The sequence below is a fragment of the Oryctolagus cuniculus genome, chromosome 11 (genome assembly GCF_051225735.1).
Source record: "Oryctolagus cuniculus isolate XC-2025 breed Fujian yellow rabbit chromosome 11, ASM5122573v1, whole genome shotgun sequence".
Lineage (NCBI taxonomy): Eukaryota > Metazoa > Chordata > Mammalia > Lagomorpha > Leporidae > Oryctolagus > Oryctolagus cuniculus.
In genome coordinates, this window is record NC_142877.1 from 71,614,599 (window position 1) to 71,685,966 (window position 71,368).

Consider the following 71,368-nt stretch of genomic DNA (forward strand, 5'->3'; position numbering starts at 1 on the left):
TTTTTTTTTTGGTGTCTTCTATTTCTTTAATGTTTTGTGATTCTCATCATAGAAGTCTTTGATGTCTTTGGTTATATTACTCCAAAGTATTTGATTTTTGTAGCTATTGTGAATGGGATTGATCTTGCAAATTCTTTCTCAGCCATGGCATTGTCTGTGTATTCAAAGGCTATTGATTTTTGTGTGTTGATTTCATATCCTGCCACTTTACCAAACTCTTCTATGAGTTCCAAAAGGCTCTTAATGGAGTCTTTTGGGTCCCCTATTTATAGAATCAGGGTAGTTTTTCTTCTTCCTTCCTAATTTTTATCCCTTTGATTTCTTTTTCTTGCCTAATGGCTCTGGCTAAAACTTCCAGGACTGTATTGAATAGCAGTGGTGAGAGTGGGCATCCTTGTCTGGTTCTGGATCTTAGTGGGAATGCTTCCAACTTTTCCCCAGTCAGTAGGACACTGGCCATGGGTTTGTCGTAAATTGCCTTGATTTTGTGTTGAGGAATGTTCCTTCTATACTCAATTTGCATAAAGTTTTTATCATGAAAGGATGTTGTATTTTGACAGATGTTTTCTCTGCATCTCTTGAGATAATCATATGGTTTTTGTCCTTCAATTTGTTAATGTGATGTTAATTGATTTACAAATATTAAACCATCCTTGTGTACCAGGGGTAAATCCCAGTTGACTTGGGCGAATTATCTTTCTGATAGGTTGTTGGCTTCAGTTGGCTAGTATTTTGCTGAGGATTTTTGCATCTATGTTCATCAGGGTAATTGGCCTGTAGTTCTCTTTCTCTGTTGTATCTGTTTCAGTTTTCAGAATTAAGGTGATGCTGAAAGTTTAGGAGGATTCCTTCCCTGTCAATTGTTTGGAATAGCTTGAGAAGAATTGGAGTTAATTCTTCTTTCAATGTCTGGTAGTATTGAGCAGTGAAGCCATCTGGTCCTGGGCTTTTCTTTGCTAGGAGGGTCTTTATTACTGATTCAGTTTCCATCTTGATTATTGTTCTGTTCAGGTTTTCTGTGTCTTCATGGCTCAATGTAGCTAGGTTATAAGTGTCCAGGAATCTGTCCCTTTCTTCCAGGTGTCCTGAATTGTTGATACACAGCTCTTTGTAGTAACTTCTGATTATTCTCTTTATTTCTGTGGTATCAGTTGTTACCTTGACTTTTTCATCTGTAATTTTATTGATTTAGGTCTTTGTCCTCTTTTTTTTTTTTTTTCATTTTTTGGTTAGTTGGGCAGTGGTGTATCAGTTTTGTTTAAAAACCAGTTCTTCATTTTGCTCATCTTTTATTTTTTTGTTTCAGTTTTGCTTGTTTTCTAATTTTAGATATTTTTTCTCCAACTAATTTTGGGTTTAATTTGCTGTTTTTCTAGATCCTTGAGATGCATTGATAACTCAATTTTTGGTTCCTTTCCAGTTCCTTGATTTAGGCACCAATTACTATAAACTTTCCTCTTAACACTTCTTTTGCTGCATCTCATAAATTTTGATATGTTGTTCTTGTCTTCATTCATTTGCAGAATTTTTTAATTTCTCTTTTGATTTCTTCTGTGAGCCACTTTCTTTCAGGAGCATGTTGTTCAGTCTCCATGAGTTTGCATATGTTCCAGAGATTCTTTTTTTTATTATTATTATTGATAATCTGTGTCTGACTTTAAGTTGGCCTGGAATCATTTTGTGTCAAATTAGAATGTTTGGCATGGGGTTAAGTTCCTTTTTCTTTTTTTTTAAACAGGCATAGTTAGACAATGAGAGAGAGGCAGAGAGAAAGGTTTTCCTTCCGTTGGTGCACCCCCAAAATGGCCGCTACGGGCAGCGCACTGCGCCGATCCGAAGCCAGGAACCAGGTACTTCCTCCTGGTCCCCCATGCAATGCAGGGCCCAAGCACTTGGGCCATCCTCTACTGCCCTCCTGGGCCACAGCAGAGAGCTGGACTGGAAGAGAAGCAACTGGGACTAGAACCTGGCGTTCATATGGGATGCTGGCGCCGCAGATGGAGGATTAACCATGGTGTTGGCCCAACAGTTCACTTTTAAACAACCAATGAGTCAAAGGAAAAACCACAAAAGAGAATTGAGAAAATACCTGGAAACAAAAGAAAATAGAACCACAACATACCAAACTTGTGGAATGCAATGAAAGTACAATTCAGGGGGATGTTAATTTAAATAAAAGTGTTTTTTTTGTTTTTTTTGTTTTTTTTTTTTTTCAAATCAGCAACCTAGCTTCACACCTCAAAGAACTAGAAAAGAACAAACTACACTCAACTTCTGAACTAACTCCTAGTATGCCCTGGGAGGCAGCAGATGATGGTTCAAATAGTTGAGTCCCTGTCATATACTTGGGAGACTTGGATTGAGTTCTTGTCTCCAGGCTTTGGCTTGACCTAGCCCTGGCTATTGCAGGTGTTTAGGGAGTGAAATGCAGATGACAGATTCTTTCTCTTCGTCTGTGTTTGACTTTCAAATAAAATTAGTAAGACTCCTCCTCAGACTTTTTCACAGAATTGCAGAGGAGGAAACACTACCAAGTGCATTTTACGAGGCCAGCATTACCCTGATCCAAAACCGAAAACGGAAGAAAACTATAGACCAGTATCTCTGATGAATATGGATACAACAAGTTGGGTATTTGAGGGATTTACTCTAACATAATAAAGGTCAGAACAGTAGCATCATAATCGCGAATAATATACAGTTGTGTATACAAGTGGGTATATGGTTTCAGTTTTGCAAGATAAATGTTTTAGAGATCTATTTCACAACTATGTGAATATACTTAACACTACTGAGCAGTTAAAATTGATTCAGATGATAAAATGCTTTGTGTTCTTACCTGAATGATACGAGTATTATTGTAAAGAAAAATAAAATCAGACGGGGATGTCCCGTTTTAGCAATGGATGTTTGGGACATTGCACAAGCCAACTGTCATGATGTTGTAGATATGCTGTCTAGAAGACCACCTGTATCTAAGGACATAACTAAGCTAAATGTGAGAAGTTGGAAAAACAGGCCATGTAAATGGAAACCTAAAGAAAGCAAGAGTGGCCATGACTAAGATGACTAAGCCACAGAATGACTAAGCCACATTTCAAAGGCCATCTTCCCACCTTTACTGATACAAAGTTGAAGCCCTAGGTGGTCATTTGGCCTAGTGGTTACAATGCCTGTGTCCCATATCGTAGTACCCTGAGTTTGATTCCCAGCTCTACCTCCAAATTCCAGACACTGCAGATGCAGACCCTGGGAAGCAGTGGTGACGGCCCAAGTAACTGGGTACCTGCCACGTAGGTGGGAGATCTGGAATTAGGTCTCATCTCCAAGGTCCAGCCTCCAAAGCTTTGCAGGCATTTGAGCAAATGAGCTTGCCAAATTACCTCTGTGTTTCAAATTTTAAAAAACTGAAGCCTCAAAAAGTACATATCATTAAAAGATGTTCATCCTCCAGTGAGCCCTTTAGGCAGGGAATTGTAAAAATATAGAGAGTTCTGGAATAGTGACTACATTGAGGTCTTCATGCTTAACAATGTAGAGCCCCATTTTTGTGATACTGCAGTTTGTGTCCTCATATGGAAAGGGAAGGTGTAATGAACTTTTACCATAACTTGGTATGTATCTGTTTACAGTGCCCATTTCTAAGATGCAAACAGACTCACAGTAACTCAAAGGCTGTATATATTGAAGAAACAGTGGTGATATGGAGACATTCATTTGGCCGCTTGTGTGAAAATACTCTTTGAATATACTTATCTGTTCGGAATCCTTTGTGTGCAGATGGAATGGAAACCTGTTCCTTATGCGCAATCATGTAGGCGATTCCACTGATAGAATTCTGTGTCAAATGGGAAATAGTGAACAGTGTGAACTTGGTGAGTGTTCAGATCCAAGGTCTCACCTCCCAGAAACCGCATGAAAGCAATAAGGACAGTAAAACAGCTTGTATATTAGTTTCCTAGTGCTGCCATAACAAAGTACCCCCCCCAACAACAGGAAGTCCTGGTTTCTCAGATCTGGGACCTAGAAGTTCAAAATCAATATATAAGCAGCAGGTGTTCCCTGTGAAAACTGTAATGAAGTCCTTCCTGTCCTCTTCCTATCTTCGAATGATTGGCTGGCAGTCTTCATATTCTTTGGCTTGAAGTCACCCAATTCCAGTTCTGCCTTTGTCATCAAATGCCCCTCTTGGTCTGTCTCTGACTTCCCATGACTACTTCTTAGAAGGACACTATTCGTATAGCATGAGGGTCCCAGTCCAGTATGACCTCATCCTAAACCAGTTACATCCGCCATGAACCTGGTTCCAAATAAGAGATACTAGGTGGTTAGGATGTGAACATGTCTTCCATAGAACTCAAACAAGATTAGGTTTCAAATCAAAATCCTCAAGTGCCCAGATATGTGAGTAGTGTGGAAACCAGGTGTGGACAGAGAGCTGCTGGAGCTGTAGGGAAGGAGAGTTGGGTAGCCGTTCCTGGAAAGACTGTATGGTCTGAAATGCACTGTACCTATACAAAGGCACCAAAGGAAATATGTGTAAGAGCAGTAAAACTTGACATCAAAGTAACCAGAAAAACATTTTGCAGGAAAGATGAGAAGTGTAAGCAAATATCAATGCCCCCTTTTGACCCAGACAAAATGGGGAACTGCTCTGGGTTCTATATTTCAGAGGGATCCAGCTGTGTATTACAAACATAGAAACTGATTAACGAGGACTTAGGTGATTCTGTCACTTCTGATCTGCTGTTCAGTGCCAGCACAGGGCAAGTCATAGCTGTAAACGTCTGTCGTGACACCATTCAGGCCCAGGGAAATCCTCCTTAAATCCTTTGTGTGTCTTCAGAATGAAGGGTAATTATGTCCCAATACCACTCAGCTTTGTAGGTGGTACTTCCACTGACTCAATGTTATGATTGAGTAGAGCTTGTCTCCCTGAAACTCATGTGGATGTTTAATGTCTTAACAGTTGATAGGTGAAGAGTGGAGACTTGATCTAGTTACGGCATCTAAGAGGTGGCTCTGATGAGAGGCCTTTTGGTCACTGAGGTCGTACCTGCAGAGGGTGGTTCTCACAACAAGGCTGATGATTTGAGTTCAAGTCTAGTTGCTCGCTGGGCTTCCTGGCTCACCATGTGATCACTCCTCCACACTGCCATGGCTAGCTTCCATCAGAGATGCTCTATGGGACCACCCCGTTCTGACCTTAATATCCAAACTTGGCTGAACTAAACCTTTTCCTTCCCAGGAAGCTCCTCTTGGGTATTTTGGGTAAAGTAATGAAAAATGGATGAATACACATGGCTACATAGAGCAAGGAGAATTTAATCTTTATGTTTTAAGAAATGGAAATGGCATTAATTTTTTATTAATTTGAAAGGCTGAATTACAGAGGGAGGGAGAGGGAGGGAGAGAGGTGTCTGCCATCTGCTGGCAGAATAATACCAATTGCAAATAAACCTTTTAGAGACTAGAATAGGGTTCCCTACCTCGCCTAAAGAAAATGTAGAGGAAGTCCATGCAGGAAGCTAGCCCAGCACGTGGTGGAAGGGTCCACACCTGGTGATGAGGCTGCCTTCACAGGACAGTCATACCAAAGCTGTCAGAGCCCAAAGGGGATGAGGAGGGTCCATGAGGAAGGGTAGCCTGGGCTGGGAGTGAAGTGAGAGTCCAAGTGGGCAGGAGCCCCCGGTATGGACGGAGAACTAGTCTTGTGGTGTAGTGCAGCCCACGTGTCTGGGATTGGGTGCAGGTTGGCATGGTTGTCAGAGCCTGGGGAAGGGGAAGAATGAGTGTGAGTTGCCATAGTCTATTGGGCAAGGAGGGCATCATTGCAGGGGGCTGGCCTGGTGTGGGCTGTTAGAGCCCAAGCACGGAGAGAAAGAAGATGATGGTGTTGCAAATAGAGATGACCAAATATGAAAGAGGAAAGTGGAAGTCTGGTTCCTCATTGCCTAACAATGAGAAAAATACAGAAAGGGTGGAAATTAGAATGAGCCCCATAGTTTGAGTTGGGGTTGTAGATATATCAGGGGGCTTCAAAAAGATCTGGAAATGTGTACTACAAAAACTGCACATGGCTTTAACATAATTGGCACCAAAATAAACTACCTTTAATTCCATTTTCCCATGAACTTCTTGGAGTATAATTTTGAAGATAATTTTCCATTTCTTTTTTTTTAAATGATTGATGTATTTATTTGAGAGGCAGAGTTACAGAGGGAGACACAGCGATTTTTGCATCCGCTGGTTCTCTCCCCAAATGGCCGCAACGGCCACTGCTGGGCCAATCTGAAGCCTGGAGCTGGGGGCTTCTTTGGGTCTTGCATGTGGGTGCAGGGACCCAAGAACTTCAGCCGACTTCTTCTGCTTTCCCAGGCCATCTGAAGTGGAGCAGCTGAGACATGAACCAGAGCCCACATGGGATGCCAGCACCACAGGTGGAGGCTTGACCTACTATCCCACAGCACTGGCCCTGATAATTTTCCATTTCTTTCCACTTAGACTTAAGGGACCAGTGAAATTTCAAAATCATGCATTTACCTAGCAACAGATCTTGGCTTCTTAATGTCATATCCACTAAAAGGAATCAGGGATCTCTAGAAAAATGGCTGGTTTTGAGGCTTCTTGAGGGAAAGTGAGGGATGAGAATGTAGCATCTTGTGCCAGAAGGCACAGAGTGGGGGAGCAACATCCACAGGACCAGAACTAGCCACATGGGTACTCCCCTAACCAAATTAAGGGTATTTAGCTAATAAAGATGTGATCACATACACATACTGATGGATCAGAATACACAGCCCCCAGAAAACCCTAGCAGACATGGGCAGATGATCTTCCACACTGCCTACACCAGCCTCTTCAACAAGTGGTGTTGGGAGGGGCCAGTGATCTTTGCAATGCTGGTATTCCACATTGGAGCCCTGGTTCAAATCTCTGCTGCTCTGCTTTCAATCCAGCTTCCTGCTAATCAGCCTGAGAAGGCAGCAGAAGGTGTCCCAAGTGCTTGGGTCCTTTCTAGCCATCTGGGAGACCAGGATGGAGTTCCTGGCTCCTGGATTCAGGCTATCTCAGACCTGGCTATAACAGCCATTTAGGGAATGAACCAATGGTTGGAAGATTTCTCTCCCACTGTCACTCTGCCTTTCAAATAAGTAAATAACAAATGGAGTTAGAAAGACAGTATGCACATGCAAAGAATGAAGTTGGTTTCTTAACACCACATAGAAAAATTAATTCAAAACAGATTAAAGGTCTGACTGTAAGAGGTAGATCTCTAAATACCTAAGGAAAAATAGATAGAGGGAAAAGTTTCAGGACACTGAGCATGGTAAAGACTTTTTGAATGTGGCAAAAGACTCGAACAGACATTATTCCCCAAGAAGGTATCCAGATGGCCAATAAGCACATGGAAAGATGTGCGACATCACCAATCATAAAAGAAATGTGGGTCAAATCCATGGTGAGATATCACCTCACAGCCATCAGCCATCAGTTTTATAAAATGAAGAGTTCTGGAGATGGATGGTGGTATGGTTGTACAATATTCGATACCAGTGAGCTGTGCACTTAAAAATGGTTAAGATGGGGCCGGTGATGAACTAGACAACTACTTTCATTTTTTAATTTTTATTTATTTGAAAGGTAGAGAGATGGAGAGAACAGGCAGATGGAGAGAGGGCTTTACCCACAACAGCCAGAATTGGACCAGGGCTGAAGCAAGCAGCCCAGGTTTCTCATTGGGTATCAAGAAACCAGTCACTTGGGTCATTGCTGTTGCTTCCTAGGGTCTACATAGGCAAGCAGCTGGACTCAGAAGCTGGAGCTAGGAATCAAACCCAGGTGAAGGCATCTTAACTGCAAGGCTAAGTACCCACTCCCTAAGAGACCTGCTGTATCTATTTACCAAGCATATACCAGTTATTCCTCTGATCTGCATATTGTACATGAATAGAGTCAGGATATGTGGTCTTTTGTGACTGGCTTCTTTATCACTTAGCATAAGGTTTTCAAGGTTTATATATATATATATATATATACACACACACACACACATATATATATATTTTTTAAGAAACTTTTTTGACAGGCAGATATATATTTTAAGATTTATTTATTTATTTACTTATTTGAAATGCAGGGTGACAGAGAGATAGACATCTCCCATTTGCTGAATCACTCTCCAAATGGCCGCAACAGCTAAGGCTGTTTGTTCTAAACAAAACCAGTAGCCAAGAACTCCATCCTGGTCTCCCACCTGGGTGGCAGGGGTCCTAGTAGATTAGCAAGAAGCTGGCCTGGAAGTGGAGCACAGGATCTCAAGCTGGCACTCTGTATGGGATGCCAGCATTGCAAGTGGCAGCTTCACCCACTGCACCACAAGGCTGGCCCTCAAGGTTTATAGCATGTATCAGCACTTAGTGATTTGTGTCTTCCCTCTTGCTCCTGATTAACCTAGTAGAGGTTTGTCGATCATAGGATCTTTTTCAAGACTAGGTTCTGTTTTCAGTGATTTCTCTCCACTGCTTTGCATTTCCAGTTTCATACATTTAGGCTCTTAGTTTTATTTCTTTTCTTCTATTTGCTTTCAACTTAAATTATTCCTGTTACTCTAGTTTCCAAAGGGGAAAGCTTAGATTCCTGATTTTAAAGCTTCTTTTCTTTGAATTTATATATTTAATGCTATGTATTTCTAAATACTGCTTTTGCTAACTCCCACAAAATTTGATGTCGATTTTTAATTTTCATGTCATTCAAAGTATTTTTTCATTGTTCTTGAGATATTATCTTTGATGCAAGTGTTCTGTAGAAGTGTGTTTCATGATCATCTTGAGAGACATTTTTCCAGGTATTGAGTACTAGGTTGGCAGTTTTTGCCTCTAAGCATTTTAAAGATGTTGCTCCAGTGTCTTTATGTTTGTATTGTTTCTGAAAAGAATGCCACTGTCCTCTTTTGTTCCTCTGTATGCATTTTTCTTGGCTGTTTGGAAAAATGTAATAGCTTTATTGAAATTTAATTACTCTGTCATGCAATAGACCCACTTAAACTGTACAGCTCAGTAGAAGTTAATATCTACACAGATGGTAGGTGCAGCCATCACAACTTTAGAACATTTCATCACACTTTAGCAGCCCCTTCCCATTTCTCTCCAACATCCCTAATCTTGGGCAATCGCTAATGTATTTCTGTCCCTATAGAATTTCCTGTTTGGCAGTTCATATCAACAGAATCATACAATATGTGATATTTTGTGATTGGCTTCTGTAACTCAGCATAATGTTTCTTTATTTATTTGAAGGGCAGAGTTATAGAGCATCAGAGAGAGAGGGAGCAAGGTCTATCTTCCATCTGCTGGTTCACTCCTCAGATGGCTGCAATAGCCGGAGCTGTGCCAATCTGAAGCCAGGAGCCAGGAGCTTCCTTTAGGTCTCCCACGTGGGTGCAGGGGCCTACACATTTGGCCCATCCTCTACTGCCCTCCCATGTCACTGCAGAGAGCTGGATCGGAAGTGGAGCAGCCGGGACTTGAACCGGTGCCCATATGGGATGCAGGCACTGCAGGCAGCAGCTTTACCCACTATGCCACAGCTCCAGCCCCCCGCATAATGTTTCAAGCTTTTTTCACACATTGTAGCATGTATCAGTTGTTTGGTTTTTTAATTTTTAAGAGGTAAATAATCTTCCATTGTATGTATTCCATTAAATGCATATACAACATTTTATTTATCCATTTTATTTCCCTCTTAAATCCATTTTTGTTTTCAGTTGATGGATGTTTGAGTTGTTATGGATATTGCTTCTGTGAACATTTGCATGCAAGTTTTTGCGTGACTGTGTTTTCATTTCTCTTTTGAAGTAAAATTTCTGGATCAGGCAATAACTCAGTACCTGACTATTTTCTGAAATAACTGTACCATTGTACATGTGGCCCAGCAGCGTACAAGATTCCAGTTTCTCTACACCCTTACCAGTGCTTGTTAATATCTTTTTAATTCTATGCATCCTAGCCAGTACCTTGATTACTGTTGCACTGTAGAAAGTTTTGAAATTGAGGAGTGTGAATCCTTCAACTTACTCTTTTCCAGGTCCTTTACAATTGCAGGTTCTTGACAATTCCTTCGGGTTTTAGAATTAGCTTGTCAGTTTCCACAAGGAAGCTAGCTGGGATTCTGATTGCAGTTTGGTTGAGTCTGTAGATCAGTTTGGAGAGTATTGCTATTTTTTAAAAAACATGTATTTGTTTATTTGAGAGCAGAGTAACAGAGAGACCTTCCATCCACTGGTTCACTCCCCAAATGGCTGCAACAGCTGGAGCTGGGCCAGTCTGAAGCCAGGAGCCAGGAGCTTCTTCTGGGTCTCCCACATGGGTGCAGGGGCCTAAGCACATGGGCCATCTTCTGCTTTCCTAGAACATCAGCCGGGAGGTGGATCAGAAGTGGAGCAGTGGGACTTGAACTGGTGCCCATATGGGATGCTGGCACTGTAGGTGGAGGCTTAACCTGCTATGCCACAGCACCAGCCCTGAGAGAATATTGTTATCTTAATGATGGAAATGACCTATGAACATGTGACAATTTTTAATTGATGTATTTTAATTCTACCTATTATGGGCCATTGATATTTTGATATATATACACATTGTATAATGTTCAAATCAGGGTAAGCATATCTATCTAATCAAACTTTTATCAGTTCTTTGTGGTGAAAACATTGAGAATCCAGCCTCCAGCCTCCTACTTTTTTTTTGCTCAAGAAACATCTTGAGCAAACGCAGGCATGCGAGGTGGCGCGCGTGGGTGTGAGCGTGGGGCGCCCGACGCCTCCTGGCTACTCAGAGTTTTTTGTTTGGTTTTGTTTTTTGGGGGGGTGGCTTAGTGCCCTTTTTTTTTTTTTTTTTTTTTTTTTGACAGAGTGGACAGTGAGAGAGAGAGAGACAGAGAGAAAGCTCTTCCTTTACCGTTGGTCCACCCTCCAATGGGCACCGTGGCTGGTGCTCTGTGGCCGGCGCACCACACTGATCTAAAGCCAGGAGCCAGGTGCTTCTCCTGGTCTCCCATGGGGTGCAGGGTCCAAGTACTTAGGCCATCCTCTACTGCACTCCCAGGCCACAGCAGAGAGCTGGCCTGGAAGAGGGGCAACCAGGACAGAATCTGGCGCTCTGACCGGAACCAGAACCCGGTGTGCCAGTGCCACAAGGCGGAGGATTAGCCTATTGAGCCGCGGTGCCGGCCCAGTATGGGCATTTTAATATTGATTCTTCTAATATGTGACACAAGATGTCTCCATTTTTGTGCTTTAATTTTTTTCAGCAATGTTTTAGAGTTTTCAGTTATTTAGATATTTAACTTATTTCAACAATAGTTTGTAGTTTTCAGAGGGCTAGTTTTGAGCTTTTTTAAAAAAATTATTTTATTTATTTGAAAGAATTACAGAGAGGGAGATATATAGAGAGAGGTTTCCCATCCACTGGCAATGGGCAGGGCTGAGCCAGGCTGAAGCCAGGAGCCAGGAGCTTCTTCCAGGTCTCCCACACAGGTGGCAGGGCCCAAGCACTTGGGCCAACCTCCACTGCTTTCCCAGGTACATTAGCAGGGAGGTGGATAAGAAGTGGAGTAGCCAGGACTTGAACTGTTCCAGTATGGGATGCTGGTATTGCAGGCAGCAGATTTACCCACTGCACCAACAATGCAAGCTCCTGAGCTTTTTTGGTTAACTTATTCCTAAGTGTTTTATTCTTTCTTGTGCTATTGTAAAATGAATTATTTTCTCATATTTGCTTTTGAATTGCTCATTGGAAATGTATAGAAATACAATTGAATTTTATATATTGATTCTGTGTGCTGCAACTTTGCTGAACTCATTTATAATTCCAAGAGTTTTAAGTGGATTCTCCAGGATTTTCTTCTTTTGATTTTTTTGTTTGCTTTATAGATTTATTCATTTATTTTCAGAGTCAGAATTACAGAGAGACAGAAAGAGGTCTTCCATCTCTTGTTTACTCCCCCAGATGGCTGCAGTGGCCATGGCTGGGCCAGACCAGAGCCAGGAGCTTCATACAGGTCTCCCACATGAGTGCAAGGGCCCAAGCACTTGGACCTCGATCTGCTGCTTTCCCAGGCACATTAGCAGGGAGCTGGATCAGAAGTGGAGCAGCTGGGTCTTGAACCAGCACCCATATGGGAAGCCAGCATTCCAAGGAGCAGCTTAACCCACTACGCCACAACGCTGGCCCCTAGAATTTTCTACATACAAAATCATGTCATTCACGGTTAGAGGTGGTTTTGCTTCTTTCTCTCTAATCTGGGTGCCTTTTCTTTCTTTCTCTTGCCTAATTGGGCTGGCTAGCACCTTAGTACAATACTGGCTAGAAGGGGTGAGAAGGAACATCCTTGTTCTGTTCCTGGTCTTGGGGGGAAGCATCTAGTCTTTCCTCATGAAGTGTGACAGTATCTGTGAGTTTTTGTAGGTGTCCTTTATCAGACTGAAGATGTTTCTTTCAATTCCTAGGAAAACCCTTGGATGTTTTCATCATGAAAGTGGTTTGGATTTTTTTTTTCCAAATGCTTTTTCTGAATCTATGTCGTTTACCATGTAATTTTAAAATCTGTACATTTTATTTATACGATGATATTAACCCAAATTTACATTTCTAGGTTACATCCCACTGGGTCATAGTCTATATTTTTTTAATTTTTGCATATTTGTTTGCATTGTATTTGAAAGATAGGCAGAGAAAGAAACAGATAGACAGGTCTTTTATCTATTGGTTCACTACTCCATATGCTCACAACAGCTGTATCTGGGATGACAGGAAGACAAGTGCTTGAGCCGTCACCTACTGCCTCCCAGCGTGCCTATTAGCAGCAAGCTGGAAGGACCAGCAGAGCCAGAACCTGACCTGGGCATTCCACTGTCGGATACAGGTGTCCCAAGCCGTGTCCTGACTGCTGCACCAAACACTGCCCTGTGATTATTCTCCTGTGTTGCTGCATTCAGTGTGCTGGTATTTTTTGAGGATTTTTATATCAATTTCTATAAGAAATATTGGTCCATGGCTTTCTTTTTTTAAAACCTTTTATTTAGTAAATATAAATTTCCAAAGTAAAATTTATGGATTACAATGACTTTCCCCCCCATAACTTCCCTCCCACCCACAACCCTCCCCTCTCCCGCTGCCTCTCCCCTTCCATTGACATCAAGATTCATTTTCAATTATCTTTATATAGAGAAGATTGATTTAGTATATATTAAGTAAAGATTTCATCAGTTTGCACCCACACAGAACATAAAGTGAAAAATAGTTTCAGTACTAGTTATAGCATTAATTCACATTGAACAACACATTAAGGACAGAGATCCTAATGAGGAGTAAGTGCACAGTGACTCCTGTTGTTGACTTAACAAGTTGACACTCTTGTTTATGGTGTCAGTAATCTCCCTAGGCTCTGGTCATGAGTTGCCAAGGCTAAGGAAGCCTTTCGAGTTCGCCGACTCCAATCTTAGTTAGACAAGGTCCTAGTCAAAGTGGAAGTTCTCTCCTCCCTTCAGAGAAAGGCTCCCTTCAGAGAAAGGTACCTCCTTCTTTGATGCCCCGTTCTTTCCACTGGGCTCTCACTCGCAGAGATCTTTCATTTAAGTTTTTTTGTTTGTTTGTTTTTTGCCAGAGTGTCTTGGCTTTCCATGCCTAAAATACTCTCATGGGCTCTTCAGCCAGATCCGCATGCCTTAAGGGCTGATTTGAGGCCAGAGTGCTGTTTAGGACATCTGCCATTCTGTGAGTCTGCTGTGTATCCCGCTTCCCATGTTGGATCGTTCTCTCCCTTTTTGATTCTATCAGTTAGTTTTAGCAGACACTAGTCTTGTTTTGTGATCCCTTTGACTCTCAGACCTATCATTATGATCAGTTGTGAACTGAAATTGATCACTTGGACTAGTGAGATGGCATTGGTACATGCCACCTTGATGTGATTGTATTGGAATCCCCTGGCACATTTCTAACTCCACCATTTGGGGCAAGTCCAATTGAGCATGTCCCAAATTGTACATCTCTTCCCTCTCTTATTCCCACTCTTATATTTAACAGGGATCACTTTTCAGTTAAATTTAAACACCTAAGAATAATTGTGTGTTAATTACAGAGTTCAACTGTCGCTCCCCCTCTTCGCGGAGGAATGACACTAAACCCTGCACTGTTCTTTTGTCTGCTCGGCCCTTCCCGGGTTTGCTGCTGGTCCTTCCCGGGTTGGCTGCCGACCCCTCCACCTCCGTGGAGGGGCTGCTCCTCCTGCCACTTTCCCCGCTTCCACGGGTGAGTGGCACACCGCCGGCCGGCTCTCTCGGGGGCTGCTCAGGTGTTCCTTCTGATGTTCCCTCAGATGTTCCTGGTGCATGTTGTCTCTCTCCTCCTTTATAGTCCTCTTCCACCAATCCCAACTCTGCTACCCACACACCGAGCACGCTGCTCTCCTGCAATCAGGAGCAGGATCAGCTCCTGCAGTTTATCCGTCAAGTTGGCGAGAGGCAGCTGCATAGAAGTTTACTCCTCCCCAGCGCCATATTGTGGGAGAGCAGATGCATAGAATAAGTCTTAATTCCAGTAACTTAGTCTAGTCTCAGTTGCTCCCCACATTCAACCAATATATAGTATTTACCAGAACAAAAAAAAGTACTAAAAGGGATAAAGTATTAAATTGTACATCAACAATCAGAACAAGGGCTGATCAAATCTCTGTTTCTCATAGTGTCCATTTCACTTCAACAGGTGCTTGGTTAGTTGTCGCTGATCAGGGAGAACATATGATATTTGTCCCTTTGGGACTGGCTTAATTCACTCAGCATGATGTTTTCCAGATTCCTCCATTTTGTTGCAGATGACCAGATTTCATTGTTTTTGACTGCTGTATAGTATTCTATAGAGTGCATGTCCCATAATTTCTTTATCTAGTCTACTGTTGATGGGCATTCTTACATAGCTCTGTCCCACCCCCACTTTGATTTGAGGTATTGTTATAATACATGTTTCATCTGTCATTCAACCCTAATGATGCATAACTAAAACTGTTACTTTACTGTTGAACTTTACCTTTGTTCAGTGAAACTTTGCTCCCACACTTCCTTTGCTGTGTAATATGTTTGGCAATTTTTTTGAAATGAGGCATTGTAGACTGTCTATTATACAGGCAGACCTCAGAGACATTGCAGATCTGGTTCCAGACCACTGCAGTGGAGTTAACATCACAATAAAGCAACTGACACAAATTGATTTCTCAAAACATGTAAAGTTACATTTAAATTATACCAAAGTCTACAGCATATGTAAGACCATGTGTGTCTTAATTTGAAAATATTTTATTGATTTAGGATGCTGGCAATCCACAGAGCCTTCGGTGAGTTGTAATCTTGCTGGTGGAGGGTCTTGCTTTGATGGTGATGGATGTTGATTGATCAGAGTTGTATTGTTGAAGCTTGAAGTTGTGGGGAGCAACTGGGAGCAACTCGGACTAGACTAAGTTACTCGAATTAAGACTTATTCTATGCATCTGCTCTCCCACAATATGGCACTGGGAGAGGAGGAAACAGCTTCTACACAGCTGCCTCCAGTTCAACCAATAAACAGCAGGACCTGCTCCTGATTGGAGGAGGGCAGCGTACTTGGCGTGTGGGTAGCAGAGTTGGGATTGGTGGAAGAGGACTATAAAGGAGGAGAGAGACAACATGCACCAGGAACATCTAAGAGGAACATCTAACGGGAACACCTGAGGAACATCTGAGCAGCCCCCGAGAGAGCCGGCCGGCGGTGTGCCGCTCCCCCGCGGAAGTGGGGAAAGTGGCTAGGGGGAACCGCCCTTCCACGGAGGTGGAAGGATTGGTAGCCAACCCAGGAAGAACCAGCAGCAAACCCGGGAAGGGCCGAGCAGACAAAAGAACAGCGCAGGGTTTAGTGTCGTTCCTCCACGAAGAGGGGGAGCGACATAATGGTGCCGTGACTCGGATAGAAAACCTAGGAGGGAAGAAGCGGGAAGAAGTGGGAAAATACCGGAGAGAGAGACTAGCAAAGAGCCTAGGGGAAAGCCGGACGGAAAAGGTGCCGGAAGAAGCTATTGAAAGCCTAGGCATAGACTCAGATACGGACTACGGGGGGAAGCTGGGAGAAATCTCTAAGGTCGAAAGCGAAAGTGAAAGCTAGAACAAACAGACTTGGATACGGACTGTGGGGAGAGGCCAGGAGAAATGAGAGGAGAATATTGTTGGAAGAAAACTTAGGGAAACATACCAGGTAGAGAAAAATGTTAGGGAAATTGAAGCTGCGGGGGCAGGCCAAGGCGGAAACGTAAGCTATGTTGGAATTCTTCAAGTCAGCCCGGGGAACAAAAGGCGAAAAGCTAAAACTAGAGGTGGACGCGTAAGCCAGGTTGGAATCCGTCAGATTAGCCCGGGGAGCAAAAGACGGGAAGCCAAACCGTGAGGCAGAAGCGTGGGCTAGGTTGAATTCGCCAGGTTAGCCCAGGGAACTTGGACTGAATACCGGTGGCGGAAATGTGAGCTGTGCTGTGTGACTCGTGGAAGCCGCCGCGGGCAGAGAGAGCGCGCGGGGCACAAGTAGATAGGGAACCCAGGGCTAGTGCGAGGCCGTGGTGTGGGCGCGAAGCCAGGAAGCCACGCAGATGAGAGAAGCGCGGGCTGAAGCGGCTCAGAGCTGGGAAGCTGCCGAGAAGCAGCCTCGGGTCGGGCGCCGGGAAGCTGCAGGGATAAGAGAAACAGAAGTTTAGAAGTAAAACGAGAGAAATAGGAATGCTGGTAGATAGAAGTAAAATAGGAAAGATAGGAATGCCTGGAGATAGAGAAATAGAGAAAAATAAGGCCTCTCCTCAACATGGCAATGAGAGAGCTTGGATTCGGTCTGCCTGATTAGGGAGGTGGTGAGCACCTGCGGGCGGCTAGCAGCTTATGCGCCGCAGGTCACCGAAGACAGGCACGAATTAACATCAATAAGTCTCCCCACAATACCGCAATGAGAAGGCTTGGATTCGGTCTGATTGATTAGTAAGGCGATAAGCACCAGCAGGCAGCTCGACCAGAGTATGAGCTGCAGGTCACCAAAGATAGGCACGAATCAACACCAATAAGTCTCCCCACAATACGGCAATGAGAAGGCTTGGATTCGGTTTGCCTGATTGGTAGGGCTTGTAAGCACCTGCAGGCAGTTCTAGCAGAGCAGAGCATGCGCTGCAGGGCACCAAACACAGGCACGCATCAGCGCCTAAAAACCTCCTCACAACATGGCGAAGAGAGGACCCGGATTCGGTTTGCCTGATTGGTAGGGCTTGTAAGCACCTGTGGGCAACTCTAGCAAGCAGAGCAGAGTGTGTGCCGTGGGGCACCGAAGACAGGCGCGTATCAACGCCAAAAATAAAAAGAAAGGGGGATCTGTGGGGAGCAACTGGGAGCAACTCGGACTAGACTAAGTTACTGGAATTAAGACTTATTCTATGCATCTGCTCTCCCACAATATGGCGCTGGGAGAGGAGGAAACAGCTTCTACACAGCTGCCTCCAGTTCAACCAATAAACAGCAGGACCTGCTCCTGATTGGAGGAGAGCAGCGTACATGGCATGTGGGTAGCAGAGTTGGGATTGGTGAAAGAGGACTATAAAGGAGGAGAGAGACAACATGCACCAGGAACATCTAAGAGGAACATCTAACGGGAACACCTGAGGAACATCTGAGCAGCCCCCGAGAGAGCCGGCCGGCGGTGTGCCGCTTCCCCGCGGAAGTGGGGAAAGTGGCAGGGGGAACCGCCCTTCCACGGAGGTGGAAGGGTCGGTAGCCAACCCGGGAAGAACCAGCAGCAAACCCGGGGAGGGCCGAGCAGACAAAAGAACAGCGCAGGGTTTAGTGTCGTTCCTCCACGAAGAGGGGGAGCGACAGAAGTGGCTGCGACAATGTCTTAAAATAAGAGAGTGGCAGTTTGTGGAATTGATTGACTCTTCCCTTCATGAAGGATTTCTCTGTAGCATGTGATGCTGTTTGATAGCATCTTATGCAGAGTCGAACTTCTTTCAAAATATGAGTCAGGAGTGAGCACAGCAGTTGTGATGCTGCTTGGAATGCCTGCCTCCCAAATTAGAGTGCCTGGGTTCAAGTGCCGGCTCCACCTCTTATTACAGCTTCCTGCTAATGCACACACTGGGAGACAGCAGGTCAAGTACTTGGGTCCCTGATACCTACTTGGGAGACCCAAATTGAGTTCTCAGCTCCGGCTTCAGCCTGGCCCAGCCCCAGCTGTTATAGGGACGATGATCTAGCAGGTGGGAGATCTCTGTCTGTTTCTCTGTCTCTCTGCCTTTCAAATAAGTCAAATAAATAAATATTAAAAGGAAATTCGTGGCAGTTCTCTTAAACTGACACTGTTCTTTTCTTTTCTAAGATTTTATTTATTTATTTATTTGAGAGGTAGAGTTACAGACAGTGAAAGGGAGAGGAGACAGAGGGAGGTCTTCTTTCTGCTGGTTCATGCCCCAAATGGCTGCAACAGCCAGAGCTGGACTGATCCAAACCAAGGAGTCAGGAGCTTCTTCCAGGTCTCCCACGTGGGTGCAGGGGCCCAAGCACTTGGGCCATCTTCTACTGCTTTCCCAGGCCATAGCAGAAAGCTGGATTGGAAGAGGAGCAACTGGGACTCAAACCAGTGCCCATATGGGATGCAAGTGCCACAGGCAGAGGATTAACCTGCACCACAGTGCCGGCCTCGACACTGCTCTTTAAATGTATATAATGTTCTAAATACTTTGTTGTCATTTCAGCAATATTTGCAGAATCTACACCAGTAGATTGCATTTCAAGAAACCACTTTTTTGCTCATTCATAAGAAGCAACTCCTCATTAAGGTATTAATCATCAGATTGAAAGTCAAACTTACTCTTTGTTCTGTGGATTACAGAATGGGTGTTGTATTAACAACCATGAAAACAATACTGATCTTGTTATACATCTATAACAATTCCTAAGTAACCAGGTACATTATCAAGAACTAGTAATATTTTGGAAGGAATGTTTTTTTTCTCAGCAATAAGTCCCAACAGTAGAGTTAAAATATGCAGGCAACCATGTTGTATACCAGGGATGAGGGATGTGTAGCCCACAGAATGTATAAGGCCTGAGAAATCATTTGGACTGTGTCTCCCAAAGCAACCACAGGTGTAACTCAAAATTCAATAAATCTGTAGCAGGCTAATTTTAAAGATTTATTTATTTACTTGAAAGTCAGAATTACACAGAGAGAGAGAATGAGAGGGAGAGAAAGAGAGAGAGCGTCCTCCATCCTCTGGTTCACTCCCTAGTCGGCTACAATGGCTGGAGCTGTGCCAATCTGAAGCCAGGAGCCATAAGCCTCTTTCGGGTCTCCGACGTGAGTGCAGGATCTCAAGGGCTTGGGCCACCCTCCACTGCTTTCCCAGGCCATAGCAGAGAGCTGAATGGGAAGTGGAGCAGCCGGGAATCCAACCAGTGCCTATGTGGGATGCCAGCCCTGCAGGCGGCAGCCTTACCCGCTACGCCACAGCGCTGGACCCCAAGCACGCTAATTTTCAAGTTGATAATTTTATATGGCCCACAACTAATGTTATAAATATGCAAATGGTCCCTGGTGGTAAAAAGGTTCCCCACCTCTGTAAGCAAATGTGCTGTCATACAGGCTGTGTTGTTCCATTTGTATAGCACGAGAATAGAGTTACTGTAATTCTTAAGGGCTCTATGACATCTGTAATGGTAGGTGAACATTGACTTTAAGCTAAAGTCACCAACTGCTTTAGCCCCTAACAAGAGAGTCAGTCTGTCCTTGGGAGCCTCCAAGCCAGGTCTGACTTCTCTCCAGCCATGAAAGTCCTAGGTGGCGTCTTCTTCCAGTAGAAGGCTGTTTCATCAACACTGAGATCTGTTTAAAGCAACCGCTGCCATCAGGGATCTTAGCAAGATCTTGTGCATAACCTGCTGCCTGTGGTACATCAGCACTTGCTGCTTCACTTTGCACTTTGAAGTTGTGAGACGGTATCTTTTCTTAAACCTCATGATCCAAGCTCTGCTAACTTCAGACTTTTCTTCTGCAGCTACCCCCACCTGTCTCAGTCCCCATGAAACTAAGGACAGTCCAAGCCTTGCTCTGGAATAAGCTTTGACTTAAAGGAATGTTGTGGTTGGACTGATTGTCTGTCTAGACCACTAAGACTTTCTTCATATCAGCAGTATGCTTTCATAAGTATGATGCTTTCTTATCATTCCTGTGTTCACTGGGATGGCATCTTTAATTTCTTGAAGAACTTTTCCTTTGCATTGAAAGCTTGCTGTTTGGAACAAGAGGCATAGATTTTAGTCTGTATCAGCTTTCAACATGACTTCTTCACTAAATTTAATCCTTATTTTAAAGATTTATCTTATTTAATTCAGAAGCAGAGTTACAGAGAGAGAGAGAAGGAGAGAGAAAGAAAGAAAGAGAGGTATTCCATCCTCTGGTTCACTCCCCAAATGGCTGCAATGGCTGGGGCTGGGCTGATCCAAAGTCAGGAGCCAGGAACTTCTTTCGGGTCTCCCACATGGGTGCAAGGGCCCAAGCACTTGGGCCATCTTCCACTGCTTTCCCAGGCCATTAGCAGGGAGCTAGATTGAAAGTGGAGCAGCTGGGACTTGAGCCAGCACCTATATGGGATGCTGGCACTGCAGGCGACGGCTTTACCCTCTACGCCACAGCACCAGCCCGTTTAACCCTTTTTAACTTTAACATTTAAAGCAAGACATGTGTCTTGTGAAATTTACCATCTTCTATGCATGCAGTTCATGGCACCCCAATACAATTACAGTAGGGAAGTCTAATCTCAGATCAGCATAGTAAAATGAAAAAGCTTGAAATGATCTGAGAGTTACCTAAATGGGACATGACACAGGGACATGAAGTGATCACAAACCATTGGGAAAATGGGACTGGTAGACCTATTCTGTGCAGGATTGCCACAGGCCTTCACTTTGTAAAAAAGCAGTAAAATGAAGGGCCATAAAACCTACCTATATATTTTTCCTATACATGTGTACATATCCTAAAGTTTAATTTATAAACTAAGCACAGAACAAGATTAACAACAAATAATAGAATAACTATAACAATATATTGTCATAAAAGTTATGTGAATGTGGTCTCTCTGAAAATATTTAATTGTGCTAAACTCACCTTTCTTCTTCCTGTGAAGATGTAAAATGATACAATGCTCACATGATGAAATGAAGGGCGAATAGCAAGCATAATGACATAACATTAGGCTACTCTGTAAGAATTACTTAAGCACAAGCACTGTGGTATCAAAACATTTGATCTGATAACTGAGTGGACAAAGTGACTAACGGACAGGTAGCATATACAGTGTGGCTACACTGGACAGAGGGACAGGTCACATCCTGGGTAGAATAAACCAAAATAGCATGAGATTTCATCACATTATTCAGAATGGTACCCAATTTAAAAGTACTGAATTGTTTATTTCTGGAATCTTCCATTGAATATTATTGGAACATGATCAACCTTTTTTTTTTTTTTTTGCTTGAGAGTCAGAGAGTTACACAGAGAGATGAGAGGCAGAGAGAGAGAGGTCTTCCATCCGATGGTTTACTCCCCAATTGGCTGCAACGGCCAGAACTGCGCTGATCTGAAGACAGGAGCCAGGAGCTTCTTCTGGATCTTCCACACGGGTGCAGGGGCCCAAGGACTTGGGCCATCCTCTACTGCTATCCCAGGCCATAGCAGAGAGCTGGATGGGAAGTGGAGCAGCCAGGACTCAAACTAGTGCCCATATGGGTTGCCAGCTTCGCAGGCAGCAGCTTTACCCACTGTGCCACAACATCAGTTCCAAAAAATGACATTTCTATCCTTAGTTCATTGACCAGAACTAGTTACATAGCTCTGCCAGACCACTCAAGACTGAGTAAGTATGGTCCTCTTTGTGCCGGGAAGGACACAGAACCAAACATGCAAGAGTACTTGAAGTTTCTACCATAAGTCTTCTATCTCAGCTGCTCACCAAACAGAATCCTGTTCTGCCTCTAGTTCTCAGTCAGCTGGAAACCTGTGAGGCCTTCACTGTCTCTTCTGAATAGACTTTAGGTTCTCTCTCTGCTCCATCAGCACACTATGCATCAGCAAAAAGACAACATCTTACTGCATTACGGTTGTTTGCCTGTCCTTTAGAAGCAAACGGCCGTTCTTTCTGACTTTGACATGCTTCACACCAGTTTAGCACCTCTTCCATTGAAAATATTCAACCAACATTTATTATTTATTGAATTATGAATGGATGCATCCTTAAACCTTATAACCAAATATTACACTGTAGTCTTTTCTATAATAAAATTACACATAATTCCTTGACAGTATAGATTAATGTTTTATCCTTGTGAACTTTACTTTTTTTAAAAAGATTTATTTATTTGGAAGGCAGAATTACAGAGAGCAGAGGCAGAGAGAGAGAGAGAGAGGGGTCTTCTATCCACTGGTACACTCCCCAAATGGCAGCAATGGCCAGAGCAGAGCCCACGTCTTCATTTTTGTTTTTTTTTTAAGATTTATTTATTATTGAAAAGACAGAGAGTTACAGAGAGGCAGAGGCAGAGAGAGGTCTTCCATCCACTTGTTCACTCTCCAGATGGCTGCAACAGCCAGAGCTGCGCTGATCTGAAGCCAGGATTCAGGAGCTTCTTCCGGGTCTCCCACACGGGTGCAGGGATGCCCTTGGGCCATCTTCTGCTGCTTTCCCAGGCCATAGCAGAGAGCTGCATTGTAAGAGGAGTAGCCGGGACTCAAACCAACACCCATATGCGGTGCCGGTACTGCAGGCAGTTCAAGAAGGATGTCCTTCAGCAATTTGTGGTTGGTTTTTGTTTCTTCGTGTTACTTCATTTCATTACTTGTAATGTCCGAATCCTGGTGTTTTGTTTTGTTTTGTTTTGTTTTTTATTCTTTTGACAGGCAGAGTGGACAGTGAGAGAGAGAGAGACAGAGAGAAAGGTCTTCCTTTTGCCGTTGGTTCACCCTCCAATGGCCACTATGGCCGGCACACTGCGCTGACCCGAAGCCAGGAGCCAGGTGCTTATCCTGGTCTCCCATGGGGTGCAGGGCCCAAGCACTTGGGCCAGCCTCTACTGCCTTACTGGGCCACAGCAGAGAGCTGGCCTGGAAGAGGGGCAACTGGGACAGAATCCGGTGCCCCAACCGGGAATAGAACCTGGTGTGCCGGCGCCGCTAGGCGGAGGATTAGCCTATTCAGCCGCGGCGCCAGCCCGGAATCCTGTTTTAACACATGGTGGTCAGAAGACAAGAGCAACACTTCCATGGCAGGTAGAGTGCATTTTTGATACAGTGACTTTACACAAGTAACTGTGCACCTCAGTGGGAATACGCAGGACAAGCCTTCAAGGAGCGTAAGTCCTCAAAGAGCACATGGTGGCAGGTACGAATTTGTGATAATAAATGTCAGTCACAGATGACTTGTGATTGACATGTACGTGCCATAAGTGCTGAGTCCTCTGAGCTCAGAGATGGTGTGCTCAGGGTGTAGAGTGGGTCAGAGGGAGAGACTGGAGTTAAGGAGATGAGGTAGAAGGCCATGTTGGTGGTCCAGTCAGGAAATTCAGGTCTGAAACAATCCACACTCTGAAGTCCACAGAGGATATGTGACTTGCAGTCTGATTTTGAGAGAGATTTTAATTTTAAGGGAGATATTTTAATTTTAAATGTAATCTTTATGGCTTTAGGTTTGTTGTATTCCCATTGTTTTTCTTTTTTACAAAAATTAGTAGTCATGTATGTATACATGTGTAAACCTTTCTTTTAAAAAATATTTGTTTTAAAGGCAGTTAGAAAGATCTTCCATCCACTGATTAACTACCCAAATAGCCACAATGGCCAGGACAGGACCAGACCAAAACCAAGAGTCCTGAACTCCATCCTGGTTTCCCATGTGAGTGGCAAGCAAGGTCCAAGGACTTGGGCTATCATCCACTGACTTTCCAGGAGCATTAGCAGAGAGCTGGATCAGAAGTGGAGTGGCCAGGACTTGAACCAGTGCTCATACGGATGCTGGTGTCTCAGGCTAAACCACAACACCAGCCCCAACTTTTGTCTTTTAGAAGATAGTACACTTAGGGGAACAGCTTAAAAATATCTTTGCTTCCCAGTTGTTAAAAATGTCCATGTTTAGGGGCTAGAGCTGTGGCACAGTGGGCTAAGCCTCTGCCTGCAGTACCGGTATCCCATATGGGCGCCAGTTGGAGTCCCAGCTGCTTCACTTCTGATCCAGCTCTCTGTTGTGGCCTGGGAAAGCAGTAGAAGATGGCCCAAGTCCTTGGGCCCCTGCACCCACGTGGGAGACCCAGAAGAAGTTCTTGGCTCAGGCCCAGCCATTGCAGCCATTTGGGGAGAAAACCAACGGATGGAAGCACTTTCTCTTTGTGTCTCCCTCTCTCTCTAACTCTGTCTCTTCAGTAAATACATTTTTTTAAATCAATTTTAAAGCAGATTGGAGTTTATCATTCTATACATTTTTAATTTACTGACTTTTTAAAAAAATTTATTTATTTGAAAGTCAGAGTTAACACAGAGAAGGAGAGGTGGTAGGGGCGGGGAGGGAGAGGTCTTCGATCTGCTGGTTCATTCCCCAATTGGCTGCAATGGCTGAAGCTGTGCAGATCTGAAGCCAAGAGCCAAGAGCTTCTTCCTAGTTTCCCACATGGGTGCAGGGGCCCAAGGACTTGGACCGTCTTGTACTGCTTTCCCAGGCCACAGCAGAGAGCTGGATTGGAAGTGAAGCAGCCAGGACTCCAACTGGCACCCACGTGGGATGCCAGCACTGCAGGCGGCGGCTTTACCCGCTATGCCACAGCACCAGTCCCTACTGATTCTTTAATTGAACATCAGTTTGAGTCATCAAATAAGCTGTTTTCCAAGATAGATGTGTGAGACTCTATCACCAGCCCTCATCATCTTTACGATAAGCTGACTTTGTTACAAGACCTGTGTGTAAATGCAGTGATGTTGGTGGGTTGGAAACAGACTGTTCCAGTACTTCACCGAGGTGTGCTGTTCGGGGGAGGACTGAAGAGTAAAGTAGTGTAGCTGCCGAGGCCAGCGCTGTGTTGCAGCAGGTTAAGCTACTGTCTGCAATGCCAGCTTCCCATGTGAGTGATAGTTGGAATCCCAGCTGCTCTGCTTCTGACCCAGCTTCTGGCTAATGCACCTGGGAAAGCAGCAAAAGATGGTTCAAGTGCTTGGCTCTTGCCACCCATATGGGAGGCCAAATAGAGCTCCTGGCTTTGGCCTGGCCCATCCCTGGCCATTGCCGCCATTTGGGGCGTGAGCCAGCACATGGAAGATCTTTCCATCTCTCTTCTCTTGTAATTCTGCTTTTCAATTAAATGAAGTAAATCTTTTTTTTTTTTTTTAAGATTTATGTATTTATTTGAGAGGCAGAGTTACAGACAGGGAGAGACAGTCAACCATCTGCTGGTTGACTCCCCAAATGGCTGCAATGGCCAGAGCTGGACGGATCCCAAGCCAGGAGCTTCTTCCAGGTCTCCAAAGCACTTGTGCCATCTTGCATGCTTTCCTAGGCCATTAACAGAGAGCTCGATCAGAAGAGGAGCAGCCAGGACGCAAACCAGCACCCACATGGGATGCTGGCATTACAGGTGGAGGCTTATCCTACTATGCCATAGTGCTGGTCCCCCCACCATTTTTTTTTTTTAAATAATGTAGCTGCATCCAGAATAACTTAGAGTGATGCCAAAAGAGGGAACAGCATCATCTTCAATTTAATGTACATATAAATTGTTAACAATACAGTAAGCATTTTATCTTATTGGCTTCTAAGAGTTACAATAAAATGCTTGTTTGTCAAGGGAGGGAAAAATACAACCCAGTTTATGAGCCCACTCCCCTTTCTTGGTGACAATTTCTTCCCACCTTCCCCTGCCATCTGGATTCTCAGGTCTCCAGCAGTTCTTCCTGCATCCCATCTAGGGTGATTTTTTTTTTTTTAAAGATTTGATCCAGTTACTTTCCCATTTAAATACTCAGGAATAGTCTCCCTTTGTCTCCATCCTAAAGCTCCCAAGCATCAGGGTCTGGCCCTACCCATCCCCTCGTTTTCTTTGCTATTTTTTTTTCACCAGACATCCTAGCTGTTCTTTCAGTGTCTACATCGACTCTTCTTGCTCGTGGCCTCTGAGTTTTCGAACCTGCTGTTTCAGCCTCTCTCTCCCCCAGTTTCCTTACTCTTATTTGGAGAACCACAGCTCATTCATTCAAGTCTCAGCTGGAAACTTCTACACAAGTTTCTCTCTGCTGAGTTCTCCCATACGCACTGCATTCTCCAGTCTGTCATGCCTGTCACACTTAAAATTATGTGCTGTCAATCAGCATGGCTTACTATGCCATAAATTCTCTGTGGGCAAGGATGAGATCTTCATAGTTCCTCTAACGGCCTAAGTTCCGGTGTTTGCTTAGCAGACAGTAAAAACAGCTCTAAAGAATACTGTCAAACAGTGTTTCTCACTCAGCTTGCCACCTGGCAAAGACAACCACAATAAAAGACATGGGGAAAGAAACACAGGAGCTGTGAAGTCACGGTAGCTTTTGCTAAACTGTGTCTACACTTCAAGCACACCTCCACGAGTCTTAACTTTACACAAGTGTTCTCTTTCAAAACTACCTTCAGTGACTTCTCCAGGTGAGGCCCACTCCCCGTGCTCCCTGCCTTTGCTCATCCTGCCTCCTCCGTCTAGGACACTGCCCACCTACCCTCAACGCCCTCCAGGCCTCTGGTTTTCTTTGCACTAACTTTTCAACTACTTAAATGGGCCTGACTCTCATCCAGGACTGCCCCGTCTTCCTTGCTCCCTCTGAGGTCTTAGAACCCCCTGCACCTGGCACAGAATGGTCTAGTCAGTGCTTAGTTTTTGTTGAGAAGTGAATGAAGTCAGGATTGGCAAAACACTGAGTCCTCCCTGTTAGGGGATTTGTGCTCTGATGATGAAAATAAGACCCATGATTGCAGTTGTGAGATAGAGTGTTATCCACAGCTTACATTTCCTTACACCTCCAATTCAGCCATGGTAGTCACTCTGATAAGTGCTTATTGGAGACCTACCATGTGCCAAGTACAGGGTTAGGTGTCATGGGAAAGGGAGATACATAAAAAGATCTTCAAGTCTAGTAAGAGAGGGAATTAGGTAACCAACTATATGAGACTTCCAGAAAATGCTGTTTAAAATAAAAAGGATGGGCACCAGGTTCTAGTCCCGGTTGCTCCTCTTCCAGTCCAGCTCTCTGCTGTGGCCCAGGATTGCAGTGGAGGATTGCCCAAGTGCTTGGGCCCCTGCACCTGCATGGGAGACCAGGAGGAAGCACCTGTCTCCTGGCTTCAGATCGGCGCAGCGCCAGCTGTAGTGGCCCTTTGTGGGGTGAACCAACGGAAGGAAGACCTTTCTCTCTGTCTCTCTCTCTCAATGTCTGTGACTCCACCTGTCAAATTAAAATAAAATAAAATAAAAAATTTAAAAAATGAAAGAATAATTGATCCTGATGGAATTTAGTTGAACTTTATAGAATTGGCAGGGTTTCCCTAGGCAGAGTAGATGAGAGAAGAGCATGCAGACTGAAGAAATAGGAGACAAGGCAGAGGAGAGAGCAAGTGCACAACAAACATCAGGAACAGTGTGTTTTCCTCAGTGGCTGGAGGGAACGTGCACAGCTGGGTCTTACTAGCTCGAGTGTGTGTCAGGCTAAATGAGCAGGTGGTGGGTTTCAAGCTCAGGAGCTTGTGGCTCTTGGTAGAGGCTATTTTAGCAGAGTATTGGCACTACGTTAGCAATAATTCCTGTTCTCGGTCGTTTGGGTATGTTGAATAGCATTAGTTTCTCCCAGCATTAACTAGTAATTTGGCTCAAAATTCAACAACAGCAAGACCATAGCATAAATCAAAGTTAGGTGAGTGTTTGAGGTGAGCATAGTGGCGCAGTGGGTTGAGCTGCATTCCATATTGAGTGACAGTTCAACTCATGCATCCTGGGAAGCAGCAGACGATGACTCAAGTATCTAGGTCCCTGCCACCCACATGTGAGACCTGGCCCAATCCTGAATGTTGCAGGAATTTGGGGAAATGAACCAGAGGATGGATGGTCTCTGTGTGTATGTGTGTTTATGTCTTACTCTTTCAAATAGATGAAAATAAACTACATGCACACACACACATTTATATATATGATTTTTGGAGTTTTGATGGCATCAGAGAACTCAGGAAAATAATCTTCCTTGTTTGATCTGTTTTGCAATGAGCAGGAACATAAATTATGAAGATGTTGAGCACTAAAAGAACAGAAAGTGATCACCCATCCTTGGAAAGAAAATGCACTGGTCTGGATTAAACACACTCAAATCATTTGCATTTTTTCCTGGTGACCAGTGCACCTCAGGGGCCAAGCCCTGCTCCTGAGGCAAGGAAGGTCCCTACAAGAAACCACCCCGACCCTCCGCCAGGCTGCTGCCCTTGCAGGAAGCGGCTGCTTGGGGGGCTGGTTCTGTTCCCAGCCAGGACACAGCCAGGCAAAGGTAGCAGCACCACCTGGCTTCACCTTCAGCTTTCAGCCTGAGGGTGTTGTCCGTCCCCAGTCCCAGCATCCATGCTGCTGCAGTGAGACAAGACTAGGTCCTGTGCACCCACGAGCCAAACCCGGCAGGGCAGCATGAGCTGAGTAAGGAGTCAGGTGCAGCTGGCCTGACTGGGCTCCTAAGGTCCCCAACAGCATCAGGGGGTAGTGCTGCTTCACAGGCAAGTGAGGACTTGGACCCTTTGACAAAAACACATGCACCGCTTCCTTCCCTGAATGTGAGCACTGTTTGCCTCCGTCAGTGGTTTTCTGAGGCATTTTTTTAACAGCGTTTCATGTTTCTCTCCCAGTGGCACAAACAGACGGTAATTATTGAACACCAATAGAGAAAATAGGAATGCAGGAACAACAGCAGCAGCAGCGAAGACACCAAAGTAGTAGTGCTGTAAATTACAGTGAAACAGAATTATGAAAGCAGAGGGGGCTGTCCCAACAGTCTGAGTCACTGAAAATCAGAATAGCTGGGACTGCCTGTGGGGTTGATGGTGACCCCATTCATGGGAACACAGAGCCATTTTCAGGACAAGAGTTAAGTCCTAGGGATCCTAGGAGCCCTCTCGTTGTCCACTCTGCAGTCTTATGCTACTCAGACCAAGCAAGTCAAGATACTGTGCTGTAGTGGGTATAAATGGGCTCTACCAAAAATGGGTGCAAGAAACATCACTGCTTTTTTCTTTTTTTAAAGATTTTATTTATTTGAGAAGTAGAGTTACAGACAGTGAGAGGGAAAGACAGAGAGAAAGGTCTTCCTTCCATTGGTTCACTCCCCAAATGGCTGCAACAGCCAGAGCTGCGCCGATCCGAAGCCAGGAGCCAGGAGCTTCTTCCCAGTCTCCCATGTGGGTGCAGGGGCCCAAGGACTTGGGCCATCCTCCACTGCCCTCCCAGGCCACAGCAGAGAGCTGGACCAGAAGAGGAGCAGCCAACCGGCACTAGAACCGGTGCACATATGGGATGCCGGCGCCGCAGGCAGAAGATTAACCTACTGCACCATGGCGCCAGTCCCCACTGATTTTTCTAAATTAAACAAAACTCATGTCCAAGTTCCACCTCTCCATGAATAGTGAAGCAATAATATTTTTTCTTTGATTTTTGATTTGCTTTTTAAAAAATATGTATTTATTGGATGGACAGAATGATAGCAAGAGAGAGGAGAGAGAATGTGAGAGAGCTTCTCTCCACTGGCTCATTTCCTAAATAGCGACAGTGCCTGGGGCTGGGCCAGGCCAAAACCAGGAACCTGGAACTCCGTCTGGATCTCCCACGTGGGTGGCAGGGGCCCATGCACTTGGGCCACCTTCTGCTGCTTTCCCAGGTGCTTTATCAGGGAGTTGGATCAGAGGCAGAACAGCTAAGACTTGAACAGGTGCTCCAATACAGGATGCTGGTGTCGCAAGCAGCCGCTTAACCTGCCGCACCACAACACCACTTTTCTTTCATGTCTGTAGCTGATCCCCGGTGCAGAAGCTTCTCGAGAAACTACAAAGTCCAGAAAAACCTGGTGAAAACATTGAAGCTTCAGTTTGTCGGGATTACGCTGAGCTGTGCAAACTGTGGTTACTGCCCAGGCAGACGTGGCCATTCAAAGACAGGTGGCTCCTGTTCTCAGCTGTGTGACTCCCAAGGCAGGGCAGTAGTGCCCGTTTGCCCCAGAAGCTCTATGTGCCATCCAAGAGGCCTTTAGCATTGCCTCTGGGCCCCACAATAAGTAGGATCCAGGGCATGTGTTAATTCTTCTATGAAATGGGCTATTAAGGTGGTCATATTTTTAAATGCCAAGGGCTCCTTTTAAGAACTTTTTAAAATTTCTTTATTTTCCTTGTATTTAAAAGGCAGATAGATAGAAATGTAACATCTGCTGGTTCACTCCCCCATATGTCCACAACAGCCAGGTTTGAGCCAGGCAGAAGCCAGGAGCCTGGAACTCCATCCAGGTCTCCCACAGGAGTGCCAGGGAGCCTTGTGATGAGCCTTCGCAAGGATGTGTATTAGCAGGGAGCTGGAGCAAAAGCAGAGCTGCAACTCAAGCAAGGCACCCTGATAGGGGACACAGGCCTCCCAAAGAGCATTTTAACCACTGCACCAAGTGCTTTCCCATAGTGCTTCTTTCTAAATTCTCTAATTATCTCTTTATTATAACATACTTGCTTGTTCTATGGACATGGTATTTCTCTTGTCTCTCTCTTTTTAAAGATTTATTTTTTTTTATTTGCTTGAAAGGCAAAGTTACAGTGAGAGCAGGAGAGACAGAGATCTTCCCTCTGCGCGTTCACTCTCCAAATGGCTGTAACAGCTGGGACTGGGCAGGGCCAAAGCCAGAAGCCCAGAACTTCTTCCAGGTCTGCCACATGGGTGCAGTACTTGGGCCAAGTACTTGGGCCATCTTCTGCTGCTTTCCCAGGCACATTAGCCAGGAACTGGATGGGAAGTAGAGCAGCTGGGTGTCAAGCCAAGACCCATATGGAATGCAGGCATCACAGGCAGAGGCTTAACCCACTGTGCCACAGGGCCGGCCCCTGTCTTTTCTCTTTCATATATCCATTACAGTTTTTATTTTATTTTGTGTTGCCATTGTTTCCTCTTCTCTATGTAATTGGATCTGTCATCCACATTAGCAGTTATCATCAAGTCTGTAGTGCTCAGGGGCCGGCACTGTGGCTCAGTGGGTTAACGCCTTAGTCTGACGCCCCGGCATCCCATATGGGAGCCAGTTCTAGTCCCGGGTGCTCCTCTTCCAATCCAGCTCTCTGCTATGGCCTGGGATAGCAGTAGAAGATGGCCCAAGTGTTTGGGCCCCTGCACCTGTGTGGGAGACCCGGAAGAAGCTCCTGGCTCCTGGCTTCCAATCGGTGCAGCTCCGGCCGTTGCGGCCAGTTGAGGAGTAAATCATTGGATGGAAGACCTCTTTCTCTCTCTCTCTCTTTCCCTGCTTCTCTTCTCTATGTGTGACTCTGACTCTCAAGTAAAAAATAAATAAATAAATAAATTTCATTGTGGGCCCTAAATATTTGTACCTGGGGGACGTTTCTTCTGGTTCAGGCAGGCATCCCACAAAGGAGTGCTGCTGGCTCCTGCCAGGGAGGTCATTTTGCCAGCCAGTTGTGAAGCTCATTGGGGGCAGGTGGAGAGCTATGGATGGCTTCCTGCTCAGCATGCAGACTTTCACTTCATTTGCATGTTTCCTTTGTGGTGTCGTACCCCCGCCTTTGGCTGTGCCTTCATCCATCCCAGAGACTGTGGTTCATCATCTCAGAAGGTCATCTTCCCATCCTTCTTTTGTGGGGTTCAGAGGTTCTGTTATCTCCATCATTCAGACCCTGTGACCTCATTAGAGGTGTGTAGTAGAAAAAGAGATCCCCCATCTGCTGGTTCACACCCAAAATGGCAGCAATGGCCAGAGCTGGGCCAGGTTGAAGCCAAGAACCAGGAACTTCTGGGTCTCCCACCTGAGTGCAGGGGTCCAAACACTTGGTCCATCTTCCACTGCTTTCCCAGGCACGTGAACAGCAAGCTGGATTGGCAGTGGAAAAGCCAGGACTCAAACCAGTGCCCACATGGGGTGTGGTTATCCCAGGTGGTGGCTTTACCTGCTACACCACAATGCTGACCCTAGGCCAAGCTATTTCTACACTGATTACATCATGAGGAGGTTTGAGGGTGCTATCTCTAGAAGACATAGAGCATTAATCAAAGGAAATATGTTACTTATGAATATATGATAAAGTTTAAATACAGTTCTAATCATTATCAGAACCCTATAAGAGCATATATCAAGGATCATGCTGGATTTCCAAAGGAAAGTCTTCAGTGGCTAAATTAAGACATTCAGGGTCAGTGGAGATATCATATAACAACATACAGGTAAAAAGTTAAAGTTTGTGGTCATCAGTTATCCTGTTTGGCTCATCTTATGTTTGTAAAAGACGAGTCAGTGATGGCTTTCACAGTCCTCATTGGTTTAGGTGTCGAATCAGGTGCATGCTTGAAGTGTGGATGTGTGTCCAATGATTGACTCCTTTCCGTTTGGCAGTGCAGGAGTTGGTAAGAAGTGCTTGATAGGGTCCTTTCCATCAAGGATGTGGGGACTCCTTTATTTGGTTTCTTTTCCAAAGCAAAAAATCTCCAGGGACATTTTTTTGGAAAGGCCAAAAGATGGAGATACGGGGGGACATTACATCTGCAGATTCACTCCCCCAAATGCCCACAATAGCCAGGACTGGGCCAGGCTGAAGCCAGGAGCCAGAACTCAACTTCAGATCTCCCACATGGGTGACAGGGACCCAAGTACTTGAGCTGTCACCACTGTGTCCAAGCGTGCACATTAGGTGGAAGCTGGAATCAGAAGTGGTGGAGGAACTCTCACGTCTTAAAGCTACTCTTAAATGGGATGTGGGAGTTCCAAGCAGCCTCTTAACAGCTTAAAATGCCAGCCCCACGAAGCCCAGGGTTCAGTCTGTGGTCTTTGGTGTCTTCATCTCCCAGGAGCTCACTGTGGAAAGACTCAATTAGCGATTTTTTATTTTTCTAACAGAACTTGTTCCTCCAACCCAGAGGACAGGAGGTAATACACTAGGTGGAAATGTTGGCTTATACGTTTACAAAGGGTGCTGTTGTTGAACCACGAGTCCTCCTATTTGCACACATTATTACTATTATAAAAAGTGAATTCATCTGAGAAAGGGAACATTTATTATTATTATAGGCCTATAGAAATGAGCAGATCGTGTCAAAGCCCCATAAATCTTCCCATTCAAATGGGGTTAGGGAATTGATGAGTTAGAGTAAATGAAGTGTAACTGGGTACAGCAGTGTGACAGAACGTGACAGGTGCAGAGGTGAAGGGTAAGGAAAGTCCTTAAAGCATGCACCTTGATAAATCATGCCCTCACATCGCATGGTTAAACATGGCTGCAGAAACATCATAGCATGTGTGTCACCTACCGTGATAATGAAGCATAAGGTAACTCTCAGGTCAGTCTGAGTGGATCTGCACAGGCTCCGTTTACAATCTTGGCTGCCACAAATTATGTCTAGTCATATCAGGGGTTCTGGAAAGACATGGCAGCAGATTTTTTCTTAATCCCAAAGTATTATGTTACTGTGCAATAGGTGGGCAAATGACTATTGTCAGCTGTTAGTGTGTTATGCAGTGTTGGGAAGCTTGCTGTCCATGGTTTCATTGGGAGCCACTGAAGTCACCCTCATGCAAGGGCATGTTCTTGACCTATAAGGTCTAATTGTTGTGGGGAATTCAGTCCCCAGCTGGGCTTGCTCCAAGTTTTTGCTTCCACGTGAGAAAAGAATTTAGGGAGGAGGGCCTAGCATTGTGGTGCAGTGAGTTAAGCCACTGCCTGCAACACCAGCTTCCCATCTGAGCTGGCCTGAGTTCCATCTGCTCCACTTCTGACCCAGTTCCCTGCTAATGCACCAGGAAAGAGTGGAAGATGGCCCAGGTCCTAGGGCCCCTGCTACTCATGTGGGAGTTGAAGCTCCTGGCTCCTGGTTTTGACTTGGCCTTGCCCTGACCATTGCAGTCATTTGGGAAGTGTAGCAGTGGATGGACAATCTCTCTCTGCCCCTTTCTTTGTCTCTCTGTCTCTGTCTCTGTCACTTTGCCTTTCAAATAAATAAATAAATCTTAAAAAAAAAAAAGAAATGGAAGAGAAGATGCAAAGGTATAGAGGAGAGCAGGATTTATTGAAAGACATAGCACATGCTCAGATGTGAGTCCGGGCAACCTCTCTTTAGGAGGAGGGCAGTGCTGCTGCCCCCACCAGCAGGTCATCCTTTTATAGGCTAGGGGATGGTGCCCAGGGCAGGGCAGTATTCAATGGTGGTGGGGTTTGGGCGGGACTTGAACACCACTAGCTTTGATGTTGCTTTATTGGGGATCTCAGAAGTATCATGGTGTCTCCATGCAGGGCTGGAGTACACAGTGCTCTCTCTGGGAAGGCGTCATGGCAGCTTATGCACCATGGGAAGTGAGGCTCCAGTGCATGATGGGGAATGGGTGTACTGAACCTGCAGTCAGACTGATACTTCCAGCCTGCAGGTGTCACTCACAAAAGGAGATGGGGTTTGGGCTGCTCACGTGTGCAGTCCTCAGCTTCTCATTCCCTAGCTACCTGCCTGTCCACATCATTGGCTACCATAACTAACAGGCTTGTCCTAGGGCAGGGGCCTATGTCAAGACTTCTTCTTTTTTTTTTTTTTTTTTTTTTTTTTTTTTTTTTTTTTTTTTGGACAGGCAGAGTGGACAGTGAGAGAGAAAGAGACAGAGAAAAAGGTCTTCCTTTGTCGTTGGTTCACCCTCCAATGGCCGCCACGGCCAGCGCGCTGCGGCCGGCGCACTGCGCTGATCCGATGGCAGGAGCCAGGTACTTCTCCTGGTCTCCCATGGGGTGCAGGGCCCAAGGACTTGGGCCATCCTCCACTGCACTCCCTGGTCACAGCAGAGAGCTGGTCTGGAAGGGGGGCAACCGGGACAGAATCCGGCGCTCTGACCGGGACTAGAACCTGGTGTGCCGGCGCCGCAAGGCGGAGGATTAGCCTATTGAGCCACAGCACCGGCTAAGACTTCTTGAGAGTAATTACTTTGAGAAGTAATTTTAAATTCTTTTATAGATCATAGTATGTCTTGCATTGGATCATGTAATTCTGAGACTAAGGCTTTTAACTCTTTTTGTCCAGGGAACATACGTAGTATGTAGTTCCCCACATCCAGTGGGTTTGGTTCTAAAAGATGAGTTACAAGATTTGTCCCTTCATGTAGGGTTTCCTTCCTTTGATTAATTACAGGCAAAGGTTCAGCTGCGGGGAGGTGAGGAAAGTTGAGATCCAGTGTATGAGGAAACTAGGGGGAGGAAGGACAGGGAGGAACTGCATGTAGAACAAGTGGGTGTGCAGATTCAATATGGTTGGTTTTCCTGTTGCAGCTCCAGTGGCCCTTTTAAGTTCTGTGACAGTCCAAAAATTTTCTTACTTGCTTCATGTATTGAGATGAATTTATCATCCTCTTTTTTTAACCTCAAAGTACTAGTCAAAATAGCTTTCTTATTCTATAGATTTTGTTCAAGAATCTACCCTTTCTAATTTTTTAAGAAAAGATTTATTTATTTGAAAGGCAAATTGCTGGGTGGGGTTCAAGAGGGAGAAAAAGAACTTCCATCTGTTGGTTCATTCTCCAAACGCCTATAACAACCAAGGTTAGGCCAGAATTAAGCCAGGAATTCCATCCAGGTATCCCACATGGGCGGCTGGGACCCAAGTACTGGAGCCGTCATCCACTGCCTTCCAGGGGCATTAGCAAGAAGCTGGATTTAAATAAGACGCATGGAGTAGCTGGGATGCAGACTGGGCATGCCCACATGGGGTGCAGTCATCCCAAGTGTCTTTCCAATGTTTACCGAAGAAAAACTAATTTCACAATATTAAACATTTCCCATTTTGGAAATGTAAGACTTAAATCACCTTTAATAAAATGTTTTTATTTACTCAGATATTTCCATGCACACCAGAAAGAAGTTGATCTCCTTGTTGTTTAGTTTTTGAAATAGCCAATAGATAGGATCAAGAAGGAGCGGCCTCTTACATGTGACTTAAGGTACTGAAAAATGCTCTGAGCAAGAAGGACAAAAACAAAAAGGGGAAAATGGGCCAGGAATAAACCCAGGACATCAATGACCAGAAGGGATGTCTGGAGGCCCAGGAGTAGTTAGCATTCCACCCAGGGGAGAAGCTTAGGTCAGAGGGGTGCAGCGTCCCATGCTGGTACCAAGTGCTAATCTGGACCTCCAAGGGTCCTGAGTCTTCTCTGGGTCCCACATTGGGCACCAAAATACTGTTGATGGAAAAAAGCAAGATCTGGGCCGGCGCCGTAGCTCACTAGGCTAATCCTCCGCCTAGCGGCGCCGGCACACCGGGTTCTAGTCCCGGTCGGGGCACCGGATTCTGTCCCGGTTGCCCCTCTTCCAGGCCAGCTCTCTGCTGTGGCCAGGGAGTGCAGTGGAGGATGGCCCAGGTGCTTGGGCCCTGCACCCCATGGGGAGACCAGGAAAAGCACCTGGCTCCTGGCTCCTGCCATCGGATCAGCGCGGTGCGCCGGCCGCAGCGCGCCGGCCGCGGCGGCCATTGGAGGGTGAACCAACGGCAAAAGGAAGACCTTTCTCTCTGTCTCTCTCTCTCTCTCTCTCACTATCCACTCTGCCTGTCAAAGAAAGAAAAAAAAAAAAAAAGGCAAGATCTGTAAAAGGACACATTTAAGGTGTATTCAGGGCAGAAGCCCAATGACTTTCAACGAGACTTGGGAAGTGTTCTGAATGGTCAGTTCTTGCAAGAATTTATGATTCATGGATCACACAGTGAGCACACATTGGCTTGGCCTAAAAAAGATGGGACTTAGGTAAAGGGGGAAGAATAAATTTCTTACTGGCTGAAGATTGTTTTCTTCATCTTCAGGGACAATGAGAGTTGGAAAGCAGCTATTGAAAAGGTTACTATTGGCCGGCGCCGTAGCTCCCTAGGCTAATCCTCTGCCTTGCGGCGCTGGCACACCGGGTTCTAGTCCCGGTTGGGGCGCCAGATTCTGTCCCGGTTGCCGCTCTTCCAGACCAGCTCTCTGCTGTGGCCAGGGAGTGCAGTGGAGGATGGCCCAAGTCCTTGGGCCCTGCATCCCATGGGAGACCAGGGGAAGCACCTGGCTCCTGCCATCGGATCAGCGCAGTGCGCCAGCTGCAGCGCGCCGGCCACGGCGGCCATTGGAGGGTGAACCAACAGCATAAGGAAGACCTTTCCCTCTGTCTCTCTCTCTCACTGTCCACTCTGCCTCTCTAAAAAAAAGAAAAAGAAAAGGTCCCTATTAACATTAGGGAGAATATTTCTGAGAATAGATAAGAAATGTATTGTCAAAGAACAAAGGATAGCTCAGGGTTGCTCCAGATGTGCACTTCACCCACACCAAACTAAGCTAATCAATAATAGTAATAGCTCAGTGCATCCACTCAGATAAGTCTACTGAGTGTTTCTCTTCCATGGGGTTCAGGCCTTTTAGAGGCCCTATAATCTCAGAGTTAAAGGGACTAAAACACCTCTTTAAATAGTTACATATTATTATGCTCTCAGTTTCCAGATATTTGTTTATTCCACTCTAAGAAATTAGACTATAACTCTCCAAACATTTGAAAAGAAGAGCGAATCTCATTGTCAGAGGCTGAAACCAGCTTAGGTAATAACTGGATGTTCTTTGCCCTTGAGTTTAGAAGAATATATAAGAGACTAGAGATGAACTCTTTTAGCTCCTTTTTTGTCTCTTTGCGTCCTGAAAAATCTGTCTCACTGTTTCAAAATTAGGCCTGGCCTAATACATAGAGTTATACTTGGTTTTTGGACAGGGTCCAGCAGTCATAGCCAATACTGACAGTCTGTAAAGGCCAAAGAGAAAGAGACTGTCGCTGATGAAAAATAAGGATAGCTACAAAGTGATGGTATTCTTGTGTGGCTCAGAATCTGTCTTCATAGGTTGATCTGGAAGGACAGTTTCTCTGGAGTGCTGATTGCATCATTTTTAAAAATGTGCAGAAGGAGCACTACTTGCTGCAAGCACAGGTGGTAGAGGCCGGGGCCTGGGCTTAGGAGGCAGCATGTTCCTTGGTGCTGGGGTCGGGGAGCTGGCATGTCCTCCTGCTGGAGAACACTGATAGGCAAGTGTAGGGACTGAAGGAGCGCTAGGTTCTCAGGCAATGCTTTGCTGCAAATCCTGGAAGAGTGCCCCTCTTCCTGTCTTCCATGCAAATACTGTATGATTGCATTTGTTTTGGAACTTGACCAGGATTTCAGCAGTAGCTCATTGTAAAACTTGGCACCCTCTTTCAAAATAGCTATTCATCTGGCTCCTGTAGGAACTGGGATCTTGCACCAGCTGTCACATAAACCCCTGGCTCAGCCCCTCCTCCACAGGCCCAGCATCCACCGCATCCAGGATATCCTGGATGTTGCCAAACTTCCATGCCCATGGACTATAATCTTTTCACCCTCAGCAGGTATAACGTGCTGTTTCCTCCAGTGTATCACCCAGGACCCCAGCAACCTTCATGTCCCTTCCCTGAGCCCCCACAGCAGTCTTACTCTCCATAGCAGCAATCTGTCTGCTCAGAAGCTCAACTGGTTCAGTTTAGAGGGAAAGATACAGCAACAATGCATTAAGTTTACTAAACTCCTTGTGCTTGTTAATATAGTGTACTCTACTGTACTGAATGTGGTATATAATTTCTGTATGTGGCTAAAAGCTAAAAGCTGTGCCCTTGTTCCATGTGAAATCTGCTGCTGTTGCAATATAAACACTAAGTGTAATGGGATTTGAAGTAAATTCCATTACACTTCCTAAAATTTGAAAACTAGGAACTAAGCCTGGAAGTGAAACATGTGAGATTACTCTTCTTTTTAAATGAGACATGGTTGGATGTCAGATACTTATAAAGATGGCTTCAGTGCTGATAGTCAAAAACTCAACTTTCTTTTGTCTGTTGATGTGCTTTGATTTCCAATATGCTATTTTGAGTAATCAAATCATTATAAATCTTTTTTTTTTTTTTGACAGGCAGAGTTAGACAGTGAGAGAGAGAGAGAGAGACAGAGAGAAAGGTCTTCCTTTGCCGTTGGTTCACCCTCCAATGGCCGCCGTGGCCAGCGCGCTGCGGCCGGCGCACCGCACTGATCCGAAGGCAGGAGCCAGGAGCCAGGTGCTTTTCCTGGTCTCCCATGGGGTTCAGGGCCCAAGCACCTGGGCCATCCTCCACTGCACTCCCTGGCCACAGCAGAGAGCTGGCCTGGAAGAGGGGCAACCGGGACAGAATCCGGTGCCCCGACCGAGACTAGAACCCGGTGTGCCGGCGCCGCTAGGCGGAGGATTAGCCTAGTGAGCCACGGCGCCGGCTTTTTTTTTTTTTTTTTTTTTTTTTTTTTTTTGACAGGCAGAGTTAGACAGTGAGAGAGAGAGAGAGCGACAGAGAGAAAGGTCTTCCTTCCATTGGTTCACCCCCCAAATGGCTGCTATGGCCGGCGTGCTGTGCCGATCCAAAGCCAGGAGCCAGGTGCTTCCTCCTGGTCTCCCATGCAGGTGCAGCACCCAAGCACTTGGGCCATCCTCCATTGCCTTCCCAGGCCACAGCAGAGAGCTGGACTGGAAGAGGAGCAACCGGGACAGAAACCCTCGCCCCAACCGGGACTAGAAACCGGGGTGCCGGCGCCGCAAGCGGAGGATTAGTCTAGTATGCTGTGGCATTGGCCTACAAATCTTATAATTTAAAAATAAATTGCTTACAAGCTGGGGCTGGCATCATGGCAGAGTAGGTTAATCCTCCACCTGTGGCACCGGCATCCCATATGGGCACTGGTTCTGGTCCCGGCTGCTCCACTTCCAATCTTGCTCTCTGCTGTGGCCTGAGAAAGCAGTAGAAGATGGTTCAAATGCTTGGACCCTGCACCCACGTGGGAGACTTGGAAGAGGCAACTGGCTTCTGGCTTTGGATCGGCAAGCTCCAGTCATTGTGGCTACTTAGGGGGTGAACCAATGGAAGGAAGACCTTTCTCTCTCTCTCCCTCTCACTGTCTGTAACGCTACTTCTCAAATGAATAAATAAAATCTTAAAAAAAATTACTTAGAAGCCAAAAAAATGTGCAAAGCCTCCTCAGATGGGTATTTTAAAAGGTAACACTTAGTTGAATAAAGTTCTATTGCTTTAAAATGGCCTCTTTGGGGGCCAGTGCAGTGGTATAGCAAGTAAAGCCACAGCCTGCAGTGCTGGCATCCCATATGGGCACTGGTTCGGGTCCTGACTGCTGCACTTCTGATCCAGCTCTCTGCTATGGCCTGGGAAAGCAGTGGAAGATGGCCAAAGTCCTCGGGTCTTTTTGCCCATGTGGAGGACCTGAAAGAAGCTTCTGGCTCCTGGATTTGGATCTACCTAACCTGGCCATTGTGGCCATCTGGAGAGTGAACCAACAACTGGAAAACCTCTTTCTCTCTCTCTGCTTTTGCCTCTCTGTAACTCTGCCTTTCAAATAAATAAATGAATCTTTTTTTAAAAAAGTGACCTATTCCATTCTGACATAAAACTGGGAGGCCAGTCACTATGGAAAAGGAGTTAGGAAAGTTGTTCATATGACCCTTGTTTGTAACTGTAAAACACTGTTTTATAATAATAAAATATATACAACCAGTCTGAAGTAGAAAACCAGCTGAACATTGGGATGCCATGATTGGACTGGGCTCTCCCTGCCTGCCCCCACAAAAAAAAAAAAAAAAAAAAAAAAGCTTTGAGTGCAGAGGCTAGATACCATCAGGCCTCAGTCCTCTAGAAATTCTGTCTTGGCTTAACTCACTGAACTGAGGGAGTGGTACAGCTGGCCCTCCAAGATTCCGGTCTCTAAGCTCATGAGGTCATTTGCTTCTTCAGTGGGTAACATGTGGGTGGCCAGTATTTTCTCCAGGGGTTCCATTAGGGGAAATCCCGAATCCGTGCCGGGGAATCCCAGGTCGGGGCACAAAATAACTACCTGCATGTAGTCCCCAGGCTGATTAAAGGCCACTTGACTGCCCTACCAGCAGAGCATCTGGGTGATGCATCGGGCTGGACTCCTGGCTTCCCACTCACCGCTGTCTGAAGCACACATTGCTTTTTTTCCTTACCTCAGTTTCTTCTACAGACAACCAGACAACCAGAGCATTAAACACAAAAGGAGTGTGCAGGCCTTGGTGCCTGGCCAGTGGGCCAACATGCAGCTGGCCCTTTCCTTTGTCCCTCTTATTCCTGACTCCCCTGTAGTTCTTTAAAAGCCCCAAACCCCCTGAAGGAGGGTGGTGGTTGTGGAGACCCTGGGGTCTGCCATGCTTTCATCTGTCAGCAGATTAAATGTTCTCTTCCCTTCATCCCAAACCTCAGCCTCATTATTTTGATTGGCACTGGGGTTAGGGACTGAGTTCTTGCTTGATAACAGGCTATTACCCATGAGACAAGAGGTCCAAGTGCCATGTCTATTCTCTAGAAAAGTATATACCAAATAATTCTAAGTGGAGATGAATACAAAATAGTGAATTTACACAGACCATTTAATGGAAATGAAAATATTAGGCAAAAAATCCCAGCTCATTTTAAGTTACATAAAACAATCCTTTTTTTTCTTCACATTTGTTTAACTCCTAATAAAATAGAAGAAAACTTCTATTTTGGAAAAGTGCTACTTCCCAATTCTTCCTGAACAAATCTTTAAGCAATGTCTTTTCATCATTTTACTGAGATTAATGCTTAGGACATCAGACCGTTTCTCTTCAAACATTAAAAAAAAAAAAAAAAAAAAAAACCCTTTCAAGTCAGTGAATCAGAAAAACAAGCATGTTTTCTACATAAAGGGTGGAGCCCTCACGCCACCTGGGGAAGAAGGAAGTTGAAAGAGGTTAAATACTAGGGCTGCCTCTGTCCTGTCAGCATAGAGGTCTTGCTTCCCAGTCAACATGAAGGCACTCCTGATCCTGGGGCTTCTCCTCCTTTCCACCACTGTCCAGGGCAAGATCTATGAAAGGTGTGAGTTGGCCAGAACTCTGAAAAAACTTGGATTGGATGGCTACAAGGGAGTCAGCTTGGCGAACTGTAAGTCTCCACTCTTTCCAACTTCCCGAGACCATACCCGGCCCATTCCCCAATGCCTTTGATAGAGATCATGTTGGGCCCCAGAATCTCTCCCCTGGCCTGTGAAGAGAGACCAGGAATCATGAAGACTCAAACAGCCCATATTAGCACAGTTAGCATCTTAATGGTAGATTTTACAGTGACTCACAGGCCCACAACAAAGAAAGGAACATCCGATTTGCTGTTAGACTCAGATAGACCTGAGCCTATCAACTCTTGATTTTTCTATTCAAGGCTGCATGTTGCCTGAGCCATGGGAGCAGGGAAAGGGTAAAAGCAAAGAAGAAACTGTTATTTTAATATTTTTAAAGCACCTTCTCTTGCTGCAGTAGTTTCAGAAGTTGGTTTGCATTACAAAAATGGTTCTCTTAAGGGCCTTTCTTCACTAAAGTGTTCAGTTATAAGTTAAACACATCAAGTCGTTGGTAAAACAGAGTTAGACACATGGATTGCTTTTTGTTTACACTGTAAGTCATTTTATGTTGCTGTTCATTACAAAAATTACTTTTTCAGGGATGTGTTTGACCAAATGGGAGAGCGGTTATAACACGCAAGCTACAAACTACAACCCTGGAGACAAAAGCACCGATTATGGAATATTTCAGATCAATAGCCGCTACTGGTGTAACGATGGCAAAACCCCACGAGCAGTTAACGCCTGCCATATACCCTGCAGTGGTAAGACAGGATAATACTTGAGTGATGGCACAGGACCCCTCTGGGTATCTTGTAAGAGTAGAGATTCAAGACAAATTCATGAGGGACCTAGGAAAACTCCCATCACAGCTTCCAGAAAGTTTTGTTATCCTCCTCCTAATTCCCCAAGTAAGAAAGTAAAGAGCTGGTATTATGAAAGGTTGGTGCTCTTTCATATGCACATGTTTCTGGAATGATCTGTTAACTGATTGTAAATGGCCTCACTGATGCTTTCCTCCTGCTGACTCAGGGGAGGAGAGGAGTAATTTGGTCTTGGTTCCTTTTTTGATTGTGTATGTATTACTATGAAATGTTCTGCATACACAGAAAATTGGAGGTAGCAGTATAACAAACAGCCATAAATGCAGCTTTTTATTTATTTATTATCTTTATTTGAAAGATAGAGTTATGCAGAGAGAGGGAGAGACAGAGAGGTCTTCCATCTGCTGTTTCACTCCCTAAATGACTGCAACAGCTGGGGCTGGGCATGCCAGAGCCAGGAGCCAGGAGCTTCATCCAGGTGGGTGTAGGGTGGCTCAAGCACATGACCATCTTCTGCTGCTTTCCCAGGTGCATTAGCAGGGAGCTGGATCAGAAATAGAACAGCCACAAATTGAGTAGCAACCATATGGGATCCCAGCATCACAGGCGAGCAGCATAACCAATTAACTGCACCATATGCCGGCCCCCATAAGTCCAACTTCATACTTTATTTATTTATTTTAAATACAGAAAGACAGACACACAGATCTCATATCTACTTCTTATTCCCTAAATACCCACAACAGCTGGGTGTGGGCCAAGCAGAAGCTAGGATCCCAGAACTCAATCTCAGCCTGCCATGTGTGTGGCAGGGACCCAGCTACCGGAGCCATCACCTGCTCCATCTCCGGATAGCAGGGAGCTAGGATTGGGAGCAGAGTGAGGACTCTGAACCCAGGCAATCCAGTATGGGATGCAGGCTTCCAAGCAGCATCTTTCTTGCTCTGCCTAATGACTGCCCTCAGATATCTGACTTTTAAATTCTTAACTTTTTGCAGTAGTTGCTTCTTCTCTATGTATTTTTTGTTGAAGGATTTTGAAATGAATTAAAAACATTATGTCTTTCATTTCTAAATTCTTTAGTTTGTATCTCAAAAAACCGCAGTTCATACATAATCATTATACAACAGCCAGCACTTGGCCAGGCCAAAGCCAGGAGCCAGGAACTCCATTTGGTCTCCCAAATGGGTGGTAGGAACCCAGATATTTAGGCCTCTTTCTGCTGCCTTCCCGGGCACATTGATAGGGAACTGGGTCAGAATGAAGCAGCCAGGACCTAAACAAGTTCTCTAAAAGGGGATGTTGGTGTCTCAAGCAGCAGTTTGACCTGCTGTACCACACAACACTCACATCAAGAAGATTAATTTAGCATATTCTTTTATAATCTAGTTAATTTACTTTCAAATATATTTTGCATTGTATAATAGCATGTAGTCATTAAATAAAAATTAGAAAATACAAATTGGAAAAAAATAGCAACCGTAACCTTACTACCAGAGTTGTCTGACCATTGTCACTTTTGGTATATATTCTTCCAGAATGTACATCAATCATGGACATGCAAGTAAAATTACAGGGACTGGCACTGCGGTGTAGCAGGTAAAGCCATCGTCTGCAGTGATGGCATCCCATATGGATGCTGGTTCAAGTCCCAGCTGTTCCACTTCTGATCCAGCTCCCTGCTGATGTGCTGGGAAAGCAGCAGAAGATGGCCCTAGTGCTTGGGCCCTTGCACCCAAGTGGGAGACCTGGAATTAGCTTCTGGCTCCTGGCTTTGGATTGGCCCAGCTTTGGCTTTTGCGACCATTTGGGGAGTGAACCAGTGGATGGAAGCTATCTCTGTCTCTCCCTCTTTTTCTCTCTGTAACTCTACCTTTCAAATAAATAAATAAACCTTAAAATAAAATTATATCATGTATATATGTACCCATATATAAACATGACAGCAATGTAAATTTTTACAAAAATTAAATTGTATTATATAGACTGCTATACGGTTTACTTCTCACACAAAATTATGTCCATATCAACAAATACAAATCTCTATTGTCATTTTAAAGGATGAGTAGAATTCCACTCTGAATATTCTGTAATGTGTTTATCTACTTCCTACTATTAAGCACTTACGTTGTTTACAGTTTTTCACTTAATAATTGCTGTGAACATCTTTCTGCAAACACCTTTGGATATATGTCTTATTAGTTCTTTATGAGGAAGTTGCAATAGTATAATTGCCAAGTAAAAAATCACTAGGCATGCTTTTTCCTATAGTGTCTAGTATGCAGTGGACCTTCCATATCGTGGTAATTCCAGAGCTTGCATTGTAAATGAGACAAAATGCTTTACTTGCTGCCAGATGGAAAAGGGTGAAGAGAGTTTTTCCCCACCATTACTGCCTAATGGACTCTTGAAAAATAATTTCTTAATATTCTTTCCTCAGCCCAACAGAATAAAAGTGGCTAACCCCAAATGTAAAAGGAAATCGCTGTGCAATTTGTTTTCATTTCTCACCACCTCTTTTTCAGATTTATTGAAAGATGACATCACTCAAGCTGTAGCTTGTGCAAAGAGGGTCGTCAGCGATCCACAAGGCATCAGAGCATGGTATGTGTTTCATATATACGTGAGAAAAGACTTTCTAAACCCAAAATATGCTGTTGAGAAGTGAATATGGTAGTTTTGAGTCTGTGCTACAGTGTATTGCCTAAATCCTTGAAGAAACAATGTACTTTAATGGCCTCAGAATCTCATTCTTTCATTCCCCCTTTTGGGGGATTTCTAGGGTTTCTAAGACTGTCCGCACTCTGCCAGCTCCTTGCCGTGTCTTGAGATTAGGTTTAGAATAAGTGAATGTGGAACGTGCTTTGCACCTGCTGTTGCACAGAGCACCTCACTCAGTGTTTGCACTTGGCATCCTGTGCTCTCCTGAGGGCAGAAGGGAGGCTGAGGTGCTTTGTGTGCGTATTTCCCTTTAGCAAGTAGCAATGCCTCAGTCTGTCTGTGGTCATCACTTTATTTATTTACTTGTCTACTTTTCTTTTATAAAAACTGAACTAGATAGTGTAAAATGTCATAACGTCAGCTGGAACTGCATAAAACAGTTTGGCTTCCTTTTCTTCGGAGAAAGGTATTATTTGGAAACTTTCCCATCTGATCCACCCAACGCCCATTCTACATCCAAAGTCAAAGGCAGGCTATCTTACCGGATCCATCACATCTTCTGAATTGTAAAACCACTCATCCCACTTTTTACAAAACTTTATTGAGGTACTAGATTTAAGGGGCAAAGAGAAAGAGACAGAAAAGATCTTCTATGCACCGATTCAGTCTGACATGGCCACAACAGCCAGGGCTGGGCCAGGCCAAAGCCAGGAGGCCAGAACACAGTCTTAGTCTCCCACATGGGTGGCAGACATGCAAGTACTTGAGCCATCAGCTTCTGCCTCCCAGGGTGCGCATTAGCAGGCAGCTGGCATCAGAAGGGAAGACCTGGATTCTCACACCAGCACCATGGTGGATGCAGACATCTGGACGAGCATCTTCATGGCTGCGCTGAAGCCTGCCCCCCACCCCAGCTTAGGCCACTTTCTCCCATCTTCAGCAACCCAGAAAACTTGTGCTGTGCCGTAGAAGATGCCACAAAAAGGATGGTGCACTTTGTAACATAGCAGCCTCCCATCCTAGGGAGGTGAATAGGCCTCCACTCCAGACACAGAACTCTCTTGTTTTCTTTCCATGTCCTTTTGACTAGACCCAAGCATGCATTCATTGGGCTAGCTGCAGCACAATCTGGTCCCTCCTTAGAGAAATGAAAAACACAAAATACCAGCCATCCAATGACTTCTGAGAAGGAAGTCAGCAAGCTGGAAGAAAAATTCCTCTTTTCAACCAAAAATGTGGATTTACCCAGGTAAATATACATATTTGACAAGAAACTGAAGATTTATTCACATACAAAATTAACCGTGATTTCTTATCTTTATGCTTTTTTGTCACATCAAAGGTTTAATTGCAACATTGGACCTCAGTTCTTATTCAGTAAATCTGTGTCTCAGGAGCAGTCAAGATTGAAGACATCAATATGTGTCACTTTTTAGCATCTCTCCTCATTTCAAATTAGAACATGTATTTGAAATGTAGTGCCGTGGTCTCAGCTGTGCTGTTGATAGTGGCTGAAACCGGAAGACATTTTTTAAAAGCCCTTAGGTCATCCATCCTTGCTATTTGTGTCGCCTTCTTGTTTGGAACAAGAAGCAAAGAATTCACAAACACCTGTCTCAAACTCACAGGTCTTCAGCTTGTAAAGTCATTTCTTCATAGTGAAGCAAACTGGAGCAGAAGGCCCGCTTCAGCTGTTTCTTTCTTCCTGGAGAAGTAGGCAGGATAGCTGCATCCCAAGGGCAAAAGCAGAGTGTCCGTTTGCATTCCAAATCCTGGAAGTATGTGGAGAAGACCCCCACCTTTCCAGAACAGGGAGAGAGACTGGATAGGATCAGAATTCTGTCTTCAAGATGAACACGAAAGCACGCAGAGGTCAAGGCTAATGTTCTTCCCGTGTTGTGGAAGCTCGCACGGTGCAGCAGCTACACTTGGCCATTGCTCTCCTTTTATATGATGTTTTTGTTCATGAGGTGTTTTGTTCTCCCAAAATGTTTGAAGTCTGTACTTGTATTTTTCCATGAAGACATATTTTAACCCCTTCACTTGTTTTGCCTTTCTCTACAGGGTGGCGTGGAGAAATCATTGTCAAAGCCAAGATCTCACTTCGTATATTCAGGGCTGTGGAGTGTAATTGCAGAATTTTCTTCTTCCGCTCATCTTGTCTCCTTTTCAGTAGCCACCATTGCCTTTTCAAACAAACTAATATTGTCCCAGAAGCAGGAGCAAAATATGGCCTTTCTTCTTAGCTACCAAATACATCGCCAGTGCACTCAGTTCTTAAACAGAAATAACCCAGACTTACTCTTCCTCAGTTTTGGATGAAAACATTAAAGAGGACAGTCTCATAACACATGTGTCTAGGGCAGAATTCCAGCTGCGTGGGCCCCGATGCCTCCTGTCAGGCACCTCCAACACAGGGACAGTGACCCCTCTTCAGTGCGTGATACACAGCTGTTAAAGGAGCAGTTGTACTGCCTGGGTTAAGAATTTTGTTTTCATAAGGTGTATGTGACCTTTGGTTTGCATATTTTCTGGGAAAGACTTCATTTATACATCTTTACAAAAAGAACGTCCAGTTAAATATCGATCCGTTTTAGCCCCTTAAAGAACATTTGGATGCATCTTGCTATTGTGGAGGGGTTAGATGAGCAGTTGCTGTTTCTTAACTTTATTAATTTAGATTTGTGCATTATAACTAAATCTGAGTCAGGTGAGCTCACAGGTATTGAAATGATTGCTGATTAACCACAGGTGTGAGATTATGCATGTTGTAAAAAAAGTATATTATCATTAAAGGCTTTGCAGTGCATACCTTTGTCTTTCTTCCTTAAAAAATATTTATTTGCTTATTTTATTTGAAAGGAAAGGGGCAGAGATAGATGAACACACAGAGGTCTCCCAACCACCAGTTTACTCCTCCGATGACTACAACCACTGGGGTAGGAGCAGGCCAAAGTCGGGAAGCAGTAACTCAGTCCAGGTCTGCATTGTGGGTGGCAGGGACCCAACCACTTGAACCATGACCTGCTGCATCCTAGGATGTGGATAGCAGGAAGCTAGAACTGGGAGTGGGGCTGGGTCTCAAACCCAGGCACGCCACTGTGGCATAAAGGGATTAGAACCGGGATCCACATGGGATGCCAGCGCTGCAAGCTGGGGCTTTAACCCACTGCGCAACAGCCCTGGCCCCTTACACTTGTGTGTGTTTCAACTAGTGGACATACAGGTGCAAAAAATAAATCCTGTTTTGCAACCCAGAACTCATTGATCAGTATGAGTTTTGATATATACAAGCATTTATAAAATGAAAAAAAAAAAAAAAAGATGGAACAGATAGAAGTTCACTCCCCAACCCTGAGGGCAACAGGTACTGGGTAGCATTGAACAGGGGCCTTCAAATTCCACCAGGCATTTGCCCTGGCCAGGAATCAGCAGTTGGTCTAACAGGGGTAAGCTGTTCCTTAAGGACCAGGTCAAGGAGAAAGGACTGACAGTGATCGGGGTCTAACAGCAGCTGTGGGTTCACCCAGACAAGCTGCCACTACATATCGCGCCACACTCTAAAGGTTGGCTCCCAGTGATCAGAGGAAAAGTCCCTGTAGGCGCCATCAAAATGTTGCAGGATGTGACTGATTGAGGCCAGCACCATGGGTGTTCAAAGAATTCACCAGAGCAGTCAGATAGAGTGGAGAGAGTTAAATTCATTGAAGCTGAACGAGAACAACAGGCAGGCAGGCAGAGGCTAATGGCTGCAACGTGGACCATAATCTGAGGTATATACTTGTAATAGCAGTCTCTTCTTAGGGAGAGTTTTCTTGTGGTCCAGCAGGTTTTTCCAGGTAGGTAATTTGCAAGTCTTGGTGGGGCTGGGAAATTTGCACTACCCTTAGCTAGGGATTTTCCCAGTCTGAGAAGTGCCCTGGGACAATCCTCCATGCCAGAAGCATTAGCAGTGATGTGGGTGAGTGGGGGGATTTATTTGGTTTTTCACTGCAGGTCCTTGTCATGCACAAAGATATGCATTCTAAGTACTGACTCAAATAAGGTAAATTTTATTCAAAAGGTGAGAAAGCCAACACACACACACACATTAGCATGTGGTGCCCCACACAGAAAAACACCCACTGTGGGTAGGCAATGAGCCGAAAGATTTGCCCAAAAGGAGAAGGGGTGGGGACAGAAAGGGCACCTGCCAGTCCCTGCAGTCATGGTCTGCAGTGGCAGAGAGACCCTCTGCCAGTTGCTGGTCTCCTTTATCAGCCTCTCCGTGTGGAGCTCCTGAGAATTATATGGCACCTCCACAAGCTCCCCGTGGAGTTCAATATGCATATTTTCATGGCATCATCCCCCCTGGTCCCAGATAAAGCAGATGCATCCTGGGAAAGGGGGCATTTTGATTGACAAGTAGGCGGATAGAATCACACATGGGCACAGGGTATGGTGGCTTGCTGGTACCTCTAGCTCAGCAGACCTACCTGTCTGCCTGACTAGCCAGTAACAGCAGGAAACTGGATCAGAACCACTGGGTACCCAGAACTTGAACCAGGCACTCTGACATGGGATAGGGTTGCTCTAAGTGCCTTTCCCAATTTCGACCTAAGAAAAACTAGTTTCAGAGTATCCAATGTTCCCTGTTCTGGAAATATAAGACTTAAATCATCTTTTCTAAGACTTTCCCATTTACTCGAATAACTGCAAGGAAAAAATGCCACAGTTATTAAACATAAAGCCAGCTGATGCACCAGAAAGAAGTTTATCTCCTTGTTCTTTTTTTTTTTTTTCCTTGTTCTTTAGTATTTGAAATAGGCAGTGGGTAGGATCAAGGAGGAGAGGCCTCTTAAAGGCACAACACCAGGTGCTGAAAAATGTTTTCCTCAAATGTTCTCAGCAAGAAAGACCAGAAAAATGGGCCAAGAATAAACCTGGGGATCCACTGACCCAACAAGAAATTCTGGAGACCCAGGAGGGCTTAGCATCCCATTCAGGGGAGGATTTCAGGGTTGGAGGACCATAACGGGCTGAGGCTCATATCAAGAGCCGATCTGAGTAAGGCCTCCAAGGAGTCGTGAGTGTTCTCTGAGCCCCACATTTGGCATCCACATTTGGTTGGTGGAAACAAACAGGATCTGTAGAAAGGTTACTTTTAAGTTTATTCAGGGCAGAAGATGAGTGACATAAGCCTGGGAGACACAGGCCCAGTGACTTTCAAGGAGTCAGTTCTAGTCAGCATTTACCTATGTCACAGTGAGCACACACTGGCTTTACCCAAGAGGTAGGACTCACTAAGTGCTGAGGGACACAGTTCTTACTGGTTGTAAATCACTTCCCTTACAAACCCCTTCAGAGAGGGACTGGCGCTGTGGCGCAGCAGGTTACACCCTGGCCTGCAGTGCATGCATCCTATACAGGCGCCAGTTCAAGTCCTGGCTGTTCCTCTTCTGATTCAGCTCTCTGCTATGGCCTGGGAAAGCAGTAGAAGATGGCCCAAGTCTTTGGCCCCTGCATCCGCGTGGGAGACCCAGAAGAAGCTCCTGGCTCCTGGCTTCAGATCAGTGCATCTCCCACCATTGCAGCCATCTGGGGAGTGAACCAGCAGATGGAAGACCTATCTCTCTCTCTATCTCTTTCTCTCTCTCTCTATCTCTACCTCTCTCTGTAACCCTTTCAAAGAAACAAAATAAATCTTTCCAAAAAATCATGTGTTGTATTTGATTGCCATATTTTTTAGTCTCTTTCATTCTGGGTCATTTCCTAATGATTATTTCTTTCTTTGCTTTTATGGCCTAGACATTCTTGAAGACCACAGACCAGTTATACTGCAGAATTTCTCTAAGGTGCTTCTGATATTCTTTTAATTAGAGTAGGTTTTGCAACTTTGGCGGGAATACCACAGAAGTGATTCCCTTCTCATTGCCTTAAGTGGCATGCAGTTTTGATTTGATGATGTTCAGTTAGATAACTTGATTTAAATGAGGTTGTAAGTCATGTCCATTGTAAAGTTTCTGGTAAGGGAGGTACTAGGAGACTGTTGCTCATCAAGTTTCCAGTTTCATTTATGAGATCACTGTGGACCCATGGTTTCTGTCTTAGTCAAATTATAATGAGTTATAATTCATTACCACCATTTACTTTGCTGTCCACACTGTGCCCTATTTAGCCAGTGAGCCCCTGCAAGCTGACTTCTGTTTCATTTTGACTTGTCTATAATTTTTTGAGCACTTAGTTGTTTCCTGGCACAAGGTACTCTAAGGTTTGCCTTGTTCTTTCCTTGCTCCAGCCCTGGAATAGCCGTTTATTCAAGAAACTCTAATTTATTACAGTGCTTAATAATATTTTAAAAACACGATCTGGACATTAGGGTGTTCCTAGGTGACAGTGTCAGTCGAAAGAGCTAGATAATATATATATATATACACACACACACACACACACACCATATTTTTTAATTTAAAGAATGTTTAAAGTTTTGGGGTTTTAAAAAAAGATTTATTTTATTTGATAGGCAGAGTAAACAGAGGGAGGGAGAGACAGATCTATACACTGGTTCACTCCCCAAATAGCCGCAACAGTCAGAGCTGGGGTGATCTGAAGCCAGGAGCCAGGAGCTTCCCTTGGGTCTCCCAAGTGGGTGCTGGGACCCAGGGCTTTGGGCTGCTTTGTGCTGTTTTCCCAGGCTCATTAGCAGAGAGCTGGGTAAGAAGTGAAGCAGCTGGAACTCGAATCGGCACCCAAAAGAGATGCAGGTGCTGCAGGCAGCGGAAGACTTATTTACCTGAAAGATTACACAGAGAAGGGGGCGGAGGTGGGGGCGGGGGCAGGGGCAAGGGCCAGGGAGGTCTTCCATCCTCTGGTTCACTCCCCAATTGGCTTCATGGCCAGAGATGAGCCAATGAGGAGCCTGGCGCTTTCTCCAAGTCTCCTACGTGGGAACAGCGGCCCATGGACTTGGGCCATCTTCTGCTTTCCCAGGCCATAGCAGGGAGCTGGATCGGACATGAGGCTGGGACACAAACTGGCACCCATATCAGATGCTGGCAATGCAGGTGGTGGCTTTACCCACACTATGCCACAGTGCCAGCCCCATCCTCTTGTGTTTTTAAAGATTTTATTTATTTATTTGAGAGGTAGAGTTACAGACAGAAGGAGGGAGAGACAGAGTAAAAGCTATTCCTTCTGCAGGTTCATTCCCCAAATGGCTGCAACAGAGGAAGCTGAGCCAATCAGAAGCTAGGAGCTTCTTCAAGTCTCCCACATGGCTGCAGTGGCCCAAGCACTTGGGCCATCTTCTACTGCTTTCCCAGGCCAAAGCAGAGAACTGGATCAGAAGTGGAGCATCTAGGACAGGAACTGGCAACCCATATGGGATGCTGGTACCACAGGCAGCAGCTTAACTTACTATGCCACAGCGCTGGCGTCCCCTTGAGGTTTATTAAAGAACATTTTGTACTTTTTTTTTTTTTTTTTTTTGTGACAGGCAGAGTGGACAGTGAGAAAGAGAGAGAGAGAAAGAGAGAAAGGTCTTCCTTTTCCGTAGGTTCACCCCTCAATGGCCGCTGTGGCCGGTGCACCACGCTGATCCGAAGCCAGGAGCCAGGTGGTTCCCCTGGTCTCCCACACGGGTGCAGGGCCCAAGCACTTGGGCCATCCTCCACTGCACTCCCGGGCCACAGCAGAGGGCTGGACTGGAAGGGGAGCAACCGGAACAGAATGCGAGGCCCGACTGGTACTAGAACTCAGGGTGCCTGCACCGCAGGCAGAGGATTAGCCTGTTGTGCTGCGGCACCGGCCCCATTTTTGTATTTTTATTTATATGAAAGACAGAGAAACAGAGGGCAGGCAGACACAGAGACTCAGAAAAGAGATACAGAGAGACCGATCTTCGGTCTGCTGGTTCCTTCCCAAATGCCCATAACAGCCAAGCCTGGGCCAGGCCAAAGGCAGGAGCCTGGATTTCAATCTAGGTCTCCCATATGAGTGTTAGGGACCCAACTCCTTGAGCCATTGCCTGCTGCCTCTAAGGGTGCACATTATCAGGAAGCTGGATGGGAAGCAGAGCTGAAACTCGAATTCAGGCACTCCAATATGGGATATGAGTATGCCAAGTGGTATTTCAACTGCTGTGCCAAATGCTCGCCCCAATTATATTTCCCCTATATCTTTATATTTATATCAAAATTCATTAATTCACACCAATACCTGCAATTCTAATCTTACACCATGCCATGGGGTTTGAATTTCTCCTTTTTCATGTTTTGTGCTCGATTGTCTGACAGTGAGAAACATATATCCACCGTGCTTAATAAATAGCCTCAAAATATATCAATCAATCTCTCAACACAGGCACACCATGTAACAGGTGCCTCCACTAAGGCTCTGCAGCCCCTCGGGGGGCTGCTCCTTCTCCACACTGGATGCTCACTATCTTGTCACATCTCTGACACACCATGCAGAGCCACTGTCCTGATAGGTAAGAGAGACGTGTTTGGCTCTTGGTCACCTCCTTATTTCAAACACCCAGAGCAGTGATTGGAATGAACATAAGTCGACTGAATAGCCATATTGCTCATGTAGTACATTCCTTCTGTGTTGAGCACTCTAAGATTTTCCTTACTCTTTAACCCACAGGATTCCCACGCAATAGTTTCTGCAATCCAGTTTGAACTGTTTATGTAAGTGTAGTTCATAGATCAGCCATGAGAGGGCAGCAGAGGGCCTTTACGCTGGTGTGTGCTTCGGCTTCAATTCTCGTGCCACTCTGATGCCAGTATACTCAGAAAGAATTTGAGTTAATTCAGATCAGTATAGCCCAACGTGTACAAGAATGAGTCAAAGTAGAGTACTGAGACTTGGAGAATGACAGTTCATAAACAAAGATGGGGCCTATATGATAGCCCAATAACGGGCTGACTGGAGAAATGGCCAGAGATCAACAAAAGTCGACTGAAGAAGGCAGGCTGGGGCCCGCCTGTGGGCAGTACGTTAAGCCACTACCTGCCACGCCAGCTTCCATATGGGTGCTGGTTCATGCCCCCACTGTTCCACTTACGATCCAGCTCTGTTGCCAGTGCGCCTGGGAAAACAGTGGAAGATGCACTGCAGCCATGTGGGAGACCTGGAAGAAACTCCTGGCTCCTGGCTGCAGCCTGGCTCAGTCCTGGTTGTTGTGGCCTTAGGGGAGTGAACCAGGAGATGGAAGCTCTCTCTCTCTCTGTCTCTTCTCTCTCTTTGTAACTATGCCCTTCAAATGAATAAATAAATCTTTCTTTAAAATTTGCTGGGATTTCTAAAAATTAGCAGTTGTAATTTTCCTCTCTTTTAGCTTACCATGAGGAGTGTTGTAGTTACTTTGATGACTTTATATATTAGGTTTGGGGACAGCGCTGTGGTGCAGTGGGTTAAGCCACCGCCTGTGGCGCTGGCATGCCATAAGGCGCCGGTTCTAGTCCTGGCTACTCCGCTTCCCATCTAGCTCTCTGCTATGGCCTGGGAAAGCAGTGGAGGATGGCCCAAGTCCTTGGGCCCCTGCACCTGCATGGGAGACCTGAAGGAAGACCCTGGCTCCTGGCTTCAGATCAGTCCAGCTCCAGCCACTGCGACCAATTGGGGAGTGAACCAATGGATGGAAGACCTCTCTCTCTCTCTCTCTCTCTCTCTGCCTCTCCTACGCTCTTTGTGTAACTCTGACTTTCAAATAAATGAATAAATCTTTAAAAAATAAATATTAGGTTTATATTACTCTCCCCCCCCCCCCGCCCCGACACACACACATTTTAGGATATTGGTTTCTAAACCTATAGGAGTTAAAGATGAAGCTCTATACCCTCCTCTCCTACCTTCATCATGTAGATCACTCTCTCCAAAGCCCGGCCTTCCACGCATGGGGTTAAATCAATACTCAATAGTCATAAATACAGCTCCTTCTGTTGCACAGATCTTGTTTTCCCTGAAGCTAGTACCTGCATGATCCTTGAATCTCTTTGGGTTTCTGTGTATCCGTTCAACTCCCAGACTCTAGGTTGAACATTAAATCTCTTCAGGTTCAGATGCAGCCGGAGTGCTGTCAAATCCATCCTCTGACACAGAATTTCCCAGACATTTCTGACCAAAAGGAAATCTGGCCGGGGCAGCTGGCTGGCTGCCTGCGCACAGCTGGCATTGCGGGCTCTTTCAGCATCCTCTTGGCATTCACTATGCTCCCCTTACCTTTCGTATCTATTGTGTTTCCTGGGTTTCCCAATGTTCTCCTTCTTGGCTTATTCCCGCATTGTGATAGATCACATCTCTAGCATCTTCCTGAGAAAGGTGACTGAGAGGCACGTTTAGTTTAGATTGCGCATGTCTGAAACTTGGAGGCTAGTCGTCCAAGTGTTGACAACTAAGTTGGAAGTAAGTTTCCTTCAGAAAATCGAGGGTAGCACTTCACTGCTCCCTAGACTGCTGCTACTGAGCAATCTGAAGCCGTTCTGATTCCAGAATCTTCATAACTGGCCATGTGGAGGGTCCCCGATGCTCTGCAAAGTTCGCCAGGTGGGTCTGTCTGCATCTTGGCACAGGGTGGACCCTTCCAGTGTGGAAACTCCTATCCTTAAGTTCCGGCAAGCCCTCTGAAACCGTATATTAATTACGCCCCCCCTCCCACTGTGTTCTCTGAGCGGCCCTCCGGTGTCGGCAGGGCCGCGCTCAGGCGCGTGCGCGGTGTGCCCGGCGTGCGCGCGCCACCCCGGCGCGCCTGCGTACTGCGTCGCCGCCGCCCCTCCTCCCGCTCTGCCCTCCTCCCGCGCCGGGGCTGAATGGCCTTCAGGGACGGCGTCCGCCTGGAAGGGTTGGCGGCAGCTGCGCGCCTCGAGCCGCTGTGACTCGCCTTCCCTTAGCCGGAAAGCCTCCGCCTGCGCCCGCGCGGGAGGAGCGGGCCCTCTGAGGGCAGCGGCGACCCCGCCGGCCCCAGTCTCTTTCCCTGGCGGCGGCGGCGGCGGCGGCTTCTTCCGGGGGACAATATGTTCAAGAGAATGGCCGAATTTGGGCCTGACTCCGGCGGGAGAGTAAAGGTCAGTGCCGGCCCGCGCCGCCCTGCCGGGGGTGGCGCTCTCTCCCGCGTGTTTCCCCTTCGCGCCTTCTCCCCGGGGATTTGAACCGCGAATTCAAGGCGGAGAGCGAGCCAAAGGCGGAGAGCGAAAAAGCAGTGTCTGTTGGTCCCCAGCTTCGGCGCGTCACCGCCCCCACCCACCCCCACCCCCGCCAGAACACAGACAGGACCAGCGGGGGCTTGGGGAGCCCCGACGTTGCTGCCCGCCCAGGTCCCCGGTAGGCGGGTGCCCCGCGGAGGCACCCAGGCGTAGGAAGTTCAGGAAATTGGCCGTGGTTCACGAGACGCCAAGGCGGCCGGCAAGAGACGACTGGATGCGTGCGAGGAACAACACTTGTGCCTGCCCGGCATCTAGGAAGCGGTGGACGGCGGCTGCTCCTGATGCTGAGAACCTGTTCCTACCCCCTCCTGGTTCTTAGCGCAGAAAGGAGATTTTTCTCTAAAAAAGAAATCGACCACTTTAAAAAAAAAACTTCTTTACATTTTAAAGACAAGCACAGTCATCTCCCATGTATTGGTTCACTCCCCCAATACCCGTAAGGGCCAGGCTGGAGCCAAGGACCTGCAACTCCATCCAGGTCTCGCATGTGGGTGGCAGGGACGCAAGTGCTTGAATCATGGCTTGTGCTGCCCCCAGTGTGTGCATTAGCAGGAAGCTGGGTGGGAATCGGAGGAGCTGTGTTGATTCATGCACTTGGCTGTGGGTTCTACAACTCAGCTTAACTGCTGAGCCAAACGCCCACTTGTGCACCAATCTAGTTAGTCTATAGTTCTTTTTGGGTCCTCCTTGTCATGTTATTTTTTACATTATCTTAATTATAGTGTGTCTAAAATGATTACATTGTGTTTTTTAAAAAGATTTATTTATTTGAAAAGCAGAGTCACAGAGAGGCATAGGCAGACAGTGGTCTTCCATCCACTGGTTCACCCCCCTGGTGGCCGCATGGGCCGGTGCTGCACTGATCCAAAGCCAGGAACCAGGAGCCAGGAGCTTTTTCCATGTCTCCCAGGTGGGTGCAGCAGCCCAAGGACTTGGGCCAACTTGTACTGCTTTCCCAGGCCGTAGCAGAGAGCTGGATCGAAAGTAGAGTAGCCAGGATCTAACCAGCGTCCATATGGAATGCTGGCACTGCAGGCAGCTTTTTAACCTGCTACGCCACAGCACCGGCCCCTAGATGCTGTATAAAAATAAATTATTTGAGTTTTTTATATTCAGGTTATAACCGGGCATGAGCAGTCTAGGTGGGGAAAGTTTAAGAGTGCAAGTGTGCTTTTGGTTAACTTTTTCATGAAACTTTGCATACACCTTCACTATAAGACTACACTTTATATTAATTGCCGGTGTTACATTGTGTTTTAATATCCACACACGGTGGAAATTCTCTAAAAATCAAAAACTACTGAAATATCCTAGAAGTGGAAAGAGATAGCCAGTTCACTATCTCAGCTTCATAACATAAACATAAGCTTCATAAACATACATTTTGGATGCCGGTGCTGTGGCGCAGTGGGTTAACACCCTGGCCTGAAGTGCTGGCATCCCATATGGGCACCAGTTCGAGTCCCGGCTGCTGGACTTCCCATTCAGCTCTCTGATGTGGCCTGGGAAAGCAGTGGAGGATGGCCCAAGTCCTTGGGCCCCTGCACTCACGTGGAGGACCGGAAGAAGCTCCTGGCTCCTGGCTTCGGCCTTCCTGGCTTGCAGCCAACTGGGGAGTGAACCAGCAGATGGAAGACCTCTCTCTCTCTCTCTGCCTCTCCTCTCTCTGTGTAACTCTGACTTTCAAGTAAAATAAATAAATCTTAAAAAAAAAAAAAAACATACATTTTGCCCAGCCTTCTGGACAAGGTTTGGACTGATAGGAAGCTGCTATCGGACAAAGGGTTAAAACATTAGATTTAGGAGAAAAAGTTAGAGAACTTTCTCTAGATGAAATTGTGTTGGGTTCTAAAAGTTTCTAGGTTTCAGTGCAGAGCTATTTGCGAAGTTAAATTTTGCAGTCCTCAAATGCTTTTTCACCAAAAATAATGACATGAAGCTTCAGAGTTAGGGGATTTATTACTTTTCCTCACTGATTACTATGTGCTCTTTCAGGCATCTTTTTCCCATTTAGATAAATTTCTTCCAGGTAGCTTCTGGGTGAGCGTTCTCTTCACTGAACTGCAAGTTCCTAGTAACACCGTAGCAGCTATGGGGTCTGTTACGCACTCACCACATCAGGGTGCTTGTACTCAGTCAGGCCTTGGACCTGCGTTCCTATCTGCTCGCCATAAAAATGTCAGCAGTAGAATTTACTATGATTATTTAACTTTTTATTCAAACTGCTTGGCTTTTTTTTTTTTTTTTGACAGGTAGAGTTATAGACAGTGAGAGAAAGAGAGAGAGAAAGGTCTTCCTTCTTTCGGTTTACTCCCCAAATGGCCACCACGGCCGGCGCTGCGCCGATCCGAAGCCAGGAGCCGGGTACTTCCTCTCAGTCTCCCATGTGGGTGGAAGGACCCAAGCACTTGGGCCATCCTCCACTGCCCTCCTGGGCCCCAGCAGAGAGCTGACCTGGAAGAGGGGCAACCGGGACAGAATCCGTTGCCCCAGCCAGGACTAAAACCCGGTGTGCCGATGATGCAAGGCAGAGGATTAGCCTAGTGAGCCGCGGCACCGGCCCCAATGTTGGATTTCATTGTAAATTATCCAACTACAATTAAGTTTTTCCCTTTTATTCTTTTTCCTTGTGTTTTTCTAATTTTGTTGTTTGTTTTCCACATGGTATAGCTTGCTCTTTCCTACTGTTGAACAATTGGTCTTACATTCACGTGGAACTGTCACTGTTTTCATTTAAAAATGTTAAACCCTCCATCTGACTGTGTCAACACTCAACTTCCTTTATACTTGTCAAATGTGATGAGAAACATGCATCTGCATTTCAGAGCTGAGCACAAATGGAGCAGACATGCATCAGCCGGTGCTGACCAGGCTGCATTATACAGGCACCACTTTACCGTATTTGCCTTGGCTGAATCTTACTGTAACATTTATTGTAACACCTTTAAATTGATCCAGTTTTTCAAAGCTTCTTCCTTAAGCACTAATATTTTAGAAATTGTGGATTTGAAATTCTAGTTACAGTTATGATCTTTCTCGTACTGATTAAAGTAAACACAAAGTAATAAAGTGAAAAATGTTTGCCCTTACTCTACCTAAAATCCTCTCACAAACTGCTTTTGATATTTGCCCCATGCTTTGGGAATACTGCCATAGACTAAGGATATTGTCATCAGGGGATGCCAGTCAAAATTGGTGATTTTTATATCAATGCCCAGGGCTTTTTGTGTTCCCTTTAACAAAACTGTCAAAATGGTTTATGTGGCAATTTAAATAACATTTTCAAAGTGGAAACGTTGTAATTAATCTGATGTTACTATAAAATGATGGTAACTGTCTGAAATTCATTTAAGAGAAATCCATGTTATAACAACTCTAGATTGTTAGACTGCAGTTCTTTAATAAGCTTTCAGTATTTTCAGCCTTTCTATTTAGGTAATGGAAAAACTTTTGAAAAAAACTTAATGGTTTTTAAATTATTTTCTTTTAGGGAGTAACTATTGTTAAACCAATAGTTTATGGTAATGTCACTCAATATTTTGGAAACAAAAGAGAAGAAGATGGGCACACACATCAGTGGAGGTATATGTAAAGCCCTATAGAAATGAGGTAGGCACTCATTTTTCCTATAACTTTGTTTTTGAAGCTATAATTTGTTTTGCTTGAAAACAAATTCTGTTTTTGTTTAATTAAAAAGATGTCTATTTTCATCTACTTAAAAGGCAGAGTGACAGGGAGAGCTCTTCCATCCACTGGTTCACTCCCAGGATGTGTACAACAGCTAGGGCTGGGCCAGGCCAAAACTGGGAGCCCAAACACTAGAGCCATCATCGTCCTTCCAGGATGCATTAGCAGGAAGCTGGATTGGAAGTAGAGTAGCTGGGACTCAGACACTGATGTTGATTGCAAGCTTAGTAGCAGCTTAAAGTGCTGTACCACAACGCCCGCCCTCCCTCCATTTTTTTCCTGGGAAGGAAATGGTTTATTTTGACTTACAGTTTGGAGGTTCACAGATCAGGAATGGGGACCCCATTGCTCTGGTGTCTGATAGAGGCTGGCAGTGGCAGAGTTGGGTGCAGAGGAATAATCATGTGGTGATGCAAAAAAGCAGAACTATTCTTTTTTTTTTTTTTTTTAAGATTTATTTATTTATTTGAAAGTCAGAGTTGCAGAGAGAGAGGAGAGGCAGAGAGAGAGAGTCTTCCATCCAGTGGTTCACTCCCCAGATGGCAGCAACAGCCAGAGCTGCGCCGATCTGATGCCAGGAGCCAGGAGCTTCCTCGGGGTCTCCCACGCGGGTGCAGGGGCCCAAGGATTTGGGCCATGTTCTGCTTTCCCAGGCCACAGCAGAGAGCTGGATGGGAAGAGGAGCAGCCGAGACTAGAACCAGTGCCCATATGGGATGCTGGTGCTTCAGGCCAGGGTGTTAACCCACTGGGCCACAGCGCTGGCCCCTGTACTACTCTTTTAAAGTAATTTGCTGAGTATAAAATAGGCCCTTTGTAAAAATTTTGCCAAATAAGTTTGAAAGAATAAACTAAGAACTGTCATTATCGTATAATTATTAGTAGAAATCAATTTCCAAGAAATGTTTTCTAATTAAAATCAGGAAACAAGAACTAGTGTGCTATAAATAGACACATAGGTATACCTTCCAAACATCACATCTCAAGTTAACATAGTATTGAATCAAATGTTTCAGGAATAGCAGCTGATACTTCAAGTGAGAATGCCAGACATCACACCTGAAAGTAGCAGGATTGAACCAGATATTTCAGGACTGGCAGCTCATACTTAAAATGACAGTATGGTTATAAGACCATCAGGGAATGTGAAAGATATGCTCTATGAATTTAATCTGGTTGCTGTTAATTTTGTTTTGCTGCTAAATCTTCAGTGCCTGGAACATAGCCAGTAAGCAGTAGGTATTCAACAGGTAGTTATTGAATGAAGAGCTCCTCTATTTAAAACCTCTCAAAGGGGCAGGCATTTGGCGCAGCACTTAAGGTGTCATTTGGGATGTCTGTATCCTGCATCACAGTGCCTGGGTTCAGATCCTCCCTGTGTTTCCTGCGAATGCATCAGGTGATGGCTAAGTAGCTAAGTTATTGCTGCCCACATGAAAGACCCAGGTGGAGTTTCTAGTTCCTGGCTTTTGTCTGGTGCAGCTCAGAGCCAGCTGTGAAAGGCTTTTGGGGAGTGAAACAGCAGCTGGAAGAGACCCCCACTGTGGGGAGCAACTCGGACTATACTGTTACTGGAATTAAGACTTATTCTATGCATCTGCTCTCCCACAATATGGCGCTGGGAGAGGAGGAAACAGCTTCTACACAGCTGCCTCCAGTTCAACCAATAAACAGCAGGACCTGCTCCTGATTGGAGGAGAGCAGCGTACTCGGCATGTGGGTAGCAGAGTTGGGATTGGTGGAAGAGGACTATAAAGGAGGAGAGAGACAACATGCACCAGGGAACATCTATCTGAAGGAACACCTGTGCAGCCCCCGAGAGAGCCGGCCGGCGGTGTGCCGCTCCCCCGCGGAAGTGGGGAAAGTGGCAGGGGGAACCGCCCTTCCACGGAGGTGGAAGGGACGGTAGCCAACCCGGGAAGAACCAGCAGCAAACCTGGGAAGGGCCGAGCAGACGAAAGAACAACGCAGGGTCCTGTGTCGTTCCTCCACGAAGATGGGGAGCGACACCCCACCACAAGTAAATAAAAAATAAAACCTTCAAATTCCACACAAAAACTTGTGCATGAGTTTTTATATCAGTATTATTCATAATAGCCAAAAATGGGGGAAAAAAATCTCAAGCAATGACTGGATAAATAAAATGTGGCAGAATATGGCTGTAATGGCCGGAGCTAAGCCAAAGAAACCAGGAGCCAGGAGCTTCCTCTGGGTCTCCCACGTGGGTGCAGGGGCCCAAGCACTTGGGCCATCTTCTGCTGCTTTCCTAGGTGCATTAGCAGAGAGCTGGATCAGAAGTGAAACAGCGGGGACCAGGTACCAATATGGGATGCTGGCATTGCAGGTGGTGGCTGTACCTGCTACGCCATAGTACTGGCCACTGGAATTCCTTTTTAACCACCACATCGGGACCCAACTACAGACCTTGTCCCTGTAGTCCTCTTCATACTACATTGGGGGTCGGCATTGCAGAATAGAAGTTTAAGCCTCTGCCTGCAGTGCTGGCATCCATATGGGTGCTGGTTCAGGTCTCAACTACTCCACTTTTGATCCAGCTCCCTGCTTAGGTGCCTGGGACAGAAGTAGATGGTTCAAGTGCTTGGACCCCTACACCAACATGGGAAACATAGAAGAAGCTCCTGGCTTTGGCTTGGCCCAGCCCTGGCCATTGCAACCATTTGGAGAGTGAACCAGTGGATGGGAGATCTTTCTCTCTCATTTCTTCTCTCCATTTCTTTGCCTTTCAAATAAATAAATAAATCGTAAAAAAAAAAAAAAAGAAAAAGAAAAAGCCAAAAAACACATATTAGACTGAGTGTCGCCTACTCCACAGTAAGTGCCTTGTACCTGAGGGCAAGACTCTACAATTACCATTGTTTACTTAGCTGGTATAGCAGTATTGGTGGTCACTTAAATATTTGTAAAAGAAATGAAGTATTCCCAAAAATAGTCTTCAGAGATGCATATGAAAGTCTACCTCAGAATAAATCGTTATGATACAAGATTTTTTTTAAAAGATATTTATTTGAAAGGCAGAGCCACAAAGAAGGAGAGAGAGGAAGAAACAGAGAGGTCTTACATCTGCTGGTTCACTCCCCAAATGACCACAACTGCCAGGGCTGGGCCATGCCGAAGCCAGGAGCTTCATGTGGGTCTCCCATGTGGGTGCAGGGCCCGACCACTTGGGCCATCCTCCACTGCTATCCCAGGTGCATTATCAGGGAGCTGGATTGGTGGTGGAGCAGCCAGGACTCGAACTGGCACACACATGGGATGTTGCCACTGTAGGCATAGGCTTAGCCTTCTATACCATAGTGCTGGCCCCCACAAGCAAGATATTGAGACATCATTACAGTAAAATGCCAATTTTATTTTTTAAAAACTAAATATAGATATCAGCATATACATTTCTTTTTTTTTTTAAGATTTTTTAAACAATGTAGTAGTTAGCATTCCACCCAGGGGAGAAGCTTAGGTCAGAGGGGTGTAAGGGTCCCATGCTGGTACCAAGTGCTAATCTGGACCTCCAGGGGTCCTGAGTCTTCTCTGGGTCCCACGTTGGGCACCAAAATACTGTTGATGGAAATAAGCAAGATCTGTAAAAGGACACATTTAAGGTGTATTCAGGGCAGAAGCCCAATGACTTTCAATGAGACTTGGGAAGTGTTCTGTAGTGGTCAGTTCTTGAAAGAATTTATGATTTATGTATCACACAGTGAGCACACATTGGCTTGGCCTTAAAAGATGGGATTTAGGTAAAGGGGGGAGAATAAATTTCTAACTGCTTGAGAATTGTTTTCTTCATCTTCAGGGACAGGGAGAGTATTGTCTGATGGAAAGCAGCTATTGAAAAGATTACAGATTAACATTAGGGAGAATATTTCTGAGAATAGATAAGAAATGTATCAGCAAAGGATAGCTCAGGGTTGTTCTAGATGTACACATCACCCACATCAAACTAACCTAATAAGAGTAATAGCTCAGTGCCGCCACTCAGATAAGTCTAGTGAGTGTTTCTCTTCCATGGGGTTCAGGCCATTTTAGGCCCTTTGATCTCAGTTAAAGGGACGAAAAACACCTCTTTAAATAGTTACATATTATTGTGCTCTCAGTTTCCAAATATTTTTTTATTCCATTCCAAGAAATTAGACTTTAACTGTCCAAACATTTGAAAAGAAGATCTAATCTCATGGTCGAAACCAGCATAGGTAACAACTGGATGATCTTTGCCCTTGAGTTTAGAAGAATATATGAGACTAGAGATGAACTCTTTTAGCTCCTTTTTTGTATCTTTGTGTCCTGAAAACTCTATCTCACTGTTTCAAAATTAGGCCTGGCATAATACATAGAGTTATACTTGGTTTTTGGACAGGGTCCAGCAGTCATAGCCAATACTGACAGTCTGTAAAGGCCAAAGAGAAAGAGACTGTCGCTGATGAAAAATAAGGATAGCTACGAAGTGATGGTATTCTTGTGTGGCTCAGAATCTGTCTTCATAGGTTGATCTGGAAGGACAGTTCCTCTGAAGTGCTGATTGCATCGTTTTTAACAATGTACAGAAGGAGCACTACTTGCTGCAAGCACAGGTGGTAGAGGCCGGGGCCTGGGCTTAGGAGGCAGCATGTTTCTTGGTGCTGGGGTCGGGGAGCTGGCATGTCCTCCTGCTGGAGAACACTGATTGGCAAGTGTAGGGACTGAAGGAGCGCTAGGTTCTCAGGCAATGCTTTGTTGCAAATCCTGGAAGAGTTCCCCTCTTCCTGTCTTCCATGCAAATACTGTATGATTGCATTTGTTCTGGAACTTGACCAGGATTTCAGCAGTAGCTCATTGTGTTTTTCATTTCTCTAAGAAGGGACCAGATTGTGCTGCGGCTAGCCCAATGAACGCATGCTTCAGTCTAGTCAAAAGGACATGGAGGGGCCGGCGCCATGGCTCACTTGGTTAATCCTAGCCTGTGGTGCCAGCATCCCATATGGGTGCCGGGTCTGGTCACAGTTGCTCCTCTTCCAGTCCAGCTATCTGCTGTAGCCCAGGAAGGCAATGGAGGATGGCCAAGTGTTTGGGTGCCTGCACCCGCGTCAGAGGCCAGGAAGAAGTTCCTGGCTCCTGGCTTCAGATTGGTGTAGCTCTGGCTGTGGCAGCTATTTAGGGGGTGAACCAACAGAAGGAAGACCTTTCTCCTCTCTGTCTCTCTCCCTCACTTTCTCACTCTGTCAAATAAATAATTAAAAAAAAAAAAAAAAGGACATGGAAAGAAAACAAGAGAGTTCTGTGTCTGGGGTAGAGGGCTGTTCACCTCCCTAGGATGGGAGGCTGCTGTGTTACAAAGTGCACCATCTTTTTGTGGCATCTTCCCTGGCACAGCGCAAGTTTTCTGGGTTGCCGAAGATGGGAGAAAGTGGCCTAAGCTGGGGTGGGGGGCAGGCTTCAGCGCAGCCATGAAGATGCTCGTCCAGATGTCTGCATCCACCATGGTGCTGGTGTGAGAATCCAGGTCTTCCCTTCTGATGCCAGCTGCCTGCTAATGCGCACCCTGGGAGGCAGAAGCTGATGGCTCAAGTACTTGCATGTCTGCCACCCATGTGGGAGACTAAGACTGTGTTCTGGCCTCCTGGCTTTGGCCTGGCCCAGCCCTGGCTGTTGTGGCCATGTCAGACTGAATCGGTGCATAGGAGATCTTTTCTGTCTCTGTCTCTTTGCCCCTTAAATCTAGTAACTCAATAAAGTTTTGTAAAAAGTGGGATGAGTGGTTTTACAATTCAGAAGATGTGATGGATCCGGTAAGATAGCCTGCCTTTGACTTTGGATGTAGAATGGGCGTTGGGTGGATCAGATGGGAAAGTTTCCAAATAATACCTTTCTCCGAAGAAAAGGAAGCCAAACTGTTTTATGCAGTTCCATCTGACATTATAACATTTTACACTATCTAGTTCAGTTTTTATAAAAGAAAAGGAGATAAATAAATAAATAAAGTGAAGACCACAGACAGACTGAGGCATTGCTACTTGCTAAAGGAAATATGCACACAAAGTACTTCAGCCTCCCTTCTGCCCTCAGGAGAGCACAGGATGCCAAGTGCAAACACTGAGTGAGGTGCTCTGTGCAACAGCAGGTGCAAAGCACGTTCCATATTCGCTTATTCTATACCTAATCTCAAGACACGGTGAGGAACTGGTAGAGTGCGGACAGTCTTAGAAACCCTAGAAATCCCGCAAAATGAGGAATGAAAGAATGAGACTCTGAGTCCATTGAAGTACATTATTTCTTCAAGAATTTAGGCAATACACTGTAGCACAGACTCAAAACTACCATATTCACTTCTCAACAGCATATTTTGGGCTTAGAAAGTCTTCTCTCATGTACAGTTTGGGACATGCTCAATTGGACTTGCCCCAAATGGTGGAGTTAGAAATGTGCCAGGGGATTCCAATACAATCCCATCAAGGTGGCATGTACCAATGCCATCTCACTAGTCCAAGTGATCAATTTCAGTTCACAGTTGATCACACTGATATGTCTGAGAGTCAAAGGGATCACACAAACAGATCTAGTGTCTGCTAATACTAACTGATAGAATCAAAAAGGGAGAGAACGATCCATCATGGGAAGCGGGATACATAGCAGACTCACAGAATGGCAGATGTCCTAAACAGCACTCTGGCCTCAAATCAGCCCTTAAGGCATTCAGATCTGGCTGAAGAGCCTATGAGAGTATTTTAGGCATGGAAAGACAAGACACTCTGGGGGGGAAAAAAAAGACCTAAATGAAAGATCTCTGTGAGTGAGATCCCAGTGGAAAGAATGGGGCATCAAAGAAGGAGGTACCTTTCTCTGAAAGGAGGAGAGAACTTCCACTTTGACTGTGACCCTGTCGGAATAAGATCGAAGTCGGCGAACTCAAAAGGCTTCCTTAGCCTTGGCAACTCATGACTAGAGCCTAGGGAGATTACTGATGCCATAAACAAGAGTGTCAACTTGTTAAGTCAACAACAGGAGTCACTGTGTACTTACTTCTCATGTGGGATCTGTCCTTTAAGTGTTGTCCAATGTGAAGTAATGCTATAACTAGTACTGAAACAGTATTTACACTTTGTGTTTCTGTGTGGGTGCAAACTGATGATATCTTTACTTCATATATACTGAATTGATCTTCTGTATATAAAGATAATTGAAAATGAATCTTGATGTGAATGGAATGGGAGAGGAAGTGTGAGATGGGGTGGTGCGAGTGGGAGGGAAATTAAGGGGGGGAAGCCATTGGAATCCTTAAGCTGTACTTTGGAAATTTATATTTACTAAATAAAAATTAAAAAAAGAAAGTCTCCTCTCACGTATATATGAAACACATACCATGCTCTTATGCCTTGTGGATCACTGATGACCCTCTTTGCACAAGCTACAGCTTGAGTGATGTCATCTTGCAACAAATCTGAAAAAGAGGTGGTGAGAAATGAAAACAACTTGCACAGCGATTTTATTTTACATTTAGGGTTAGCCATGGCCGGTGCCGCGGCTCACTTGGCTAATCCTCTGCCTGTGGCGCCGGCACCCGGGTTCTAGTCCCATTTTAAAGTTGCTTTTTTTGTTGTTTAAAGATGTATTTGAAAGTTACGGAAAGAGGTAGTGTCTTCCATCTGCTGGTTCATTCCCCAAATTGCTGCAACGGCTGGAGCTGAGCCAGTCCAAAGTCAAGAGCCAGGAGCTCCTTCCAGGTCTCCCTCGTGGGTGCAAGGGATAAAGGACTTTGGGCCATCTTTTACTGCTCTCCCAGGCCCTAACAGAGAGCTGGATCAGAAGTGGAGCAGGTGGGACGCAAACTGGAGCCCATATTGGATGCCGGCACTTCAGGCCGGAGCTTTAACCCTCTGCGGCACACTACCAGCCCCTTAAAGTTGCTTTTGTGTTTTTTACCCCTCTAGTTTCTTTGTCACCCCATAAAGTAGATTGGATAACATATTTTTAAAGATTTGTTTGTTTGAAAATCAGACTTTACACACACAGGGAAAGGCAGAGATCTTCCATCTGCTGGTTCACTCCCCAGATGGCAGTAACCAGCAGAGCTAGGCTAGGCCAAAGCCAGGAGCTTCATTCAGATCTCCCACGTGGGTGGCAGGGAACAAGGACTTGGGCCATCCTCTGTTGCTTTCACAGGCACATTAGCAGTGGAGCGGGCAGGACCTACATTGTGGGCAGCGACTCAACCTGCTGTGCCACAGCGAACGCTGGCCCTATAACATTCTGTGGGGAGCAACCCGGACTGGACTGAGTTACTGGAATTAAGACTTATTCTATGCATCTGCTCTCCCACAATATGGCGCTGGGAGAGGAGAAAACAGCTTCTACGCAGCTGCCTCTTGCCAACTTGAGTGCTGACCTCCAGGAGCTGATCCTGCTCCTGATTGGAGGAGAGCAGCGTACTCGGCGTGTGGGCAGCCGAGTTGGGATTGGCGGAGGAGGACTATAAAGGAGGAGAGAGACGGCATGCACCAGGAACATCTAAGGGGAACACCTGTGCAGCCCCCGAGAGAGCCAGCCGGCGGTGTGCCGCTCCCCCAAGGAAGTGGGGAATGTGGCAGGGGGAACAGCCCTTCCACGGAGGTGGAAGGGTCGGTAGCCAACCCGGGAAGAACCAGCAGCAAACCCGGGGAGGGCCGAGCAGACGAAAGAACAACGCAGGGTCCTGTGTCGTTCCTCCGCGAAGAGGGGGAGTGACACATTCTGCTCTCCCATAGGAGGCTCTGAGAGGTGGTGGTCAGCAGAGTGGTGAGTAGAAGTTAGAATGATTTTATAATTGTAAATTTTCAGTTGTTTGCTGAATATGTCAAGCTAAACTTCCCCCCTTCCCACTGCTTGCTCCCTTAAGTGCTTTTTAAAGCTTAGTGATGTATGACCAGTAGGCATTTAGGAATGTATCACTTTAAAATGTTCCCTTCCACAGATGTTGAACACTTCCATTAATTAAATTAAAGGGGAGAAAAAAAAGAGCCATTTGCACCTCAATATTTGTTGCAGCTCAGTTCACAATAGTTAAGACATGGAATCAACCTAAATGTCCATCAAGGATGACTGGATAAAGAAACTATGGGATATGTACTCTATGGAACACTATACAGCGGTAAAAAACAATGAAATCCGGGCATTTACAACAAAATGGAGGAAGCTGGAAAACATCATGCTGAGTGAAATAAGCCAGTCCAAAAGCGACAAATATCATATGTTCTCCCTGATCGATGGCAACTAAACGAGCATCTAAAATATACCCATTGAAGTGAAATGGACACTATGAGAGACAATGACATGATCAGCCCTTGTCTAGACTGATGAGGAAAAACTTACTATTTTATTCCTTTTAGTGTTGTTGTTGTTGTTGTTGCTGCTCTGTTTCTTCTACATAAGACCACTGGTTGAACTCTGTAATCAATGCACAATCATTCTTAGGCGTTTAAAATTAACAGAAAAGTGATCTCTGTTAAACACAGGAGTGGGAATAAGAGAGGGAGGAGATATATAGGTTGGCACATGCTCACTCGGACTTACCTCCAATGGTGGAACTAGAAATGTGCCAGGGGATTTCAACTCAATCTTACAAGGAGGCAGGTACCAAAGCCAGCGCACTTGGTAAAGTGATAAGTATAAATACACAACTGATCAAAAAGATAGGGTATGTGTCGATGAGACTTTACAAATAAGACCAGTGTAAGCAAATAATGAAGGATAGAAATAAAAGGGAGAGAAGGATCCTGCGGGGGAAGCAGGACACACAGCAGACTCATAGAATGTCAGCACTCCTGCCTCAGAATCAATCCTTGGGACATTCAGATCTGGCTAAAAGGTCCATGAGAGTCTCACAGGCATGGAAAGCCATGACACGGTTGCAAAAAATAATCTAAATGAAAGATCCTGGTGAACAAGACCCCAGCAGAAGGAACAGGCCATCAAGGAGAGAGGCGCCTTTCTCTGAAGGGAGGAAGGAACCTCCACTGTGATACAGCCTTGACTAAACAAGTTCAGAGTCGGTGAACTCAAGGGGCTTCCATAGCCTAGACAGCTCATAGCAAGAGTCTCGGGTGATTGCTGACGTCATAAATAAGAGTGCCAGTTGTTAATCAACAACAGGAGTCACTGGGTACATGCTCCCCACGTAGGATCTCTGTCCTTAATGTGTTTTACTATGAAACTTAAAGACAACACTACTAGTCGAACAATACCCTATACCTTGTGTGGTTGTGTGAGTGCAGCCTGTTGAAATCCTTGCTTAGTATATACTAAGTTGATCTTCTGTATATGAAGGTAATTGAAAATGACACTCGATGAAGGGTGGGATGGGAGAGGGAGTGGGAGAGGGGAGGGCCACGGGAGGGAGGGAGGTTTGGGGGGGAAGCCACAACAATACAAAAGTTGCACTTTGCAAATTCACATTTATTAAATAAAAACTATATAACAAACAAAAAGAAAAAAAACTTAATACTTTACCCTTTTAGTATTTTTTATGTTCTACTTAAAACTATTGGTTGAACTCTGTAATTAATACACAGTTACTCTTAGGTGTTTAATTAATGCTATAACTAGTACTCAAATAGTATTTTACACTTTGTGTCTCTGTGTGGGTGCAAACTGTTGAAATCTTTACTTCATATTTGCTAAATTGATCTTCTGTATATAAAGATAATTGAAAATTAATCTTGATGTGAATGGAAGGGGAGAGGGAGTGGGAAA

At 45.3% G+C, this 71,368-nt stretch overlaps 1 protein-coding gene, 1 long non-coding RNA gene and 1 pseudogene across 3 annotated transcripts; 2 read left to right on the forward strand and 1 right to left on the reverse strand.

Annotated features, from left to right (window-relative positions):
- Window positions 1–19,232: 19,232 nt before the first annotated feature.
- LOC149123518 (uncharacterized) lies at window positions 19,233–40,139 on the reverse strand. Of its 2 annotated transcripts, none has more exons than XR_016216877.1 (3): window positions 40,020–40,139; window positions 33,644–33,750; window positions 19,233–20,340 (listed from the first exon to the last, which is right to left on the reverse strand). It is a non-coding gene; the product is annotated as an uncharacterized LOC149123518 (long non-coding RNA). The 2 variants fall into 2 exon arrangements; XR_016216876.1 differs by lacking the exon at window positions 19,233–20,340 and adding an exon at window positions 33,055–33,191.
- Window positions 40,140–42,181: 2,042 nt separating this feature from the next.
- LOC138844391 (lysozyme C-like) lies at window positions 42,182–48,592 on the forward strand. Its single transcript, XM_070052613.2, has 4 exons — window positions 42,182–42,345; window positions 42,898–43,062; window positions 45,648–45,726; window positions 47,848–48,592. Exons 1-4 carry the CDS (start codon window positions 42,210–42,212, stop codon window positions 47,912–47,914), a joined length of 447 nt encoding a protein of 148 aa, XP_069908714.1. The 5' UTR covers window positions 42,182–42,209; the 3' UTR covers window positions 47,915–48,592.
- Window positions 48,593–48,974: 382 nt separating this feature from the next.
- LOC127489672 (small nucleolar RNA SNORA40) lies at window positions 48,975–49,087 on the forward strand (annotated as a pseudogene).
- The last annotated feature ends 22,281 nt before the right edge of the window (window positions 49,088–71,368 follow it).

What these genes read in the sequence shown, in the direction of transcription:
- LOC138844391 (XM_070052613.2), top strand. Translation starts at nt 42,210, where the DNA reads ATGAAGGCACTCCTGATCCTGGGGCTTCTCCTCCTTTCCACCACTGTC. An exon ending in CTGCCATATACCCTGCAGTG is followed by an intron (nt 43,063 to 45,647) that starts GTAAGACAGGAT and finishes CCTCTTTTTCAG; the next exon opens with ATTTATTGAAAGATGACATC. An exon ending in CCACAAGGCATCAGAGCATG is followed by an intron (nt 45,727 to 47,847) that starts GTATGTGTTTCA and finishes CTTTCTCTACAG; the next exon opens with GGTGGCGTGGAGAAATCATT.